The 72,089-nt window shown below is 40.4% G+C and overlaps 3 protein-coding genes across 3 annotated transcripts; 1 reads left to right on the forward strand and 2 right to left on the reverse strand.

Annotated features, from left to right (window-relative positions):
* Positions 1–16,816: 16,816 nt before the first annotated feature.
* tent5aa (terminal nucleotidyltransferase 5Aa) lies at positions 16,817–21,604 on the reverse strand. Its single transcript, XM_080897344.1, has 2 exons — positions 20,442–21,604; positions 16,817–19,989 (listed from the first exon to the last, which is right to left on the reverse strand). The coding sequence occupies exons 1-2, from the start codon at positions 20,865–20,867 to the stop codon at positions 19,210–19,212; spliced, it is 1,206 nt and encodes a 401-aa protein (XP_080753470.1). The 5' UTR covers positions 20,868–21,604; the 3' UTR covers positions 16,817–19,209.
* A 10,164-nt stretch (positions 21,605–31,768) lies between these two features.
* On the reverse strand, positions 31,769–55,338 carry ibtk (inhibitor of Bruton agammaglobulinemia tyrosine kinase). The gene is made up of 29 exons (XM_080896159.1): positions 55,164–55,338; positions 53,718–54,574; positions 53,480–53,576; positions 52,102–52,226; positions 50,576–50,686; positions 49,078–49,248; positions 48,793–48,910; positions 48,240–48,420; positions 47,029–47,152; positions 46,529–46,706; positions 46,172–46,325; positions 43,982–44,366; positions 43,531–43,787; positions 43,358–43,444; positions 43,171–43,253; positions 42,243–42,280; positions 42,018–42,114; positions 41,775–41,876; positions 40,279–40,396; positions 40,048–40,108; positions 39,321–39,448; positions 39,034–39,146; positions 38,799–38,944; positions 38,518–38,636; positions 38,148–38,246; positions 37,783–37,938; positions 36,689–36,889; positions 33,358–33,490; positions 31,769–32,914 (listed from the first exon to the last, which is right to left on the reverse strand). Exons 2-29 carry the CDS (start codon positions 54,039–54,041, stop codon positions 32,789–32,791), a joined length of 4,032 nt encoding a protein of 1,343 aa, XP_080752285.1. The 5' UTR covers positions 54,042–54,574; positions 55,164–55,338; the 3' UTR covers positions 31,769–32,788.
* A 2,347-nt stretch (positions 55,339–57,685) lies between these two features.
* On the forward strand, positions 57,686–59,945 carry tpbg (trophoblast glycoprotein). The gene has a single exon (XM_080895873.1). The coding sequence runs from the start codon at positions 58,207–58,209 to the stop codon at positions 59,338–59,340; it is 1,134 nt and encodes a 377-aa protein (XP_080751999.1). The 5' UTR covers positions 57,686–58,206; the 3' UTR covers positions 59,341–59,945.
* Positions 59,946–72,089: the final 12,144 nt, after the last annotated feature.

A 72,089-nucleotide genomic window follows, 5' to 3' on the forward strand; every position in this document is an offset into this window, starting at 1 on the left:
GAAATAAAACATACTCTGAACATAGTTTTTAATACATTTAAACTGAAAAAATAAGACGGAATTTAAATAATGTTCAAAATGTGTGCAAATTTATATAATTACAGATCCACTCAAAGGCCTGTCATCCTGTTTATGGGAATTAAAGAAATAGATAGGAAATATATTCAAGTAAGATGCAAAAACTCCCCTCAAAAGTTCTCAAATTTATCTGCCAAGTATGGAGTTGTAGTCAGGAGGCAGTTAGTAGATCGGGATATAGACTGGAGGTGGGGGGAAATAACAAGTCTGGCTCTGTCAAAAAGTTAAAAAATGTATCCAAAAGCTCCTGTAGAGAGATAAAGTAGAACCATAAAACTGAAGAAGTTCAACATGGAGTGAAGGTTGTAGAAGGTCTACAGGAGAGATGGTTTTGATTTACACAGCTCCTTTTATCCAAAGGAGATACACACACACAAATACGTATTACTGGCCACAATAGCGGGGAAAACTTGGGATTTAGTGTATCTTTAGCAAACTGGTCTATGACCTGAGTTGTGTTATTAATTCTTCATTGGCTAGTGCCAGTTTATCACAGAACAGAGACAGTAAACCCCACACTTCATTTATTCAAAACGACTGAACACGTTTCTGCAAAAAGTAATTTGCGGAGGCTGTGCTGGTGGAGGATAGCCCACATATAGCATGCCAAGTCTACATCCAAAAATTCAAGATCTTAGATGTGTCCTTCCCCTTTCACCCCTAGCAGATATCTGTTAACACCACTTGTCTCAGAGCCATTCACTCATCTCCTGTGAGCGTCACTGTTCATTCACTGAGGCTGTGTACACTTAAAGTGTAATCTAGTTTCCTGGAAGTTGTCCAAGTGGTCCTACCCTGTGGTCAGCTATTTCCACACTCATTCATGATCTGGAAGCATCTGTCATTTAAGTTGAATACTTGGGGGCTATACTTACCTGTGCTGGGGCTGGTGTGTACAGTGCAGTAAGGATTGTGCTGGTACAGGTATGACGATGGGAAACCTGATAATTACTGTAATCTTCAGGTAAGTATAGCTGTGGCTCAGCGGTTTTGGATCTGAGTGTTGCTCCATCGCTGTTGCACAGAGGCTTGTCCAGAGTAACAGGGGCTGCTTTGACGAGCTGCACTTTCACCGACAAGCTGCTGCGATACAGCGGTTATAAGCCGTTAACTGGTGTAATTTTAGCTTTAATGAGGGCTTGAGGAGAGAGGTATGTTGAAAATTGGTACTGTGTGCCAATAAAACATTAAAACCAAGCCCCTGGAAGCCCTTATCTTTCAAAGTTTTCGTCATTGCTCCACTCGTAAGCGTTTCAGTTGTAATTCCTTGACTTTGCATATGCACAGAGGGAAGCAGTCCTTGCAGTTGAAAGTTTACACCTACAAACATGCCTGTCATTAGGATACAAGACGCATAACATTAAAATTACGAGTATGTTGGTAAAATCACACAAAGACAGATGGAAGCAAAGCAAATGGCCAGCAGCAAGATCTAATATTGACAAAGCAGAGAGTGTTGTTGTCTACAACGTGAACTGACAAATTGGATTTAAAGAGAGGGGAGGACCCTTGTTAACAGATCTGCAAGATTAAGAAGTTATCAGGTCAGAGACACTGAAGCCATCTACTTAAGCCCTTGTTTGACATAGTATGACTTTTCCAGACGCTGAGATAAACATGCGTTTTTAATGTTTTTTTGCCATCCCAGTAGATCAGATCAGTGTTTCATGAGGCTGAGAGGCCAAAAGTTTGTTCGACCCACAGAGGATCATGTAATCCTTCAGCTGCAGAAATGAAAAAAAGGAGAACCGTGAAAACTCTGTTTTATTAGGTTTTTTATACAAAGTTGGTGATAAATATCATGCTGTAGTGGTGAGTAGCTTTCACCACCTTCAACAAAGAGGCGAAAACACTTATGTTGCAGCATCAGAGGAAAATCACCCTAGGGTTCCCCTCCGAAGCGGCCTGGTTAAACATCCTGTCTACAAATTAACGCAAGAGATGGTGTCCAAACCTAGCTGGGGATATGTTACAAGCTACCCTCCAGAGAGGTTTGGGTCATCCAGACAGGAAATGAAAGGAAAAATGGTTGTAAAATGGCTTCTGCTCATGACTCATCGAGAGACCTGGCACTCAGATCGCAGCAGGCTGGAGCTCATCCCTTAGCCTGTTCTGACCTGGACTGCTTCATTGTGCCATCGCTTTCATCCAGTCATAAGCTATCAGATGTTCATGGGTGAAATGAAAATGCTCTGTGTTTAATAAAGTTCAAATTGCAAGCTGGGTTTGTTTGTGTGACAACACGATAAGAACATATGGATGTTACATTTATAACAGTAATAATACTGTCAAACTGTGTTATTAATGCACAGCGTTTGACAGTCTTATTGCATTAAACTGTGTAAGGCTAGATATGATTTTCTGAAGATACCAGTAAATGTCATTGCAATTCTGCTCGGAGTGTTACAACTAATCAGATATTACAGAGATCCCAAGCTCGCCTCCTTAATCACAGAACATTGTGTCAGTAACTAACAGAAGCAGGAGAGAAATTCAAAATATCAGCAGCCAACAGCATGAACTTTGGAAACTAGGGAGACTTTGAAACAGCACAGCAACCTGAAAAAGACAGAAGGAACAGAGACATGAAAGAGGAACTAATAAATTCAATCAGATAAGAGGGTAGGGAAAAGAACAAAGGAAGGAAGTCAAAATACTGAAAGGCACATACCTTCAAAATAAAACAAGAAGTAGATTGAAAGAGGGAGAAAGAATAAACTGTTCAATTCAATTCTGTTTAATCTATAGCACCAAATCACAATAACAGTCACCTCAAGACGCTTTATATAATAAGGTATAGACCCTACAATAATTTAAAAGAAAACCCCAACAATCAAACAACCTCCACGAAGAAGGGAGAGAAAAACTCTCTTTTAACAGGAAGAAACTTCCGGCAGAACCCAGCTAAGTAAGGGGAAGCCATCTGCCGAGACCTGCTGGGACTGAGGGCAGGGAGCAGGACAAAAGACACACACAAAAGACAAAATGAGACCAAATAACTTGTTATAACTGCACCAAGGCCCAGTAAAATAAATGAGGAATATTTTGAACACGGTGAATAATGCAAATCTATGAAAGGGGACTCCAAGAATTTAAATGTAGCACTGGTACATCCATTTCTTCATTTTCCAGTTTTTGGTGATTCCCAGACTTTTTTAATAGGATTAAAAGTCTAATATTTTTGCATTTATTTAATTTAGTACATTCATACAGTTTTTGTGTTAATAATTACTAAAAGTTAGCAAATATGCCAAACTAAGGCCCTATTTAAAATTGCATTTTAATGCTTACATTGGTTGTTGTATACAGGATACTGTACGGAGCTTGAACTGAAAGATGAAACAGGTGTTCATGAAGATGTCCAAGAAAATCCACTCACACATAATTGAATTAAAAGTCAAATTCAATTATGATTCCATTGGAGTTTGGTTTTATGTGTTTTGGACATGAAATAGGTGAATAAATCAAACTGTAGGAGACTGAGTCTGTTAATTTCTGGACCAGTGATGCTGTTTTGGTGCTTTTTGCTGGCAAATCTGTCAGCTCAGGGCTCAGTCGGCATTTTCTTTTTCTTTTTTTTTCAGGAAAATCTCCAGCTGGCCCTGTGTGTGGAATTACACCCAAGGATCCAAGCAAGGCAGGCTCACAGAAAAGAAAACAGCTGTCAGACAATGAATTACTGTACTTTCCTGGGGAATGGATGAGGAAGCTAGACTGTGTCAAAAACACACATACGCTCCTGCTTGTCATACAGTTTGCATAATGTTACTTGTACTTGTTTATACCCAGAAAGTCATGAAAACATGGCAAAGGCGATACTGCTTTTACTATCTGAACTCAACATGTATTTAGTATCTCATGCTACCTTTCATTCTAATTTAAACACAAGCTTAATAGATCGCCACACTTTCATGCAAACATGTTGACTGAAAGAGTAAGGTTGGGGGGGGAGGAATCTCAGATTTCCAAATATGCAGTTCTTTTTCTGGTGATGGCTCTAAAGCACTAACTTTGGCAGCAGGGTGACTTTGCAGTGCAAACAGAGCACATCCGCACACTGACCCTTGTGAACCAAGCAGGCAGCTCCGCAGAGCGAGCCGACAGCCTGCGGGCCTCAATGCTGCCTCAGTCTCACACACGACCGTGAGTGACCCAGACTCAAGGGAGAAAACAGTCTTTTTCTGCGCTTGTGCATGTCAAGGGTATTTAAACTAAACTACATATAAACTTATGCAAGTGTACCAAAGGTAATATTGTTGGTATTCGTTTATCCCATCTTTAGTAGGATGCTGTCAAATTTCCAAAGCTTTGTTTTTAGCATTAAGGAAATAAAATATGTTAATCCTCTCCATTTTAATACACACGCATGATGCACTTCGTCTGAGGCAAGTCAGTAATAGTAAGAATGACTCTGATCCAGTAAAGCCATGATAGTGAGCTAACATATACTAACATTAGAACACCAAGAATTATAGCCAACATTTATTTATGCCTCTAATTTTTTCCAGACATCACAACAGATCAAAATATCTGCTATGAAAAACCTGCGTTTCAGGTCTGTTCATTAGGTTTCTTTGTGTTTTGGAGCCAGATGTGATGAGTGAGCATTGGCTCCTATGATGGATATGCTCGACCAATGGCTAGTTGTAGGCAAATGAGCGTTCTCTGGGTACCAAAAAATAACCAAACTGTACAACATGGATTAAAAGTTTTACACAGTATGACCTGAAATGAGGGACTGAGCCCATATACTCATGAGCAAAGTGTTTTTTGAGGTCAGGTCCAAGGGTGGCAAGGTGGTTCAGTGATTAGCAAAAATATAGCTTCTCCAGCTTCCTCCCAGAGATCACCAATCTTAACAGACTGGTGACCTGGCTAGATTTTACTGAGCTGTCACACCTGGTGTGGGCCCCAGCCTCTAGCTTAGCGCAAACCAAGGTAAACATCTTGATCTTCTTTTTTCAGCTGGTTTCCAAGGAGCTTATCTGCCTCCATCTATCCTTGAAAGCAATGAAAAACATCTAGCATGGATACATTTCAAGTGAAACTTTTACCCACCAACAATCTAAATCTGGGAGATAAACACAATATGTTACTTTTCACGTCCTAAAACTGTAAAAGCAAGGAAACAAATAAACACATTTTGTTTAATGCGTTGTAAAATTTTTAGATGGTACAACAGCAGAGAACCGTGACAGCACACATGTTCTTAATGTCAAAGTGAGGTTGCAAGTGTGTACCAAGTTTAAAGGTGAAGTCTCTGATTGTAGACACGTGTACTTTGACACCGAGAGCTGCTGGCTCTATACCTGCAGATCCTGTGATGATGTTATGGAGTTCTCGGAGAGTTTTTTTCCACATAAAACACTCTGTCTAGTGACAGTTTAGCTGGGATGGCCAGTTCTGGACAAACTGTCAATTGTTTGAAGTCAGTGCCACTTGCAGAAAATTTGCCTCATAGTGCAATTATTTATTTTTATTTAATTAGGGATCTTGTTAAATCCTTTGCCACACTCACTGCAAACTTTTATCAGAAGCCTTGAGCTTTTAGGATCCTGGCATGAAGACAATACACACTTAAACAGCAAAGAAAAAAGCAGACAATGAAGAAGTTTAAATAGCACAGGGTCCACCTGTGTTGAACTAAGAAGGTTCTAATTATTGGAACCTTATCTGGAACTTCTGATTCTGATTCAAGAAATGGAAATGCCTTTAAAATGTCAGTTTTATGTGTTTTCTCTTTGAGTATGCCGCCTTTGCAAAGTTTCCTAGATCAGTCGTTAATTGTCCAAATATTCTGAAAACATCAGTGACCATGGGTTTGACTAATTTTTTTAACTGCAGTATTTCATAAGGAATCAGGAGAAATGTCTTCCTCGTCTGCTTACACAAACCTCCACGTAGTCTGTAATGTTTCTAAGTGTTTGTCTGAGCCTGTGTGTGACAATTGCATTCAGCGGTAATAATCAGATCAGTCAACCTCATCTTGTCGCACTGTGCAGCTTTCAAAAGAAAATCAACAGTCTCTTTCTTGCCAAGGAGTTCTCAGCATTTCCCCTTCCCCCAAAAGACTCTCTCCCACCAATTGGATTAAATTGGAAAGTAATGAAATTTCTTTTTAAGGAAATGATAGATGTTTACAAGAATGATCTCGCTGGGGAGAAACACGGATGCCGTATCTCGGTTTGGTTTTACGCAAAGGTGGAGAGTCTGCACTGTTTCAAACGAGACGCATCAAGTCCTTTCACAGTACTGTTGTATGAAATTACCTGGCTTTTATATCAGCTCTACCATCTGGGTCCTGTTACCTCAGCAACTGATGAGCCAGCCTAAAATGGTTTCATTTGTCTCTGAGAGAAGAATATTGTGGTTTACCCAGGAAAGGTTATGTTTGTAATATGTTGTGGGCTTAAATGCTCTCCAAATTGCCCGGACCCCATTCAGTGGTATTTTTTTCTCCTGTCGTAAATATAAAGCTATTTTGAGACCTACAGAAATGATGATAACATTTTTTTATTCCAGACAGGAAACTAACTGGTGGTACTGGTGAAAAACCCTGCAATATTTTTTCAAATTATTCAAAGAACATCATATATTATATTTGGGAATTTCCAGCCAAGTATATAAATATACACTTTTTAAGCTGCTATTAGCGGTCTTAAGAATGCAATTTCATATGAAGCAGCTGGTAAACTCAAAGCAGTGGTGGGCTGCATCAGAGCCAAAAATTTGATCTGTTTCGAGCGAAAGACGGTTACAAAGGAGGGTCAAAGAGCCACACAGCAACGTGCAATATGGTACACGACAGCTAAGTGTCCACAGGAACCATGAAAGAAGGATGCCAGAAAAATGGAAAAAAAAAATGTCTTAAAATAATTACTGAAAATCATGACTTTGCTATCTCATGCCAGAGCATGACAGCAAAAAGCCACTTCAGTTCAAGCAGCAGGCTTTGAATCCAGGTTTAAGCCACGCCTCCTTCCTGGCTCTGTGGATGCGAGTGCTTTGGTGAAATTGAGACATCAGTGAGAGCTTGATGGATTGCCACAATGCTTTGTAGCCACACTTACTTCTCCACCTGCACCATCATAAGTGCTGAAATATCTTGGCAATAGTTGGAAGACAGATTGAAAGGTCCTTGGTGACCCAGTCACCTCTTGACTCTTCACCCAGTTTGGTTGGCTTATGAGCAAATCAGTTAATTCTTACAGGAAGTTGTTACCGTGCTAACAGACAGAGCATGACCAATACATAGCCTTTTGCCATGACCATGTTAGACCCCTTGAGCCTTTTGTTGACCTTGGACACGATTTGAGACTGCTTTCATGTAATGAAAAACATCCACAGCTCTCATTTTCTGTAAAAAGCAAAAGTCATTTGCAGGCATCTTCTTAAACTGCAATCACAATGTGATGTGAGATCTCTGTATGGGGTTCTATCTGTTATCAAACTGGCATGTGAGACTGAAAATATGATAATCTTATGAGGTTTCGCACTCTTTATCGCACTTAGATCTGATAAAGCTACCCGTTTGTGTTCAAAAATGCACACCAATGCACACCAGTCCATGCATAAACATTTTACATTGTGCTAATATGGGTTGTGTGTCTTTTTCTGCTCACAGGTCAACAGTGCATAACACAGGTCTCCCACACACCAAGGCATCATATGAACTATGGCCATAGTTGCAACCATTGCTGTCAGCAACCACAACACACTAAACATAGTGATGACAGGAGCTCTGACTCACACATTCAACAAATGAATTATCACAAGCAGCTGAATCTCAGCAAAATCTAAATTATTCATATAGTGTGATGATTTCTGCTTCTGTTTGAGCAAACACTGAGTATAACTATTGGAATGAACTGAACTGAAACAGGAAATTACTAATCAAAAGTACAAGTTCAAGTCTTAAGTCACCGACATTTCTTTATATTATTCTTCCAAGGAGTCAGACTTTCTGGTAATAATCGTTTAAAGTTGATGAACAGTTCTCCATTGGCGCCAGTCCAGTCCATCCATCCGTCCAGTCTTTGTATTTGATCATTTTGAGAAGAAAGTTGTTGTTTTTTCTTCTTTTCTTTTTTCACTAAACACTGAGATATGGATCATTCAAGTAAAAAGAACTAACTAAAAAAAACTATCTACGGCAGATAAATGGTATCAAAAAGTCTTATGCTTAAGAAATAGGAAAGAATCCAAGGAAGACTTAAGCATCTGGCCCTTTAGTTGATCCATCTCCAGTTTGGCAAAAGAATACATGAATAGAAAAACTCATACTGGAGCACTATCAGTCATGGATTGGCCTCCCAGAGCCCGGACTTCAACATTACTGAAGTAGTGTCTTGATCATCCTGACAGAGAATGGAACCAAAGGCAGCCAATAACCAAAGAAGAGTCTGGAGAACTAGTCCCGAAGACTCCTGCACAGTAAAGGTGGTCAGACCGAAATATTCACATTCTTTTTTTTTTTTTTTTAAACTGTGTTTTTGCCTTATATTTGCCATGCATGTTTGTACATACCAATACATAGCTGCACCTATTTCCCATTTTTCTTGCAAAAATATGTAGGAAAGAAGGATGGCTTGAGACTTGAGCACAGTGCTGTGCAGATTAATGTCATATTAGCTTAAATTGTGTTGTTATCACCTTATCAAATAAAACTTTATATTATTTACCATCACACTTTCTTTCAGAAAATGCTTAAAATATTGATTGCAAGTTCAGTAAAATGATTTAATCTCATTACCTGTTTAGGTGTGTTGGTATGAAACACTTGCTGCTTTTGAAACATGCACAAAATTATATTTACCCAGCACAGTTTAGTAAGATAGGCAAACTATTCTCTCTCTCCGTCTTTGTGCGTAAGAAGGCTCGTCTGTCCTGAGACTTATGTAAGATAAACCTGCCGACCTCAGTGACCCTAATCTCTGAGACGAGAGGATCACCTTCCCACTCTGCGCTAGCTCACCTTCACTCTCTACACACACACACAGTTCTCCATTATGAGCCACTTCTCTTTGCATCTCTCCCACCCCTAACCTTTTTCCTTTTTACAGCATATTCTTACTCTGTCACCCTTATCCTGACCTATAACCTCACCTCAGCGCAATTTAGTAGTTTAAGCTTCGTAATTCCTGCCCCGCTGATGCTTTCAGCTGAGGTGTACGTTTACAGAAGTTTTCAAATATCAGCTTGAAAAGCTATCATCTCTTCATTGCACTGACTGACAGCTGCTGTTGACCTCTTTGCCTGCAGATCTGTTTCTGTTCTGGTTTCTTTTGTGTTTCCCTTAAGTGTTTGCTCAAAAGTCCTTTGTAACACTGCAGCGGAGTTGCCCTGCAGTAACTCTTGTCTGACACACATCTTGGTGCAAAACTACTAATATGCGATATCTCTTTCTTCCTTTCTAGGCCATTATTGCTAATACCTTAGCCGACCTTCCAGTCTGTGTACGACACCATCTAATGTGCTTAGAGCAGGGAAAACGAGGCAATGCCATTTCAGTTCCCAGGAATTTTGAGCTTCATCTTGTTACTGCTCACGGAAAATCACATCGAAACAATAAACAGAGACAGGGCAAATCAATTGATTGAGTTATGCATTGTATGATAAATCTTAATTAACTTTAGCTGTGTAGTCTCTAAAAACATACTCTCTGTTATAAAAGGGGACTACACAGCCTTACTGTTTTACCTAGAATACAATGTTAATTAAATTCTAATTAAAAAATTCCAGTGAAATAAATGATAATAAAAAAAAGCCTCAATGAATGGAGACATAAATTTGTCAGTAATCTATGTGCTGTCGAAAGAAATGGATCTGGGTAGGCATACACTTAGTAAGGTAAGGTCATTGTTAATAACAAGCAAATCATTTAAAATGGATACAGAAGTGTGACAAAATTATAATTGATGGCAATAAAGCAGACATGTCAGCATCATTGGGTTTGAGGCAAGAATGCAGCTCAGAAATAATTCATTTAATTGATGTGAGATTAAATGTCAAATTTCCCTCCAGCTGACCTCAAATTGTATCTCCAATCTTTATTGATCTATTAATGTGGCTTTTTTCACTTCATTTCCAACTTAATTTATTTTGCTGGGACATTGATTTGTATTCATCTGTATTACATGCATTCATATTGTTTCATTATCAACACACAAGTCAGTGATAAGTTCCTCTCTCTATCATTGCTCTCTACTTGCCAGTGGACTCAATGATAAAAGGCTTATGGGTCAAATGGAAGAAGTGTTTCATAGTTTAAATAATCATCTTTTAACGTAGAGTCTAAATTCACGGTTGCAGATAGGATCTCCCAGGGCTACACACAGAGAGACACACGATGACAGTTTGCACTCACATTCACACTCATGGGCAATTTAGAATCACCAATTAACCAAACCCCACTAATTTTATGTCTTTAGACTGTGGGAGAAAGCTGGCATACCTGGAAGAACCCACACAGACACCGAGATAACATGGAAAACCAACATAAAAAAGAACTAGCTGGATGATGGATTCAATCCAAGGATCTTCTTGCTGTGGGGCAGCAGTGCTAACCACCTTTTCAACCTTTAAACCTAACTTCTTTGAGTGTCACAGAGTTGATTCAGTTCATCTGGATGTTGTGTTTTCAGTGGGAGAAACATTTCATCACTCATCTAATTCAGCGGTCCCCAATCCCCGGGCCTCGGACCGGTACCGGTCCGTGAGTCATTTGGTACCGGGCCGTGAGAGTTGAGGCTCAGGTGTGAAATGTATGGTTTTCAGGGTTTTTATCGGTTTTCAGCATTATTTTGTTATCGTTTTTATCGTTAACTCGGTTTTCCTGGGTCTTTTCACATGTGTTATGAATAAATCTACTTTTTTTCGGTACCGGTATTAGTTTTATTTTGTTGTATTTATTTTTGACACCTTAAAGGCCGGTCCATGAAAATATTGTCGGGCATAAACTGGTCCGTGGTGCAAAAAAGGTTGGGGACCGCTGATCTAATTGACTTCTTCACTCTCAGCTGACTGCAGGTTTCCCCAATCTTAGAAACGATACATTTGACCAGAACTACTGACTAAAAGTGGGCTGTGAGGTCAGGTTCACGGTCATTCATATGCACAGAGAGTTGGGGAAAGCATTTAAACATTCTTGCGACCACATATTACAATATATTTACTCAACACCTTTTAATTAGTAATGAACAATACATTGCAGGCCATGAGAGAGAAAGAGAGAGATCTTAATATCACTAAACTATCTTAAAAACTGTAGGCTCAACAAAGACTTATTAACAGGTTAAGAAATCCTTGCTATTGCATCTGTGTTTGCAGCCATCTAGTAAACTCGACCAACTCATTAGGAAAATGTCGCTAAACTAATAGCTTAACTTCGCCGACTAGCTAGGTTAATGCTAAGTCTTTGCGTCTGATGCTGGAAAGACTGCACAGAGTGGATTTCAAATCAGAATATGTGAGGTCGATACTACAAATGCACATTCTTGTGTAAAATAGTCATTTAACCTTTTGCTGATGAAAACCCATTAATGAGTGCATGTTTAAATATAACCTTTTTCCTATTATGTTTTGCACATTCCACAGAGTGACAGAAATTTGCCACAGGGTAAAGCAGGAGACAGATATGCATCGCTTAAAGCATGAAACAAGGCCCAAATTAAGGTAATGATAGCCAGTAATTTAGTTTGACATGATTATTATAAGGGTGACTTGGGAAAGTTTCCTACAGTGATGGGGAAAGTGATGTGTAAAGCAGTTCTTTTCAGTGTCCTGAATATCTTGACTCTTTATATTGGTCACTGAATCTTTCAGAGCTCTGACTGTACTGTCCCAGTCACTGAACTCAATCATGGGTGAATGGTGTATTTTACTCATGATACCTTTGATCACTTTGACTAACATTTCAAACCTTATAAATCTTTATTTTTTCAAAGTCTCTTGATTGAGTAAAGGAAATCGTGGAGGGTTTTTTCCAGCCCATTTTAAACTGGATGAGGTTGTATATCATGAAGGGCTACGGAAACGGGGTCACGTCACGAGACAGTCTGGTATGATGGCCGAAACCTTGCTGTAAATACAAATTCTACACAGCACAGCCTGAGCACACTGAGTGGGACATGCTGATGTAAAGCATTGCCAAAGGCAAGTCGGCCTGCAGCTGACCTTCACTCTTATCTCACTTATGGCTGCTAGCATGCCTGATGGATGTTTCCTTATTGTTTGTACAGACTGACCCGTGTGGAATCTGTTTACAAGATTTGTGTGTATGTGTGTGTGTATGTTAGGGGGGGTCTGGGCTTTTATGCTGTCTGCTCAGTAGTATCCCACACTACTGAAAAAGAAAAACACACACACAATACTGAAATGTTCCTATAACTGGGATTTTAGAGAAATTGAAACAGCATATTAGTCTGGCCACAGTTGTAGCTCCTCACCAGTGGACTGGAGTCGGGACCAAACTAGGTTTGGTAATGCTGTGGTCCAAACAGTTCCCACTTATTCCATGAAAACCTTCATCTGGAAAAAATTCTTCACAGCAACAGGGAAGGAAAAAAGGAGCAAAATCACATGAAGCCAGCCACTCTCCAATCTTTGCGGTGGAAAAGCCATTAAAGAACAGATGAGTACAGACTACCAGAAGGGACGAAGAACTACAGGATGAATGACAAGTGTCTTAGACGTTATTTAAAGGTAAACAGATAATTATAACGACACTGGATCCACTGTGTGGATTCCCTCTGTTTCATCTATCTCCCTCTGCCAGCTACCTACTGTGGTAGGAGTCTTTCAGAACTCTCTCTTTAAACTCTAAATCAAAGCTTCCCTTAAATTAAGAGGGCTACTTCACTTCATGCTGCATCTCAAATTAGGGACCTGAGATTTAGGTCCTTTGGCGCCATTACATCAATCTGACTTCTTTATAGAGCCAACCACAAATGAGATGGGTTCTTAAGAGAGGATTAAGTAGAGTGATGCTTGAAATTAAGACTTAGACTAACAGCACCAGAAGGCAGGCGTTGACAATAAGCAAATAAATATTCCTGCTGGTTGACGGTTGAAGGACAACATGATAAAGGTGATGTTACACAACTTTGACATTTGATACTTTAAGTTATTTTAGGCTCTATATGAATGATACTGGGCCTCTGGTGATATGATTTGCACACTCCTTGTCTTTTATATGCCCCAACAAATGCCAAGGAGTAGCCTTGATGAGTACTGCATTAGATACTGTATCAAAGATGTGTGGTGCACACTGGCCCCTAAATCAATAAAGGCACAAATATCAGTAAACAAAACACTGCCAACCAGCCAAAAATGTTAAAAACGTAACTCAAGTAGCCATCACTTATAGAATAGAGAAACATTAAACTGCATCTAGGCTTGTGTTTCTAGCAATCTGATTATGACATCTCTCCTTTTAGTTTTTTTTGGGGGGGTTTCCACTAAATTCTGAGAGATAAGAGGAAACTGTGCCAAAAAAAAGGGAAATTCCTTGAATGGCCACTTCTACTCTCCAGAAACAAGTCGATCTCCATGGATCCCATCCCTAAACACTGAAGTGTCATAATAAAACTAGTTTAGGGCTCTTGGACCTCTGAACTGCGCTATAGCTGTTATCTGACAAATAATATGGTTTGCCATGCAGTTAATTGACACTATTAGCTTGTACAAAAACTATGTATGTATATCTATGTCACACACCTTTATCGTAGCTATACGGTCTATGGGTGTACCTTGCTAAGAATGTTTGCTAACACCGATAAATGACCAGTCTGCCATCTTGTTTAAATATGTTCTGGCTGCAAAACAAAAACAACAAAAGGCTAAAAGGCAAAATGCTTGAGGTTTCAAAATGCTAATTCACATGTAGAGAGGTTGATGGTTGCTATATGCAGTTTATTTTTAACCTGTAGTTGCTAAATGGCATATTCTCTTTTGCTAAACGGAACTTTTAGCCTTTGATTCTAAGCAGAGGCGCACAAAGTGTGCTGGTTAAAGGAAATTAAAAAGTTCTGTTAGACGAGCAGGAATAAAGCAAAGTAAAGTAGAAGTTACTTATTTAAAATCCCCCAAAATGGGCTGAAAGATAGATGGTGAAAACATGGAATAACACTTTGTGTAATTATGATTATAAGTGACACCAGCATAGATATTTAATCCTCTGTTCATTTTATTTATATAAAATTTGTATATAAATCCCAACAGTTACCTCAAGGTACATTTATTGTAAGGTAAAGACCCTACAATAAAGACATTTATACACCACGTGTGTAATGTTCATGCAATACATGCAAATATTTTGTGTATTAAAAATATTTCTCAGCCTCACCTACTCCTAATACAGCCTTTCATACCGACCACTTTATTTCATAGGACGATTTTGCAGCATTTACTTTTTAGGATCATTCTCAACTTTTTTGGGATCCAAATGAACAGATCTGACTAATCAGATCGCTGCATTTAGCGACAAGTGCACGTGCACTTCAAAATATGCACTAGTACTGAATTTACAATGATATAAAAATGGTCAAATAATAATATTTTACCTCAGACACACAGTTAGATGCTGCTCTGGGTCAATCTGCTCTCTGAAATGGTTTCTCTGCCTCCTTAGATGTGGTCCCAACTCTGCCTGTAAGAGTTCAAACTGCCCCTCTGACATCCTGAAATATGTTGTACAAAAGCGTTCACGATACAGCTTCAACTCCTGGATGAAACCACGAAACTCTCCCTGCTGCTTGCCTTCTCATGAAAACTGGATGAACCCAAAACCTCAGTTTCTTCCTTTCCTTATGTAGAACCTCAGGACCAGCTCATCATCGCTTGATGTTGACTTCATTTTTTTCACACTGTGTCTTTTAAGGATGAATATTTCTCAAAATCACAACATATTTGGAGTGTGTATACATTACACAACAACTATGCATTCAAAAAATTCAGAATTTTGTGTTGTTTTTTCCACACATTCTCTGCATTAAGGCCTTAATACAGCAAAACCCCAACAATTAGACAGTGGGAATGAAAAACTCCCCTTTAACAGGAAGAAACCTTCAGGGGAACCAAAAGTATTGACTAGCACTGCTTTACTAGAGGTAACCCTTCTGTTTTCTAAACTCAGCAATTTCTGTCAAATTTCCAGAACAAAATGACTGGGTGTGCATCAGTTAGTGAGCGTAATCTCTGCCTATACGGCATACAAGGGCTACCCTAATGGTCGTCAAACCACATATTCACTGACATACACACTTGGTGTCAAAACTCATCATTAAAGGTAATGGAGAGGTCATTCGATGTCATCTTTCTGGAGGAAAGCGTTAAAGAAGGACATATGCAGCATTGTGCTTGGTCCTGTTAATAATGGAAGGAATCTATATTGCAGTGGTATTGCCTACAAAACGTGGTCCTGGAGATGCTAACTGTAGCGAGAACTGCCACAAAAGTATTTTTGAGTACTTTGGCTGGTGTGAAGTTAAGATTAGAATGAATTCTTAGCCTTAACTACCACAGGGGTATTTTTTGATTAGGGATTCATATGTTGGTGTGATCACATCTTAAAACTGCCTCTTAGTTAAAGGAATGTTCACTTTCTTTTCAGGTCAATATTTGTAAAGTAAACTGGTCAATACTGGACATAAAGAGGCGTTTTCCTCAAGCAGTTCCTTTGTAGGTCAATGGAACTTCCTACAATGCAGTTTTAGGAAGTTAAAAGCCTGCAGAACTTGTTTTGTGCAAAAAAAAGAGCCCTCAACTTTTCACCTGAATATAGAGATAGTAAAAAAATTCCTTTTCTTCAGTGTGTAGGAATGCTAGTACTGTTTACAGTACTAGCATATGAACCTATCCTGTAGTTTGTAGGAGTGGAAGGTCCAGTAGAACGCATAGGCATACACAGCAAATATTTCTCTTGTCTGTAGGTGCTCTACTGTTTAGCCCGGCCCTGTCAATCATTCCTCTATTGCTCAGATTTAATCAGCTGCAAATGCGCTTAAGTTCAAGCTATAATGTCCTTATCTTATCGACTATATATAGGACCATGTGGTACAGTGAATCTCTTACTCATTATGTGTTTACATCTCTATATCCTTCTGTATCTAGGACAGTCTGTCATGTGACCTGTGTGACAATCAGCTCTGCTGTGGCAAGTTTTCTTTCAGCCTGACAGCCATGAAACATTTGGACTCTGGTCACAGTGGGCCTCAGCGCTGATCGTCACTGCATTTCTGTCGGCATATGGAGGGGCTGGAGGGGTGGGGGGGTTTTGTTAACAGAGAGAATTCGATGAGCAGGCAAAGATATTCATTCTGCAAAAGCGCTAAAGTCTGTTTTTATTGGGTGGACGCAAATCCCTTCACATTCAACAGCTCTTTCTGGCAGCAACGAGCCAGTTCTGGATGGGTTTCTGGCTGGGCCTGTTGGGCCCAGCAGGCCGTGACAGGGATTTGACTTTCCCAAGCAAGTAAGCGGGGAGCCTATGTGAAAGCCACTGAATGGCTCACGACAGTTAAGAAAGAAAGAAGAAAAAAAGAGAGATTACGACTCTAAAAAAAGAAATCTGAGGTTAATCAATAAATGAGTAATTTCTTGCATTTGGCAGGAAGTTTGTTTCTGGAGCAAACCAGTGCAGTAAACTTGATTTACAGTCAAACAGATGCATAACAGAAGACATAACAAATCTGGTTTTCAGATATTTTATTGAGGAAAACATCTTTAACCTTTTGACCCATTGGACAAATAACATAATATAGCAAAAAAAAAAGAAACCAAAAAAAAAAGCTACTGAGAACATTTCCTCTGAAGCTCGATCACAGATTGAAAATCACTGCAACACCTGCAGTGTCTGATACATTTATAAAAATAACAATCATAAAAAATATACATACATGACAAAGATTTTTTTCTTTTCTTTTGCGATTTGTAAAAGACTGCATGAAACTGAGCTTTGGACAACACATACAAGACGCTGCAGCAACCCACAATCTCTAACTGATAGGCACGATCACTAGCTGACAAGCAGACTGGAGCCACTAGCTAGTCCACTGTTAGGACTTCACTGAGTATAAAATTACAATACATTGCCTGCACAATCCAAAGGATACCATCAGCATGGACAGCTATTTAGAAGAAACAACTGAGCAAAGAAGTTATGGGTCACCAGACTAGGGGATGAGAGCGAAATGCTTTTCCATCGAGAGAATTTCTTTTTTTGTTGCAGTACTGACACGATGCTAGTCGCGGATGTTTTCAGATTTTTTTGTCTTAATGCAGCTGGGGGAGAAAAAAGCTACAGTATAGTTAGCAAGCATGTAATCATATATTTATACACAATTCTTCAAAACAGGTGAGGAATGAAGCCTTAAAAAATCAAAAAAGAAAAACATTAATAACCATCAACCCTCACAATGGAAACATAAGGTGCAACTTAGTCGTCTGATGCTGAGGTGGACGCATGCATGCGGGATTCTTCGCTTTCCATTCTTTGTTTCAATGAGCAGATAATTAAAGCAGGCGCTGATAACAGGATGGTTTGGTTTCAAGCTCTCCGACAAGTTGTAGCTGTAATCTGACCTTAACAAAGACAGTTTGTACAGTAAAACACAGTAGCCCCAGATAGATAAACCCCATCACCAGCTGCACCCATCTCTCCAGATCATCAGTTGGGTTTTTTCCCTACTAGCGTCTCACTCTCTTCTGCCTCTCTTTCTCTATCAGCATCTGCTTCAAACAATGGCCTCATTAAACTTTAGGGCTATCAACAAAGGGGCAGGAGGGAGGAGACGCCTAAGTGTTTGGCACTACATTTCCTGAACAGAGTATCTGCATTCCCAGCTAAGTTCAAGCTCTTCAGCAGCAGCTGCGGAATTCCCTGCCAGGGTGCTACAGCAAACAGTTTCTCATCATCTGAGGTGTCTCTGCAAGCCTCCTCCAAAACTGAGGAACACAGTCTACGATCGAGCTCTCCCTGCATCGATCATCTACTTATTGTCACTCCCACCCCTCCTTGTTTTTGTTTTTCTTCTCAGATGAGAAAAAGTGAAGCACCACTACACAAAATATACAGGAAACATTGTTTGTGACTCCATAAGTCGCTGATATTTAATCGGGCTCTGTCATGACATGCTGGTAATCTGGGACGTTTACTGAATATACACAAGAGGAAACGTGAACCTTGCAGGAACTTTTCGTTCGTACGTTTGGCTGCTACTTTACTGCAAAATCCACACAAACAGTGCTCCTTTTTCACCCGAACACACGCGTGTACACAAACACTGACTGTGCAGGATTTCACATATACATTCACAAGCCTCTGGGGGTGCTACTGTCTATAAACAGCGTAGGGGGTCATGTGGCCTGCTCGTTCTTTTCTCTGCCTGCTGTGAGGCAATAGGCACTTTATAAACACATAAATGTTCACATATACAAACAGACATTACAATAGCTTCATATTTTGTTTCTATTTCTCCCTTAAAAGTGGGTGGGGTATTCGAGTTAGAAAAAAAAAATCTTTGGTCTGTAAACAACAAGAATTATATCCAAATGTGAGGTGATGTTTGTTGTCCACTCTAGTTTAATAGGATCTCACCTCGGTTCAGATGATGTAAAGCACGGCGCGCTTTGGAGCACTGTGCACTTCTGATTTCACCTCAAAGTGCATGTGAGTGTCTCGCTTAAAGACTCTGATGCAGCTGATTGGGCTGCTGCTGCTGCTGCTGCTGCAACATGCTGGCTAATGAGTTTCAATTAAAGATTGAATCAGTCTTCTGCACAGTGTCAATGATACGTCTGCAGCTGGCATTCAAGGCCTTAAAACTCAGATATTGCTTCCAAGCTATCCAAATGAGTCTTTTCCGAACCTGGTTGGCCTGGGCAGGATCAGGAGACTGTCGGTGTTTCGGTAAATGTGAGATAATCACATCTGAATTTTGCCAACTGTTCTGGATTTACCATTCATACTCAAAGTATGAACAAAAGCAGAAGCTTTGATGCAAAACACAGAACAAAAGGATGCCTTTTTTTCAGTCAGCTGTCAAGCACTGTGCAGGGTTAAGGGTACGACTGTGCCACTCGCTCCTGTTTAAAGACATCAGGATCCCTCCTTCCTCTCTCATTTAGGGATACTCAGTTACACGGCAGCCAGGTGGAGTAGGCAGGCTGCTGGCAAGCAAACACTGGCTGCACCTGCGCTATGTAGTAGTTACTGAAGTTGCCATCTGCCACATAAGGAGCAGGTTGGTAGTAACATGTAACATTAGCCACATTGGGGATGACATTCTGCTCAGCCAGGACACGTACAGCCAGCATGGCTATGAGCCCTAAGGTCTGCCGTCTCTCGTGTCCCATCAGACACACGGTGCTCTCGTTGACCACTCCGTGGAGGGTCATCAGGTAGTCGTACTTGCGGTCCTCCAGGCCCACAAAGTGGTTTTGAAGGTAGGACTCCAGCTTGCGCTGCTGCTCACCAATATCAGGGAAGTCAATGAAGAAGCGCGAGCACATGTAGCGCTGCAGGGACTTCATCTCTGACTCTGACGCAGCCCGGAACCCCCTCACCAGCAGGTGACAGTACTTCAGGAGACCCCCTCCACGGATCTCCTCCGGGTTCCGCGTGCAGATTATCTTGTGACGTAGGTGGTCCAGAGCCTCACTGAAGTCACCATACACGCTCTCGCCCATGATGGTGGGGTGGAAGGTCTCAGCCATGGGGTTCTCTGAGCAATCATAGAACAGCAGCAGAGAGTCAAGCTTGATCTGAAATGAGTCCACGCTGAACTCAAACTGCCGCCGGAGAGAGTCCACAAACTTCAGCTCCACATTCTTCCCCCGGTTATTGGAGAGGGAGATGAGACTCCAGCGGTCTGAGTCATTGCACACCTTCACCATCTTTTGCACATAGGCTTCCTAAATGAGTGAGTGTGCAGAGGGTGAAAGAGAGTGAGAGAAAAAGAAGCACAAACAAAGTGAATAGAACTGAAGCTGCAATTACTAATTCAGTAGAATTCTGCCTAACTTTGCATTGTACAGTAAGGATTTGAATTTAATGCCTATATTTATACAAGTAATTACTGTATGTTGTTGAGCTATTAATGCTACTGACCTCAATATTAAAGGCTATGGAATGTACTTATATGGCTGAGCTCAGGATCCCTTCCAAATTGGTTTAACTCGATCCTCTTAACTACAGCAAACAAATTTTTTAACTATCACTAAAGTGATCTAATTGCACATTAAGCTGTGCGTAATGGTCGCTAATCCCTGTTGGCACAAATACAATTCAATCTTATCACATATATAAAACTAATCTAACAAATCTGAAGCAGAAATAAAAATCTGCCAGGGCGTGTGTAGCCTACCTTTAACGTTAAAGGGGTTATTTTCTCCTTATTCACACAGTCGGGTAAAAAATCCAGGAGACAGTCCAAAACTATGTCCTTCACAGTCTGAAAATCACTCTCTCCTTTCATATTTGCGCAAAATATGAGGTCAAGGTCTTTATAGCCCAGTCCGCTGTCCTCGTGCAGAATGTGGCTGGCCGCAGAGCCGTTTAATCGAACGTCCCGGACATGGATCTGTTTTTCCTCCATCCGACTGCGCACCACTTTAACTATCTGCCGCGGCTGCATCTCCAGAGTGGGGAAGTTTCCCCGGCCGTGTATCGGGATGGTCTCCGTCAGGATGGCATCCAGTCGCTGCACTTGCTCCCAGCTGAGGACGCTGACGTTGCTGCTGTCTGTGTCGGACACACAGCTGGTAGTGGAGCTGCTATCTTCCTCTGACATGGTGTTGAAGTCCTCCGGAATTTCAATAAAACAAAATTCAATCGTTTTCTCAAAACAGTAGGGTCTTCCGCATGAGGAGTGCCAGTATTTGAAATAGTCCAAAGTGACTGTAAACAGAAATAATAATAATAATAATAATAAAAATATATATATATTAAAGAGCAGCGGGGCTGGTGGCTGTGCGTTACAGTTTGCGCACTCTGGTTGGAGATCCAAGCGGAGAAGTGGCGCAGCAGTCGAGCTGGTGACTAAGCTAAGGGAGAATCTGAGCCCGCTAACAAAAGCGCGCGGAAGAGCGAGCCCTAACTTTCTCTTCTGTCTCTTTTACGCCTTTAAAACATTTGCCTCGGTGCTGCTGTCAATGCGTCCGAGCGCTGCGCATCACAGTCTTTGAAGGTCGCTGATGATCCAGGAGGGTGTTTGCTTTTCCGACTGTGACTCCATCGCCCAAAAGGCACGCCTATGACTTTATGAATTTGCATGAATAAGCTGCTGCTCAAGTCGCGCTTTTGGCACAGTCCTCCCACTGACGTTCAACCCCCTCGGAGGAATCTTGTGGATTTTTACGCACGGCTCCTACATATTTTTTAATATCTCCTCCTGCTGCCAAATAGTAATCCCGTTAATGCAGCTGTGTGCGCTCAGGAAATCCAGCTTCCTCTCCTCGAGTCTCTTTAGATCAACATATTCCCCCCCGTGCTTTTTTTCTATAAGTTAACCGATACTTGCCCACTTGACACGCAGCATCCTTCTGCAAGACTCTGGTCTGTAGTCTGAAGTTGTCAAGCTGCACTTCACCCCGCCCCCCATCTGCTTCTCGCTGCTAACGCTGGTCAGTTTGACAATACTATAAGGCTCTGCTTTATCAAGCTGCTCCATAGTCTTATAGTAAAATTTTAAAATGAATTTTAATGAGAAGATATATATTAAATTTCATATCACTTCATGAGATAACTGAGGCTCCGAACCACACTGAATACGGGAACAATCATTCAGTTACTCATGAGATCATTCCCGTGGTCATGATCCCTCTTTTGTCAAATAAAATTACAAATTAAAAAAAAAGAGGAAAAAAAATAGAATTAAATTGTTAAAAAAAATAAGCAAATAAATAAATATAAAAGTATTCTAATCTGTTTAGACTGAGCTGATCCGCAACTCGCTACACGTCGTCATGTCGCCATCTATGGGCTGGCTGGTTTAGGCCTTTAAGTAAATCAGCTGAGCTACACTGAGTCTAAGGCTACCTTTACAGTGTCACTATCTACAGTCATTGTTAAAAGTCATCAAAGAAATGCGACTTTTAATTTTAAAAGAAAAAAAAAGTGGGTAAACATTTTGCCTGTGACATTAAAAACATGTTACCTCTGACCTCACATACACCTTCAGCTGCTGATATGCTCAGTGACCAATCAGGATACTCTCTAAAACACACTTTAGCACAGGGGTGGGCAATTCCAGGCCCCGAGGGCCGGTGTCCTACAGGTTTTAGATCTCACCTTGGGTCAACACACCTGAATCACATGATTAGTTTGTTACCAGACCTCTGGAGAACTTCAGGACATGTTGAGGAGCTAATTTAGCCATGTAAATCAGCTGTGTTGGTCCAAGGATACATCTAAAACCTGCAGGTACACCGGCCGTCGAGGCCTGCAGTTGCCCACCCCTGCTTTAACATGTCCATCATGTCATTGGTTGCAATTAAGGGTTTGCATTGTGGCATTTCATCTCTTTGATTAATGTCATTATATTTCTGTATGGCTTCTTATGAACCTCTCAGACTCTATTAAATCAGCATGTGAGAAGGTCAGGGGTTGCATGAGCCCGAAGGGATCAGTGATGCCCAGGGAATGCCATGTGGAGGCAAAGGAGGCTGTCGTCACGGACACTCTATTAGGCACGGGTAAAGCCCTGCGTCACTGGAGCCACCCAGATCTGTAAACCCTGATTATCCCATATACTCTACTGCACTGTCTTAACTCAGAGTCCCACACAGGAGCTGTGCGTAACTCCCTCATCATGACAGGATGCAGACACACGCAGTCAGCTATAATGGCGCTTACAGTTAACTTGCACCCCTGTAAAATCAGCCTTAATTAAAGAACGATTTTCAAATTTGGAAGAAAAATATTATTTTTAGAGTATAATCTAAAGGGTGTTTTAAAAAGCTTGACCTTCACTTCATCTGTTGCCTGTAATTGTGTGTTTTGTTTTCTCTTTACTTTGTTTTGGCATGTTGAACTGCAGACAGGTTGAACTGAAACTGAATCCCACATCTGGAAATATACATGGAACCGTTAGTCAGTTACAGTGGACTGAAAGCAGCTCTGCCAATGCGTTTCCCAGGTGTGGAGACACGGTTTGCAAAGCATTGGACTGGGCCCCGTGGCCATGCATGGTGCTGCTGCTCCCCTCTGCAAAGCTAAATCAAAGCCAGCAGCAGGTATACACATCCATTACAACACCAAGGACTGCAAATGAAATGTTTTGTATAAACACAACCTGGCACCTCATTACTCATTGCGAAATGGATGATTTATTCTTTTGAGCGTATTGAAAGACAGGAATGAGATTATGTTGTCAGAAATTCAAATGGAGGCGCAAATTCAAAAATAATACATACCCTTTCCTACTGGTGATGTTAATGCCTTTTCCTGTCAGATGACTTGGTGGTTATTTAGATTTAAAAATCATTTCCAAAACAGAACCTTGTTTTCCTGCTCTGCAGGATCTAATGTATGTGGATGAGACGGCTTCAATGCCTCATAAAGCAATCTTTTACAATCACACAAAGTTTTCCTCTGGGGTCTATGAAAACATTTCTGGACAGTTCAGCCCAATAAAGAAAAAAAAAGAAAAGAAAGAAAAGAAAAGACAGGGAGGGAGTCATTTTGTTTTCCAGTATCATTTATCAGACTGCATGAGCTGGTTTTATCTACCATGAAGTGAAATGTCGCTGCTCCCTTTGAGCTTTTCCCTTCAGATCAGGACTGTGTGGCAGATGGACCTTTAAACGTACTTTTTACTTTTCCTTCTAGTGACAAAGCCTTTGAAAAATATTTATAGACATACATAACAGATACAGACAAACTAGTCATCATTGCAGGTTCTTCACTTGAAAGGACAAGTCATTATCAGACACTGGATTACAGACAAATGCCATTAATAATGGATTGGATTTATATAGCGCTTTTCAAGCCACCCAAAGCGCTTTACAATGCCACTATTCATTCACTCTCGCATTCACGCATTCTTTCATTCTTTTTATTTTAAGTGCAGTTTCAAAATGAATTGGACTTATTATCTGCATAGATAAAAGTAAAACATCAGTGCTTTTTGACAATACAGCATCGCACTGTGGCTGCAGTTTTCAGCTGCACATCCAAGATAAGAATCTCCTCTTCTACCCCATCTTAACTGTGCTCTGCTGAATTGAGATCTAGTGACTGAGGAGCAGATCTGAGTACAGTCAACCCATTGTCATGTTCAAAAAACCAAATGAGATTATTTGAGTTTTGTAATATGGAGTGTGGGTATTTACCCCACTGGAAGCGCAAGATGAGTACATTGTGGTCCTAAATTGATGAGCAACAATGCTCAAGTAGGCTGGAGTTTTTAAATGATGCTTAGGTGGTACTAAGGGGCCCAAAATAAACCAAGAAAATATCCCCCACACCATTACAACACAGCCAGCAGCCTGAATTATTAATACAGGGTAGGATGGAGCCATGCTTTCATATTGTTTACATCAAACTCTGACACTACCATCCAAATGTCACAGAAGAAATAAAGACTCATCATATTATTAGTATTATAATCATACTAGGCAACATCATTCCAGTCTTCTATTGTCGAACTTCTGGTGAAACTCTGAAAACTTTAGACTCAATTTCCTGTTCTCAGCTGACAGAAGTGGCACAAAGTGTGGTTTTCTGCTACTGTAGCCCACCTTTCTCAAGGATCAAAGACGCTCTTCTACATACCTTGGTTGCATTCCCATCACCTCAAAGCAGTCTGGCCATTCTCCGCTGATCTCTGGCATCGCGATCGATCGATCGATCGATCGATAGATAGATAGATAGATAGATAGATAGATAGATAGATAGATAGATAGATAGATAGATAGATAGATAGATAGATAGATAGATAGATAGATAGATTGATTGATTGATTTGTAACCACCTTGTTGGCTTTGCTTACTGTTAGCTGAAGCCAAAACCTCTCCTACCTCTCGTTTTATTGTTGTTTCTTATCATAAGTCTAAACATTCTATAAGTTAGCATTAGCTAGGTTTGTATTCAAAATAAAGGCTGAGCTACTGTTACTAAATGGCTAATTTAGGGTTAGCATTTTTAAAGACATTCTTTTTTTTTTAAATCAAGAACAAAGTCAAATGACAAATTTACATCACAATAGATGGAGACACAAAAGATTTCCACACCATGTGTTTTTATTTGTCAAGCTGAAACTCTAGGTAACACTATATAGTAACACTTCAGCTATTGTGCTAATGTCACTAGCAGTGCATAGTTTCGCTATAGTGTTTTAGCTAACCTTGTTGCATGTTTTACTTTTAGAAATTTAGTAATACACCCAACCTTTATAGTTACGAAAAACAATTATTATGCTATTATTCTTATATACTGCAAACAACCACGTTAGCATTTTTTGTTTGTTTGTTTTTATTTTTCCAGTTTGGGCCAGTGGCAATTTTCCTATGTTTGTCATTATGATTGTCGTGTTTCCTCTGTTCAAAGTCTTGATGACATTGTGAGGTTTTGAGATGAATGTATCACATCTGACATCCTGACGTAGACCCTTTGCATTCAAAGAAGGTGGAATTGACTCCAGAGTAGATGGTGGAGATGCAGCTCATTAAGAGCACAGACTGAACATTGACTGTAGGATGTAGCCAATATGACATCACCCACTGCTTTGGGAAGTCTCATTTAGACTCTTCAAAGTCAGCATTTTGGGTGCCGTCAAGTTGGCCTCTCACCACCATGCTGGTTTTCTGGACCAGGCAGTGACCATTTCTGGACAAGTGGATGGAGCTCTATAGTATCAACTAACGCTAGCCTAGCAAGTTTAAATAAAAACCCCTTTATTAAAAAGTCATTCTAAATCCCTGCTGTGGCGGAAAGTTAATTTTAAATGTAAATGTTATGTTTTGTTGAGGAAGGATGCTGAGTAGCGAGGTGTAATGACATATAATGGTTGTGCACTACATTAGCTTAAGCACTTATGTAACATTAGCCACTGCAAACATTTTACCAATGGAACAGTTGATTTTACAACATCAATCTGTGTACATGGCTCTACCAATAGGACCATCTTGTGCATGCATTATTTTTGGTGCTTTTGCTGGTAAACTGTTTCAGCCAGGAGAGATGGTGACTGAAACAGTTCCTCTAAGATAAATATGTCTTTCTCATTGCCAGCAAAGAAACCAGAAGCAAAGGATTTACAGTACAAGCACTGTCACATAAAAGACAATTCATTTTCAAGTTGTTTTGGGGGGGTGGGGTTCCTGCTACCGCTGTAACTTAGAGAAGAAAAGAAGATGGAATAATTGGATGTCAGATTCGATCAGAAACACTTGCCCTGAGAAGCTCTGCAGCATGACTAAGATCTCACGTATGGGTGACCAGTTTCTAAGGCAATGTTGCCTAAGAAAATACATGCATAACTAGGAAACAAAGATCTACTCATGCTTCTCAGCTCTCTGTCTCCCCTATCATCCTTTACCCTCGTCCTCTCTTTTCAGAGATAACTGGATTTCCAGGAGGGTCGCATTAGTTTGTCCCAGCTGTCGGAGAGATATTCCCACTGCTGACAGCAGAGTTAGTTTTGGTTTTGGATCAGAGGCGCAGAGAGAGAAATGGGATTTCCAGCCACCTTCAGTCGAGCTGCTTCTGACCCCCAGTGGCAAAAAGCTGGAGAATCGCTCTGCCTTCAAGGAAAAGCAGTGCGGGGTTATGTGGGTTCTGTGGAGTGGGAAGGAACAGTCACCTTTGCACAGAGGATCCCATTATTTCAGCTTCTTTTGATCCAAAAGAGACACAAACTGTGGTGTGCTTGGCTTCAGATTACTCAAGGTCGATTACAGCTAAAAGTTACAAAACAGGTCTTATTTCATTGGGAGATAAGTGAGGCCCATCTCATCTAATCTTCCCCATTACAGGGTCTTTGTGCAAGACCAGGAACAGCAAAGGATCTGAATGCTGCTCCTAAATTAATTCACCACCTAATAGATGCTACAGATATGCTGTTTTTTAGTACTGTATGTGCTTGTGTCTGGCATACTTGCATTCACTTGACCAACGCTAATGGTATGACAGCACTCCCCTGCACCTGGAAGCTCAAACTATGCTGGAAAGCATCCACATCAAACAGCCACACCTTAAAGTTGAAGGCTTTTAAATGTGGTTTTCTAATCTGTGGCTATGTGACTTCACACATAATTGTACCCTGCATCCTTTACGGGTGTGCCCATTTATACTAACAACACGTCTCAGCTGTCATTTGAATCTAAAGGTAGAACGCAAACCCAGCTAACTCTACGAGGCCTTATACTGTCTATTTTTTATCCACTGACATCATCAATTTTGGGCAAAATGTTTATTTCTTTTTTTTTTGCTGAGACTGACAGAAAGGTGGAGTCTTGGGGCTATACAGTAAATATAAAGAAATAGCAATGAGTGCTAGAAGCCAGACCTCAAGCCAGCTAGTCAGGATATGCTGTCAATGATTTCAAAGAGGAAATCCAAAGTTGTCAGGTCATAGGACAAATTTCCACTTTCTGTCTCTTATATAATCATGGGCCAGAAAACATAGTGGCATTTTTGATTCCTGTCTCTATATTTTCTTCATTTTCTTGGTGTCTTGCATTTCTAAATCTCGTTTCACTAAAGAAGTGTTCCTGAACCCAAAACAGAAACTTCCATCAGAGAATCACATAATAGTTTTTTATATTTATGTATTCTCTGACAAAGCCAATAGACAGTGTATTCTTAAAGATCCCTTTTTGCCACACAGTCATTCATATAGTAGTAAAACCTTCTTGATCTTTATTTAACAGAGCCAGGATGCCTAACATATTTTAAAAGATCTATTAAGAAAGGCCATAATTAATGCATCACGTTTCTTGGAAAACAACGTGAAGCTGAGAGGGCATCTCCTGAATGAGATCCAAGACGGCAGGTAGGGTGCCACGTTTCAGCCACACTCTGGGAGTAAAACACTTGCAGAGGCTCTAATGGTCTTTGTAAAGCTGCCAGCTCTATGACGGCCGTGGTTAGGTCAGGTAATCCTGAGCTAACTGGCTTCTTGTCTGGCAAATAGGATTGAAGAAGCTTGTTGAACTTTTATTCCTGACAGAGGCTCTGAAAAGAAACCAAGCAGCGGGTTAACGTTAAGCTAGCCAAGAACCCAGAGTGATGTTACAGCTGAGTGACTGTTGACCCCAAACCAGCAGCCAGACCCTGAACTTCAACAGGTAACTAACCAATGAGCAGTCAGCGGCAGTGTGTGGGACATTAGCCTATAGGTTCATGCTGTTAAACGATCATTTTATGAAGAAACACGAAAGTAATGTAATGAATGAATTTCTCCTGGGAGTAATTAAGTAACGCACTGCAGTGCACGTTTCTCTCAATGACCCCAACACTGATCGCATCAAGAGCTAGTCAGATGAGGACAGTGTCAGGACTGAGTCAGGACCTGGATGAATGAGAACCTACACAGACAGTGATGCATGTAAGTTCTGTTAAAAACGCACCTTGTAATAGTTCTACATGTTGAGATTGAATATATCCATTGAGAACATCCAGGCACAATCATTTTCCTGGTGCTGTAGAAAAGAAAAGCACTAGATCCTGAGACAGCAGGTCATTATTTTTCACATTTTGATAACAGAAGCGCCAACTTTCACACCAACAACACTATCCAGCCAGGTATCAAAGAGTAGGTATAAAAGAAGACCTATCAGATACTATAACTTGATTTGACTGGTCGCTTATGCCCCTGGAAAGTGTACCGGCCACTAAAAATGCTACATCACATCACACACGGTTTTGTTATTCTTAGTGAAAGACACTATTATACTCCCATTATACTGGTGCTCAAATCTGGTTATAGGAGAAACAAAAAAACTATTTCTTCAAATAGCTTCAGATTGTGACACTTGGACTGAGTTTAAAAATAATCTGACTGCAGTTTTTAAATATAACAAATATTTTTTTCAGCCCTGAAAACTTCACGTATGTATCTCCTGTACTTAATAAGTTCGGAGGCATTTAAAATACTGAAAAAATAAGGATATCTGGAAAATGCCAAATTTGCCAAATTTCTGTCTGTTATGTACTTTGATGGACTTCATTAAATTTACTGAAGGAAAAAAAAAGAAGAAGAAAATCAATAATTCTGTGGGGGTGAGGTGAATTTTCACTGAATGACCCAGATAGTAAACAATTCACCTCAGGATTAAAGAAATGAAAACAAATTACTATTCTGGTATTTCCTGGCATACTGTATACGCAGTATTTAAAAAGAAAAAAGAAGAAGTCGGAGCGCTGCTAAAGCATCATAATTATAACCATGACCATGAAGAGCAACTCGATGAGTGATTAAATCTGGCTGGATGAATGGGGTTTGACCTTGATTTTGCTTTAACCTGGAACTCTCCAGGCAAAGCAGTTGGGAATGTAGGATGTGTTCCATGAGACGTCAAGCATGTCCCTTTTTCTCCATAAACAAATTAATCCTGAAGTGATCTTCACCATCCTGAGGACAGCCCTATGATTTTCCCATCTGCCCGGCTGGAAGGCCAGGAGTGAGCACCACTTGAGAGGATGAGCGCTCCTTCCTCGAACATGCCGAACAGCTCGGTCACACTTCTCCTTGCCAAATACTACAGCACTGATTCCTAACCAGGGTAAATATAGCCCAGGAGGTACTAATGCAGCTGTCAGAGGGAATGTAAACATTACTTAATTTAAAAAAATATAATCTACATTGTCAGTCACTGAAACTGAGTGAAAAGCATCAACATAGCTAAATGGATATAGACGAAGTAAAAGGCTATAATGACATGTAATGATAAAATTGTTAAGCTTAAAGGTTGCTAATGGCTATTTATCTAAAAGTAAAGGTTAAGCAGTTAACAAAGAGTAGCTAATGGCTAAAACAATCCTCCCATAGATTTCATTGTCTCGTTTCTCTCCTATAACGTTTCTGGTAAAGGCTGCGTGGCTTGCTAATCTAAATGGTAAGAGCCAAAAGTATTGCTTAAATGGCTGCATTTGCACTGAAGTGTTGATGGTGGCATCAGCCCCAAGGTTCTGAGGACCTGTGCTAGCCAGCTGTCTGAGATCCTGGGTGAGATAGCAGAAGATACCAGCTGTCGAAAACATAATTGAATGATCCCTATTTTTCCTGCTGTTGTGTAGTGAAAATCTTTTTTTATTTGTTGAACTTTTTGCCACACAGCTATTCACCTCTCCTTCTGAACAACTCTAAGATGTTCCTTTTTTTTTTTTTAAACACAACTCTTCTACTCATTAACCTAATTAGCAGTGAGATGTTTGACCAGTTTGAATGATTTTTGGTAATACGTTTCTTCTGTTAAACTTACGCAGCATCCCAACTGAAGAAAAACATAACGGTGAGACTTTAACAGAGCCAGGCTTCCTGTTTCCAACACTTCTAGTCTGTGTGACCCTCTGCTGTTTGTGTACAAAGAATGAATCTAATCATCCACATGCTGCAGAGAGCCTGCTCCCATTTGGGTGGTAGCAGCTGCACAGTGAAGATCACCTCCTTTAACATGATTCAGCTATAGGAAATCTCAGTAAACATGTTGACCAGCTCATACATCAATGACCACCTGACAGACAGGGTGCAGTATATAAGACTGTTGCTCTGTCTGCATTCCTGTTCACAGTGTACAGCTCAGATTTACAGTACTACTACGGGGTCGTGCCACCTACCTACAGTACTGACAGTTCTGCAGTGGTTGGTTGAATGTGTTAGTGGGGTGGAGGCACTAGTGGATGAGTTTGTGAAGTGGTTTGGAAAGAATCAGAGACAATCCATGTCTACCCCGGGGCAGGATCTTGATGTAATGGAGCAACGCAAGTGCGTCCACATCAACAACAGGCTGAAGGGGATAAGTGGTCTCTATTTCCTAAGAAAACCGAGATCCTTCAGAAGCCAACCCACACAACCCACAAGATCTGCTTCCTGTCCTGTATCCATGCCCTGAGGGGGCTCTACATATTATTAGGTTTTAAAGTTATAGCTTATTGGTTAATACTCCTTAATACTTTATCTGAGCTTGTGTTCTACAGTCATATTTAGGAGACGTCATGTGGCACTACACTACACGCTAAACCACTTAATTTTTATTCAGCACACAAATGCACAGCATGAGCAGTCCTTTTGAAAAGAAAAAAAAAATCTCTCATTAGTTTCCAGGCTACGTTGGTGTGATGTCAAAAAGGAAGTTTTCTCCCTCCGAGGCATTGATTCATGTGTCATCTCTGCACCAGCTAATAGATCTTAATCTGTAATTAACATTTTCCCCGTGAGCTGTCTCTTCCTGACTTCCAATGTGATGCTCTACCTGTAATTACAGCCAATAAAATCCCTCAATCACCGTGCTCTCTGCTCAGATCGGGGTCATCACAGTTAATCACAGGTTGAGACTTAATAATGGTCATTTGCTCATGCAGGGCAGATGACGTGCAGAGAGATGGAGAGCTTAAATGTTATTTTTTATTAGATACTTTGAGATCCACATTATCCAGCGAATGACTGAGTCTCTCTGATAAGACTTTATTTAGAAATTCTAAAATTCTATTCTGTCCACTCAGATCTATGAAACACAGAGAGGAGCCAGGTTCATTGCACAGGTGAGATGTTTTATTATTGCATGCCATTTTCCCATCACATCTTTAGGCCTCAAACATACAAACGCACTGGCAAAAATGGCATCTGAAAATGAGAACATTACCTACCAAGCTTACACTGGCTCCAGGAAAAGAGCTGGAGAGTAAAACCATAAGGAGAAAAAAAATTATTTTTAGCTGCTTTACTTTGTTTATCATGTAATAGAAAGGCACAGGAGCATTTCTAGAACACATTACTGAGCAGTTGAACACAATCAACCCTACTGAGTATAGTCTGGCTTAAGCATTCGCTGTAACTTCATCAAATAACGCTTTTTATTCTATGACAAATGTGAGCGTGTTTGAATTTAAAGTAAAGGTTACTGTTTACTGCAAAATTACCATGTCACTGCAGATCAACTGAAGCACACAATGTTGATATAAAGCAGGGGGGTCCATAAAAGAAAAAAAAATGTACTGCCTTGCTAAACAGCTCACATACGACTTGCTCCTGATGCTCTACCACAGATGATGTTTGGCACTCTTTAACTTCTCTTAAGCTCCAGAGAGCCCCTGTGATGTAGCCTGGACACATTCTGTGTGGCCTGGAACGTCTCACATTTTCACTTCTTTGACAACTTCAACTTCACATCACTAATAATATTCATTTGTAAGAGTTGTTTAGTTTTTATGCCATTGTTTTTGCTGAGTAAAGAGTACATCAAAAGAAAAAAAAAAACATGCACAACTCATCCCAGTCCCAGTACTGTATTCAATTGTGGGAAAAACACTCATTCTTTCACACACAAACAAAATGCTGAGCAGCAATAAAACAAATTAAACCTAAAACTGCAGAGAGAAGCGAGCTTCGCATCACACTCCTCTTAAACTAGGATGATGAGTCCCAAGTACGTCTTAGTATGGACTGATGGATCTTGAGGAAACTGCCTGAAGTATAGAGTGACTATGGGATGAGATGTTCTCACATTGATGGTATGTAGCGGTTGTGGTGAACGTCACTGGCGTTAAACATCAGTGTTTGTTCCAGGTCGGGACTGCTATGGGACCTCTGGAAGACCTCTCCACCACTATCAGCTCATCTGGGTTGTCATGGGCTTTATAGTGGAACAGAAGATCCTGGATGGCCCGCTCTTCAATCTATAAAGACAGAAAATAACAAGGAAAAAACTGAAAAAAAAACCCAACAAAAAACAAACTTCAATTGAGAGGGAAAAGAACAAAATGCTGACGCTGAAAGCTTAATGGTAATAAGTGTTTTACTTAATAGCAACCAGAAAACCTCACAGGGAAAAAGTGTTTTTGTGAAGGCTCTGACAGAAGTCTGGCAACCAGCTGGAGAGGAGAAGAGTGTGCTGTCAAAGAGACAAACCTGGAGACACCTCATTTCTAACCAGCACTGTACAGAGTGCAATGCTGATTAGGTAAAAGTCAGTCAGATAAGGCAAGACAGGAGACACAAGAAGCATCTTCTGATGGACCACTGCCATGTTTTCCATACCGACGCTGTGCACAGAAGCTATCCAATCAGTGATGCCAAGGGTGTGTGTGCGTGCTTGTGACACACAGACACAATGTGTTACCTGGATGAGCGCCAGCGGCTTCTCTCGGCTGCGGATCAGCGCGGCTTCCTGCTGCTTCTCTTCCTCCACGATGGAAGCAAAGGTCACCAGGGAGGAGAGGGGAGGGCTGCCCACTGCACCCAGCACCCACGGCCTGAGGGGATAGATGGTACACACACACACACACACACACACACACACACACACACACACACACACACACACACACACACACACACACACACACACACGTTGGTATCCAGTGCTGCAACAAGAGTCTGAGTCAGTGGACAAAGGTTGAGTCAACCACTACTGACAAGCTCCGGTGTGTGAATGGCCACCTGTCCACCCGGCTTTAACAAGCCTCTGCCACTACTGCACAACAGTACTGAAGTTAAAATGCTTTGCTGAAGACTTTAACATGATTGCTGCACATGCTACAATAAAAAGTCAAGCTACAACCCTTTCTGATCTCTGCTGCATTTGACACAGCACTCTTCCTAGGTGTGCTGTGTCAAATATCATGGTATTTATTTGGGTCTGGGTCAGGGACACAGGGATGGATGGGAAGAGACAGAGGACATAGCGACATTCCCAAGCCAGCCAGACAATAGACATAATCTCTCTGGGGTTTCCTGGGTCTGCCCCAGAGTCCTCTCTAAGTAGGATGTGCCTGAAACACCTGATCTAAAAGGGATTCAGGAGTTATATCCCTCAACCACCTCAGCTGGTTCATTTTAATGTAGAGGAGTGTCTGCTCTACTCTGAGCCACACCAAAATGACTGAGCTCCTCATCTCTGAGGGACAGCCTAGAAACCACTCGGAGGAACTTGTTTGTTCCTTCACTTGTATCTGCAATCCAGTTCTATCACTACCCACACCTCGAGGCCATAGGTGAGGGTAAGAATGTAGACTCACCAGTGAGATGATAACTTGGCTCTGATGTTTGGCCCTCACTTTACCAAAACAGACTTGGTAAAGCGTCTTCATTACTGCAGACCACATCATCCGCAAAAAACTTTTTGCAAATTCAATTTCAAATTTCTAGTTTCACCTCTTGGCTGAAACTAGAAATTCTGTTCATAAAGATATGAGCAGAATTGATGACGAGGGGCACAAACCACTGGAGTCTGACTTACTGCTGAAGTTTAAAAATACCAGCATATTCTAATGCTGCCTTGTGTAATGCATTTATAGAGTAAAGCTGTGTCAGAGTTTGCAGTTCTCACTGCACTCTCCCACTCATTCAGTCCCCCCCAAAGCTATTCTGATAGACCAAGTTAATAGCTACATGTTTCATTACATTCAGCAGCTCAGTGGGGTTTCTGATAGCATGCAGCACACTGTTCAGTCTGTTAATCTTCCCTTGTCAGAGGAATGAAGGTAAGAACAGTCACAAGCTATATCCATTTACACACCGAGGACATACACAGCAACATTTTTTGGGATTTGCGTTCGCAAACACATTGTTTAGACTTTTATATTCAGCATCCTTGTTGACTCTAAAAATTGTAGAAAAACAGACTCCAAAACGTGACGGCTCACACATCAGTGTCCAAATGGATTAGCCTAAAAATAAAATGCAGACCTTGCTCCAACAGTATAAGAAAAGTCACACCTGTTATCATTTGTAAACATGAGGCGAGTTACTGCAACAGCAGGAAAAAAAAAAGCTGTCAGAGGATTCAAAGTGTGCACAAAGGTTGACTGAAAGCCGACTTAAACCCCTTTCCTGCTGCTTATAGATGGTGTTTTTCCCTTGAAACACCATGTATATATATATATTCACATTTCTAAATCCTCCTAAAATACTTGTACAACAACTTAGAGAAGAGGGTATAAATATATAATGTTTGTTAAAGAATACATCTATTCAACACAGTGGGTAAAATATGACCTGACTCATACAAATGAGCTACCTTTAGACTGATTTGTGTGTGCTTTAAGTGATTTTTTTTAGTTTGTAGGTCGTTTATATAGCGGGTTGTTACAAATCCTGCCAAAAACACTCCATTATGGCGCACGCTAATGTCGTATGGAAAGAGGGGCCTCCGTTTGTCTGATCGTTCATCTGGACGAGAGACAACGCTGGAAATATTTCCACAAGACATAAGCAGAGGAAAAAATGTCTGACATTCAATCACAGCGCAGATTATAAAGGCATCTCTATTAAATCTGATTTGGGATGTGGAAACTGTGTCCCAGAAGGCAGACACAAGAGCGTGCACGGCTGCTTCCTGAGCCTTGAACTCGTCCGTGTCTGCTCATCCAAATACCCGGGCGAACCTGAAACCTGCTCCCGTTTCTGTGTGATCTGCTGTGACACAAGGGCTGCCCTTATCAATTCTGATTAACATCACTGATTTCACTTGACTTACTTTCACAGCTGTTTAATATCTAGCAGTCTGCTCTTAACAGCATGAAGCATGGCCAAACATACAGCAGAGGAGGATGAAATCAGATAAGAGATGTGCTTACATACAGATAGACAAGATTAACTTGACTTTGCGGACCTGAAAGGAATTAAAAGCTGCAAAGGTGGCCAAACATAGAGGATTTCATTGCTTCCGAGCTACCCAACGTCAGAAAGAAAGAGCACGCCACTTACTACAGCTAGGAATATCTTCTGTGCATGCCGTGTTTATCCAGCTGTTGAGGAACATTGTAAAGGTCAGGGTGACTCAGTCAAGGGCAGGTCAACCCAGCAGCACTGGGTCATTCAGAGCCGTTCACCTCACACAACAAAGAGCTTAATGCGTTTCTCAGGCTGTCAGCCTATCCAACTACAGCACATCTTATCAGTGCCCTGGCACTAGTTAGCGTTATGGTTAGTTACAATCACAGCTTTTATTTTTGCGTTTCCTGAACAATAAGTCTAAACAATCACTATCACTTCCTCTTTTATATGTCTTAGCTGCGAAACAGTGCCTGCTTGTGTTACGTATATACTGTCTTCCTGTTTTGGGGGCCAAGTTTGATGTTCAGGCTGCAGAAATTAGAAGTAAAAATAATGGGAGATTACTGCTAAGACAATTGGTTATCTACAGGGCTGCAGACTGCTGGAAAAAAAAAAACACAACAGCTGATACATGATGAAACCTCAATAGTGCCTCCAAGTGGAAATCAGCAGCACAAGTCAGAAACACTCAATCTTACTGCAGCAGCAACCTATAATATGTTTTATGTAACAGATGAGGTACTCTTTGGCCATCTCAAAATATTTGGCACAGATTCGAGTCTCAATTCAGGACTATTTCTATCTCCTTAAAAAGAGAGGCTATTTTGGCTCTACCTCCAGTGTGTAAGGAAGAAACCCTTACTCCTGTACGCTACACTTTGACTTCTGCTTACCCCGCGGGTCTCTCTGACTCGCTGCCTTCAGCACACTTGAATGTGACCCTTCTGGCAGCAGGTGCAGCAACGATGGGGGATCCCAGGGTGCTCTGGCCCCTTTGCGTTCCGGTTTGCCCTGCTCGGATCAAATGGTTCTCTTCCTCCTCCAGCAGAGCCCGAAATGAACACGAGGAGGGTGGGGACTGGACAGCAGTTACCCTGCAGGTGGAAAGAAATCATAGAAGGGAAGAAGAAGTTCACAATTAAAAGCAAAAGGTGGCTACCCTTTCTGTAGCTGCTGGTGCGTTTAAGACATTACATAGTGGCTCACAACTTTCTTCATCTTGTCCCTTTTTGAGTAATTTAACCACAGATTCAGGTTTCAAATGCCCAAGCTCAAAGGGGACCTATACTGTAAGCATGCCCAACTTTGAGGGTAAAAACAAATAAATAAATACTAAAATCATAGTGTAGGGTAGATCACAAGGCAGATGACTGTGGCACATCTTATAACCTGTTTCAGAAACAGAATGCAAATTGATCATATTGCTAGTATAGTTAGTGTTACCTAATCCAAGCACAGCAACAAATATCCACCACAAGTATTCTCCAAGCCTTTTAACTAAACACTGGATGCAACATAAGCCTTCTGCTGTCAAACCATCAACAAGCAGGCAAACAATCACAATGATGCATTTTCACTAAGCCAACTTTTATCTGTTGTACAATGTAAACAAATATTTTTCTTAATAAAGCAGATCTACTTTACAAATAGGAAATATAAAGCTTTTGTAGCTGTTTGTACTTGTATTAGCTGTAAACCTGCTTTCACACACACACACACACACACACACACACACACACACACACACACACACACTTTCTGTGGAAGGGATTAACAGTAGCATTTTAGCTAAGAGGAGAAGGGAGATTTCCACTCTTGATATTTTCTACATGCTACACAATTTCACAAATACTTGTCCCATCCAGAGTAGGAATGTGTGGGCTCACTGCACAAAATGCATTTTGTCTCTTTTGAGATTTCCTGAAATATATCAGGAACACAAAGGTATTCCATGACAGTAGCGGTATTCGTATTTGGGCTCACTCACCAGGCCTTTCCACTGCTTTTGGATGGAGTGGCTGTGGGGGTTGGTTTGGATGCTGTGGACTCCGCACTGGCCTCCTTGTTAGCCATGGCCAGCATCTTCCTCTGTTTCTGGGACAGTTTAGTGGAAAGAGGGGAGTGCTTAATGCTGGTGCTGACACTGTGGACAGGTGGGAAAATAAGCAGAGCTCAAGTAAGCAACAGTTCTCATTTCCAGACAGTGGATTAAGAACTGAAAGATACATGTGTAATGTACAGATATTAGTCATTAATTAAACCCATCACTCCCTTCTATTGACTGGAATAAGTGGTATAAATCATTTTTTCATTGAAGATTTCTCAGTTAAACACTGTAGACCACCCGCCCACCTTCCAGGGCTTTTAGGAGTTGCTCCAAGAGTCTGCAGAGAGTTGGCTTCCATGTCCATGATGGTTCTCAGATCCAAGACTGGAGGTGCACGAGCAGGACTGCAAATTGAAAAAACAGAGTCAAACTTAATATGAAAGATATACTGCTCAGATTTCAGTGGTTATTCATTTATCAGGGCTGAAAATGCTTCCTTTCTGTTAACCACCCCCTCAACATAAAGTGGGTGGATATAAGGATAAAATGACATCCTCTCAAGATAGCCTTTGTTCAATCTTAAACCTGCATTTCTCAGCCGAGGAGATGTGGGAAAAACAAATTAATAAGACAACAAAAATGTTGATAAATTTCAGACCATCAAAGTTACCCTACCAGGGAAGGACCTTTGGGATGGTTTGCGGAGCAGAGTTGGGGGGAGTTGGGAGGCAGTTCTTAATAGATGTTGGGGTGCTGGGTGGGGTCTTCAGCCTCTGGCTAAAGGTTTTCTCATCCTGCAGATAAAAAAATAATAAAACTCACAAACACTTCAACTCTAACTTAACAGTGTTAACTCGACCATCTTTGCAGTCTTGATTTTAATCTAGCAATTCATCTAATTATTTCACACTTCTAACTACACGCAATGTGCAACATATTAAAGATGTAAAATTAACCTCAGCTCTCTCATGGAAAACAGGTGACTGCATGTCTCTGGGACTGCCGACCCCCATGTAGCTGCCTTCAGAGTCTGATGTGAGGAGCTCCTGCAGAGACTCAGTCGAGTTCACCTTACCTGACTTCACCAGGCATGGGGAGACCACTGAGCAAAAAAAGAAGCATGTGTTAGGTAACGTCATAAATTCAATAACAACAAGATCCAACTTCACAAAGAAGCTGACAGCCACATACCAGCAGCAGGAGGGCTTTGGATGATATCAGAGAGAGTATAGCCCCCTGAGCTATCAGAGCGCCTCCTTGGTTTCTTCTTAGCCTTCATTTTAGCTTTTTTTAACAGGATTTCCCTGAAAAAGACAATGTGTGAAATTATTAGCAGATTATTGTTAGGCTGACACACTGAAGACATTTAATAGACGTCTTTAAAGGTATCACAGATAATTCCCTGCCTTTTAGCTATAAACCGTTAGAAATTAACATAGTGATACTGTGTACCAAGTTAATACCATATTTGACTGTACCTGCAAGAGTGATCCAAATCTGCTTCTGGTTTAGGGCTGAATGTGGAGTCCAAATCCTCATCCTCATACATACTGAGGTCTGGTGCACCAGGATATGGTGTGATAACACGCTTCTGCATTGCTGGGATCTGAAATCAAATGGAGAAAAAGAAAGAAAAACTTATGAAAAACTCTATGCAATAGACAAATAAATCTAAGTATGGCTGTCTTAGAAAACATTACATCACCTACAGTTAATCAATGAATCAATCGACAAACATGTTTTCAGTCTGCAGAGGCAGGAGAAACTCTCTACAGCTCAATCTCTACATTGTGTAGATAATTTTAAGATTTATCAGTGAAAGTCAGAACAACAGGATGATTTCTGTGACAAAAGACTGGAAGTAAAAGGCAGATGTAGCGACATCACTTCAGACTAGGTGAAGCCCCACCTGTTGATAATAATGTACAAAGTGAACTTTATGTTGTGTTCAGTGTAACTTTAACCTAGCAACTGAGCCCATAAAGTCATCAGGAAACTGAAGCCAAGGGTTGCTCCCCTATAGGCTTTTATACAACTGCATGTCTTTCTACAACTACAAGAGCTGCCCCCTGCTGTTCACTTTAAAGAATTATTTTATTTCACTGGGGGGGAAAAGAAAAAAAGAAATCAAGTTAAACAATGAGCATCTTTAAAAAGAAATTCTGACACAGACTGGGGTGTTTTTAAGGGTGGAAGGGGACTCACCATCTTCCTGTAGGCTGCAGAAAGCTCCACCAGCACTTCATCACTGAGAATATCCAGAGCTCTGAGGACACCAAAGTAACACAAAACAAAAACATATTGATTAGAAAACACTTCTCCTGTTTGCTCTGCTCTATGGATCCATATTTACATGCACACGTTCTACTAAACATATTCATGATCTTGAACACACCACTTTGAATCCAAAATGCTACACTGGCTTTAAGTTCTCACTTTGATTCCAGCAGAGCGGCCATGTTGAGCACAATGAACTGGAGGCAGGACAGTTTTAACTGTTCTGCATTGTACATGATGGCAAACTCCAGGAGCTCTGCAGCGTTCTTCAGAGTCACTGAGGGCAGAAAAGCAGCGGTTTGAAACGATGCAGCTGTGTGTGCTTATTGTTTTCATGAGTTCTATGTATAAAATTATTCAGAATCAAGATGACACGAGGACAATGTGAACTTAACTTTAAACAGATGCCCCAAGGCTAATGCTGAGAATTAGATACTCTAGATTAGATTTCAGTCCTGGATAGAGAGTGGACTAACAACATTCCATTCCTTCACACATAAAGGGACACTACAGAGTTTCCAGTCTTTACAAATAAGAAATGGCTTAAGACAAGTAGATTTCTTCAGGTTTCTTCAAATGAGGGATTACTTTAATAAACACTGCAATATCCCAAACCCAAATATGGTTGAGTCAGAAATTTTTAAGATAGTTAAATTAGCATATGATAGTTCTCTGAGAAAGGCAATCTCCAAACTATATGATGTGCTCCTTCAAGCAAGGAAGGATACTACTCAAAATGTTAAGATTAAATGGGAATTGGAATCGGGGATGGGTATAACAAACGAGAACTGGGAGAGGATTTGTAATTTTCATTGGTACTCAACAAGTTCTTTATCTTGGAGAGACCACTGTTGGAAGAACATTATTAGATTTTTCAAAACCCCTCATCAAACTAAATATAAAAATGGGACAGCAGAATGCTGGAGAAGATGTGGATCAGAAGAGGCACATCATTATCATATCTTTTGGGACTGCCCTAACTTAAAAAATTACTGGCTGGGAATCCATAAAACTTTGTGTGAGGTTTTTAAGATAAAATTTGACATCAATTTTGTAAATTTGTACTTGGGCTTGGTTGTTGACTCGGTCCGGGGAGGGGACACAAAACTCTTACAAGCGCTATTAGCGGCCAGCAAAAAAAAAAAAAAAAAAATCACTAACCAGAAAGTGGTTAAATCCAACTCCGCCAACACTTGAGGACTGGTTTAATGTGGTTTTCGAAATATTTAAAATGGAAAAACTGACATTCTTTTTAAAAATTCGGAAAGACAAATTCTACAAAATATGGAATAAATGGCAGGTTGACCCTCAACTTCATAATATGTACCTAATGTAGTTTTTGTAAATAAGTTAAACATGCTGCATTATGTAACACATTGTCAAGCCAATGAGTTAATTTTATTTTTTTGCTATCAGAATGTAAAACAAAAGGACTAAGAAAAAGGGTTTTTTTTTTTTTCCTTTTCTCTTTTTTTTGACTAAATAATGTCAATGCACTTTATTGTAACAAGTCCTTTTTTTTTTTCTTCAATAAAAATATAATAAAAAAAAAAAGAAGAGAGAATTAGATACTCTCAAATGAAGGGGGCTACTAAAAGAAAAAGAAAAGTGCAAGTGCAAGAAGTTATGTCACAAACTGGAGTAAGAGAACGTACGGTTCTCCGTGATGACGACCTCGCACATCTCCTTTAGCCGTGTGATGAGGAGCTGGTCAGCGACAACCAACACGTTGCAGACAAACTCTACATTCAGAGACTCTGGCAGGGAAAAGTGAGAGAACAGTATGATCAGTGTGGGGTTTTCCCCCACAGTCATCTAAATTTGGAGAGCACATGACCATAAAAAACAATTCAAAATGTGTTTTCATTAGGGAAAAAAACCCAAACTTGTTAGGTTACCTTTAATCGTGGGTGACTCATCTGTGTAAATGTACTCAAGAATGACCTGCAGGATCTCTGAGCTAGTGGGCATCTCGAGTGCAGAACAAGACGTGGCCTGAAGGGTTGCAAGACAATATTATCAGAGTACCAGTACGAAACTGTGTGACTTTAGAGCTGTGACTGGTTTAAAAAAATAATAATAATTATATATATCACAACAGAAGGATGGGGGACTTGGCATACCTCAATCCAGGGGTTACCGAGCATACTGTTGAAGTACTCTGCAGAAGGACAGAAACAAGAGAACAATTGAAGTACATTTTTCCAAAAAAAAAAAGAAAGAAAAAAAAAGTGTTTCTAATCAACACTAAAATTTGGCTACTCACGTGAAGCGAACATTTACATAAAATACAGGTTTCAATTTTGGTCAAACTGGATGACTATCGAAAACATGTTACTAGGTTTTCTCACGTGTACTTCTGGAGAATATTGTCTCCAAAAAGGCCTACAATAATTAAGGAAGAACTGGATGTGGAACTGCCTCGATTGCATTTGCAGAATTTTGGGTTGGGGGATTTATTTATATAGACAGCTGGTGTTGGGACAGAACATGGACCAATATTAAGTACCCTAGGAATGTCAGAACGGTTGGCTGCAAAACTGCAGCCAACCCCACAGTCTTCTAAGAAATACTGTTAATTACAATCCTACTGCTTGAACAGAAACTCTGCATTTACATTCAACTGGGTTTTTATCTTAAAAACAAACCCATTTTAAAACATCTGGTTCACTTTACAGGTATTGTATTTTGTGAGGTTCATTTTTTACACGTCTCTTTGTTACCTCAGCTAAGGAGAATATGGTGTACGGGATTACTGAAAAAGTCATTCTGGATCCAGGAGGGGGTAGCATGTGTATCTAGATGACATGCATGATAAAAACTCATCTTTTCAGTAACAGTATTTGAACCTACAGACTACCTTTGCATGCTCTCTTACAGGCAAAAGGAAGGAAAACCAGTTGTGCTACAAAAGGTAATGAGTTACTTTCTTAAGCGGTTAGCCCTTTTAGAATTAAATGGTGCAAATGATATGTTATGCCATACACAGCTGTGCAAAACAAACTGAAGTTACAGTTTTTACTGATTTGAATGCTACCTGATTCATCTTACCTAGTCTGGCACAGAGGACACTTTTATGACAAGAAAACTCTTTCCCATCTTCAGATTTCAGAGTGACATCACAAAGATAAGAGCTGCACAGACATAGAAAGAACAAAATATACAAACAGTTAAGTTGTGTCTGACAAGTTTGCAGTTTATTCAGTAACTAAAGCTGATTATAGACACACATACGTACCATTTCTTCTGGTAGAATTTTGGTTTGTTGCCTGTTTTCTTGTTTGTAACATTAATTTTTCCATTTTCGTATTTGACACCATCCAGTCTGTGCAGAAATAAAAAAAAATGGATGAAAACAAAGGACACGAAATCTGTATTGCCCTTGAGCTTAAAGTGCGCTCGGCTTCTCACCGTGCCGACAGGCTGCCCAGGCCGAGTTTTTTTGCAACACCCTGTAAGGTTTTCACTGGGTTGGCACCTCCCTCGTTGGCTCCGGCCTTGTCACCTTTGCTTCCTTTCCCCTTTTTGCCAGGCTTGGAGCCTTTGCCCTTGGCCTTGTCACTGTTGCCTTTGGCTGCAGGTGGAAGGGAACGGTACACCTCGAGGGCTGAACGACCACTCAGACCCAAGTCCTGCAGGCTACTGATAAGCCTGCCCTCCTCTGAATCCTGGCCAAGGCAATGGATACAGCAGAAGACAGTCTTCATGAATCAACACAGCCGAGTCAGAGCTAACAGACCTCCCAGGTCAATGAAAATGAAATTATTGTGGAGTTAAAAATCAATGTAGCATAAAGAAAAAGCTACATTACAGTACAGCGTAATCAAGCACATATGATTTTCCTTTTTTTTCCCCCCCTCACCTGGTTTGGGACTGTAATGACCCCCGACACTCTCGGCCTCGCCCCGTGTACCAGCAGCTCACAAGAGTCTGTGTAGATGAAGTGAAGAGCGTATTCCATCATGTCCGGTGGGATTTTTTCCAGAATGAGCAAATCGCACCCCACGGCATCTTCGCTCTTCCTCACTTCCTTATCGAGCTCCTCATCGACCCCACAGTGCTCAGACATGAACTGCTTCCGGAAGAACTCGGACCTCATGGACAGAATGTACTTGTGAGCCGGAAAAGTGCGATCACCAGCCTGAAGCGTCACATCGTGGATGCTGTCCATTTCGTCCGCCTCATCCAGAAGGCTCCCGAAGTGCTGGGAGAAGGATGACGGAGAAATGCTGGGAACCTCGTACAGGCTGGAGTACATATACACAGGGAACATGATTGAGGTTTAAATGATAAAAACTCATTCATTACAAACACACACACAAAAACCCAACTGGATTTAATCTTTCAAATCCAGTTTAATCAGAAATGATATAACATAGCTTTTGAATAACAAGAGAAGAATGATAGCAAGTAGCTTAGCCCTTAAAGAGACAAGAATCTTCCCAGCTGACTCCTAATAAAGCAATGAATGTAATGAGCAGAGAGGAGATCTAAAAATAAAAAATAAGGCACGAGCTGCTCAGAGAAACAGTCCACTCTCCTGATTCATGCCTAAGCAGCTGCAGTGTGAATCCAAAACACATCATTTAGTGACCTTTTTAAGTATGAAGGGGGGGGGGACTTTAAAGTACCTCTTTTTAAGTATTTAACATTTAAGATTTTACTGAAGTGTGGATAGTAGGGCTGGGTATCATCACTCATTTCTAGAATCGATTCGCTTCTGATTCACAAGGTCCCGAATCGATTTGATCCACGATTCGATTTAATTCGATTAGATTCAATTCAATTTGAATCTGGGAAATTTTGACAGTCAGAAATATTATAATTCAGATCAGTAGATTTACATATTTTTGTATCTATAAAAAGGAAGCTGACACTCGCAAGACTTTATCAAAGGTGTGAGCATCACAGCAGATGCCTTTGTGTCAAAGTAGCTGAAGATAAAACACAGAAAAACATGAAGGTGATTTTCCTGGCCTGGATTTTATAAAAATATTCTGCAGTACATCAAAAACGAAAGAAAATCATTAATCAACATATGAACATTACCTCTGACGTTACAGCGGTTTTATTAGAGACACGGCTAAGCGTTTTGCATTTTGCATAATTTTAAAAAGTTTAAATTTGTTCAGTATTGAACAGCAGAAATGAGGGTGGTTGTTGAAATTTTGTGAGGTTTAACCTGAGATTCTGGCATTTCGGGCAAAATAAATTTATATTTATATAAATTTATATTAAAGAAATCGATTCAGGATTTTAATGAATCGATTTCACGTTATCCAAGCCAGAATCGATTTTAATCGATAAATCGATTATAAAAACACACCCCTAGTGGATAGTTATAACCATGTTTTTATTGCGGATGGAAGAACTTATTACACTAGTGATTATTATTAGTAAAGATCAGAATATTAAACCTCTTCTTTTTACTTAAGTTTAGATATCATACTTCATAGACATAAAGAACTAAGATTTTAAGACTTTACTTCTTCATGTCAGTTGTTCCTTAGGTGTTAGTCATTTCATTATCTACGCCTTGTTCGCAGAGGCTGTGTTTAAGCTGCTTTCTTTCTCAAGCTTTAAGTGGATAACCGATCCAAAAGTGGCTCTCTAGGCAATAATAATTGAATTTTATCCAAAATGTTTAAGATAAAACTACCTTACAATCATTCTGGACAGTGTACCTTCTGGTGCTGCATTGTTGCCTTCATACTGGGAAGTAGTCTGTGCTCACTGGCACACACAAAAAACTTTTTCATGGCCATTTCACCTACAGTGGGTTACCTAACAGAGATGTATAAACTATTGCATGTGTGGGCTGCTGGATTAGGCAATTTTTTAGGTTTGTGTACCTTTATATAATATTTTGGTTTTTTTGTACACGACATTTATTTTTTCTAATCCATCTCTAATTCACTTTTTCTTCCTGACCTTGTACTCCTGTAACAACTGTATTTTCCCAGCGTGGGATGAGCAAAGTCTCTATCTACAGCTCTACTAAAGTGTCCGTCCCTTATTGTAGTGCCTTTTCTTCACTTGAGGGTATGTGTACCTGGTTTTTGGGTCAGCCTGGAGAACTCCAAAATTCCGGCCCTTTGAGTCCATGGTAATGCTGACAGCTCTGTGGACATAGGGGAGTTTCTCCAGGCGGATTCGTTCATACAGTGTCCCAACATCCGAGTGGCCACACACCTCCACACTGCCCTCTGTAACACAGAAGGAAAACATTTACCACATACTGTAATAATCCATTTAAAGGGACTCCTCTTAACTTTCATTGAAATGTATTTTATAGATAGGCCACAATATAACAAAGTCTAATCCCAGCACGGATAAAAAAAAGTGTGGAGGAAAAATAAATAAATCAATTGCCAACTTAACACACCTTTCTCCCCCCTAAATTCCTCACCTTTCTTTTCCCCGTACTTCTTATATTCTCCAGCCCACACACCACTGAAGCCCTCTCCATCCTGAGTCACAAACATCATGCTGTTCTTGCTGAGAGCGATGTCCGCCATGAAGACCTGACGCGCGTACGCCCACCGGCACTGTCTCACCGAGCTGCCAGTGGAACGCCAGCAAAACACCTGACAGAGACAAGAGAAAAACTAGTCTTACTCACCATTTTTATCTATAGGCTGTCACACAGGTAAGGCAGATTTTGGATTGTGTAACCGTGTAGCATAGGTTAGATAAGAATAGGAAAAGTAAAGTGATGATAAAAATAACAGGATGTATTTCTTTCCATGTACCAGAATTTAATAAGTGAAGCACAAGTGAACTACAGCTTTACTGTTGTACATCCCTCTTCTGTTGAAGATACAGGAACTAAATGGTGCTTGTCTTGTGGTTTTTAAAGCACCTCTAAAGTAGAACAAAAAGCACAGCGCTGCATAACAGTGCACTTACCCTCCCAGCTGTATCCAACGCCAGAATGACCACCTTTTCCGCTCCTCCCTCGTTCAAGATCTGTGGAGCTACTCGATGGTCCAGACTCCCCCCACTGACCAGGACCTTCCTGATGTTGAGCTGCCTGTAAGAGACCCATCAAAATCAATAATCGGAAAAGAAAGAAGAGCAGGAATGTATTTACAAATACATACATTTGTATGTACGACACTAAACTACAGAACTCACAGAATAGACAACTATTTCCAATCTAGGGGATGATATTTAATACAATAAAATCAAACTTCTAATAAAGCTGTTCTCAAATATTTTTTGTCAGACACAGAGCAGTGCCTGAAATGCAGTTCATTAAGACTACACGTTAAACAAGCAGCAACTTCTGAGCTGCAGTGAAAGAGACTTATATTTATAGATAAAACAATCGCTCGAAAACAAAATAAATGAGAAAATTGCTGTGCTTGTAAAAAAATCTTCACATCTGGCTCTAACATAATGACAGATAAAAGCGCTGCGTTTTTTGCCAGAGTATGAGCAATTTTCAGTAGAAAAATATGAGAAGGTTGGAGCAAAGTGAAGACTGTCCATTAGTTATTTGATTCCAGATGGTATTGTTCTATCAAATTAAAAGATGGGCCATTTAACATAGCTTAATCTAAAAGCTATTTATTGATTCGGGTATAGGATTATGGTCTAGTCTAACACAATAATAATATGGCAATGTGAAACCTTTGAGTCTCTCATAGTGATGAACCGACAGAAAATTATCAGCCGATTCTGCAGCTACGCTTGGCTTTGCTACGAAGATCAATTTAACCCTTTAGCCAGCCAATTTTAACCCTTTTTTTTTTTCAACTTTTGTTTAGCAGTGAGTATAAGCACAGAAACACAGTTAGCAAACCACTGCCAAACTGAGTATATCATCTAGCAATCAGGAGTCAGTGGAAACAACAGCGGCGAACAAAACCAAAGCTAAAGGAGACTGAATACTAGATGCAAGCTTGCCAAATAGCCAGACAGATGACTCAGAATAAGTTACTGCTCAATGTGTAAATGATTAATTATTTGATCACAACACCAATCTAAATGGGGATCATGATAATGTTGAGCTCATACTTTGTTTCTGCTGCCCCCACATGGCCCAAATATACATTTTTGCAGGTTTAAGAGCGCTAAACTTTAAGGTTGGCACGATATCCTACTGATTTATTCACCTTGAAGCCATCTTCTTGCATTGGTAGTCAGCTAAGAGGTACACATCCCCCTTCTCGGTCACAACTACCGTTGCACCATCACTAGCTGCTGCCATAGATATGGCTACATCCTTGTGGTACAGAGCTGACACCTGCCGGGGGGCTGTTACGCACTTTTCTCCATTTGGATCCAGCAAGTAACCTGGAAAAGAGGACAAAACATACCAGAAAGGAAGTGATTATTAAAGAGTTTTTTCAAAACATGGAATGATTTTATTTTATTTTTTAAATCTCCTTATTATCTTATTAATGGCATTTTACAAAAATAAAACGTCTCTCCTACAATAAGTAAACTGGAAATTGTGCAAAGCTACTTTTGCAATACAATCATTATTCATGAATTTGTGCTAAATATACTGGCTCTGTTCTCTGGCATGGTCACACATGACCCCTTGCTGTGTGTTTCATCTTAAACTGACTGATCTAAACTGTTAAATCATATCATGTATCTGAAAAGTGTTTATTTTTTTATTTTGTGGTAATATTTTGGCTGACTTTAAGGATGAGGACTTACCCAGTTGGCCTCCATTGAGTCCCATTGTATAGACAGCCTCCCTGGTCCATAGCACTGTGTGGAACCTTCCTGCTGCAACTCCAATCACAGTCCTACCTTTGAGCATCTTGGAGAAAACCTTTATGAAAAGCAAATATTACATCATAAAAAAAACAAAAAACAAAACAGATAACATCAATTCATAAGGTCCTTTTATATACTAATAATGACCAAATTAATTAAAGGTAAGCCAAAGCTTGATTGATTCACTGCAAAACATCAGCAGCTCCCACTGCTACCTCCTACCTGTTTAGGTACAAATGCAGAGGCGGGAGGAGGAACTAGGCCCAGCTGGTGGAATGTGTTGAGACCAAACGTATAAACATAGCCTTCCTCTGTCAGGACCACTGTGTGGTCTTTAGCTGCTGCCACCTGGGAGCAGTGATGGGACATCAGGCCTTCTACCATTCCAGGAACCTGGAAAAAAGCAAAAAAAGGAATGAGACAAAAGAAATATAGCCAAAAATATAAAACAAGATAAAGAGAGAGAAGCAGAGGGTTTAACAACTGTTTCCAAGCCCATCTGAAGTACACGAAAGAAGTGTTAAATTCGTATCAGCAGAAGGCTGATACCACAGCTCTACATTTCATTGGTTAAACCATTAAAAGCTCAGAAAGCAAATGAGACTGTGCATTTAGCGTAACAGACTTAAAGACATTTCTGTACCGTATATCTGTGTAGTTGGGATCTTAAGTTACAGATGCGATACAAGCACCTCTCTCACTTACCATCCCCGTCTCCAAGTCCCACAGACAACCATAATCCTCTAGTGAACACAATTATTGTACTTCCTGTGGCTTTATTGAACACAAATTTTTCAGCATGTACTGAAAAGTGTCAACTGAACAAAGTAAGTGAACCTTTGTGCTGACAGCTTTTAAAAATCTCCTTAAAATATGTGTTTTGAGTCAAGGAGATATTGAGCGCCCCTCCAGTTTGGCAACTGACAAAATCTGCTTTTCTACAGAAAAGAAAGGAAAAAAACGTTGGTGGGAATAATCACGTCACTAGAGTGATGTGGACACCCAAGATTGTGAACTCGAGGACGAAGTGGAGTGACAAAAATAACCCATCAGCCTTTTACGGCTGAAGAGTAAAAATAGAGGATTTTCAAGACTGTAGATGCTCACAAGATCAAACAACAATGTGATGTATGAAGTTAAGTTTTGTTAAGCTTTGTGCATTAAATCTCATGACTAATATTTAATTCTGCAGGATTAATCTAATTTTATTTTTAAAAATGCTACATTTTACTGACATTTTTGTATTATTTATATATTTTTTAATCACTATTTTATAATCATCATCATCATCTAAAAACATTTCTGACTGGAGGAGGCACTCATAGGGATCATTTTGTATGTGAGCACACATGGAGACCAAAGCAGAAAGCTTGGCTTACCAGAGAAAGCTGATAACCACCGTTATGATACCCGTTATCTACAACTGAGGTTTAAGGTTTTCCCAAGCCAGCAAGCACAAAGAAAACCTGGCTGTTTTGAACTTCATTTATAATAGATTAAAATAGATTGTGTTTGTCTAGAATTATGATTTAAATGAATATCAAATCCAGATCAAGTTTCAAAACCACTTTTTTTTTTAACCTAAATTTTCTGTAACTGAAGCAATAAAATGCACAAGCACATGATTATGATGATAATGCATTGATATATTTGTTCATTAAAGAGGAAGGAATTCTTCATTTCGTTTTAAATATATTTTGACATGATGACCAGATCTCACCAGATAAGTCTGTTCATCTCCATGGCCAAGTCTGCCTCCCTGTCCATGCCCGCAGGTGAACACCTGGCCTTTCTGAGACAAGAACACAGAGTGGAACTTGCACAGCACCACCTGCAAAAAGAAGAAACAAACGTAATTGTGGTATCCCCTTGTTGCTTTCAGTTTTAATAGCCTGCATATCCCACTACAGGAAAATTACAAGGTGCTTGGTTGTGCTGATTAATGCTCTTGTCATTATAATTTTGACCTCACGTACGAGGCTGCAATGCATCTCTTTCCATGTCCCTGGGCCAACCCTTCTTGTAGCGATAGTAAAACACTACGGCAATAAAAGGCCAGGGCACAGGTGGAAAAGCAAACATCATTACTAATACATCGCTCCCCTCAAGCCTTCAATAGAGCACAGGGATGTCTCCTGAAGTATCGCATTGATGTGGACATCCACACACATGCGTACACATGAGTATAGCTCATTTAATTAAAAACATGTCATTGTGGAATTAATATTTAACCTCTGGCACCTGCTGGATTGGACTAGGTAGACAAAGACTACACTGAGTCTCACAGGGTCATGAAATGGTCATGAAATCAGATCCACCTGTCCTCGACTAGCTTTATGAAATGACTCCTGCAGGTTAGAGGGAAAAAAAGAAAAAGAACAACCCTCACACTTTCAGCTGTAAACAGCAATTACACAACATTGGGCACAGATAAATTATTAGTCAACAGATAAACAGAAAGTGAAAATATAGCAAACGCAGTCTTATCTTATTCCGACACCCATTGGGTACACAGACCACTAGGGGTAATTGAACTGGTTCCAGGAGCTATATTAATCACACTAAGAGCCTAGACATGACAAACGCATGAAATTGTAGCCTGGCTTGGCACAGTTTAGCTAGCAGGGGTTAACAATGTACAGACCAGCTCCACTAAGTCACAAATGAAGGTTGTACAAGAGATGGTAGACCACGCCTGATGATACAGAAACAATGCTGTATTAGACTCAAATAACATTACTGATCCAGCCACCTCCTAGATGAACCGGGAAATGAGGCCATGACTCACTACAATATGCCCCATTATAGTATGTAATATGCTTTAATGTATAACTTAATACATTTATCGCAGGTACAGTTTGAAGCTCTCCAGCATAAGCATTATTTCAGCTGCTGTGGACTAAACAGTACTGGACAGCTGAAAGGGGGAGGGAAAAAAAAAAAAAAACATTGCAAATTTTCATGTGCCCTGAGGAGAAGGTGGTGTAATACAGGGCTCTGGGGATAGGAGTGTTTTACTGGTTTTACCCAAGTGATGTGGCTTATCTGAAACACCCATGTGCACTGGCTTTTTTCTTTTTTTTTAAATTTAATGTAATATCTTGGTACTCAGTCAAAACACGGAGCTATTACAGCATTCCTGGTGCTACAGGGATACACATGAGTTGGGTTTTGAGGGTGTGAGGTAGAAAAACACTTTCCCACTCCCTTGAGAAATGTTAAGACAGCAATGCGTTGTTAGCCTACCTGCTTGATGTAAACTCCAGTCCTGGCAAAGACATCGACAAGCTCAGGGTGCTGTCGGCTCTCCTGATTGCCATGACCGAGGCTGAAATTTGTATTGTTTCCCCACGTGTAAACTTCAGTTGGGTCTAAGGTGAAGAAAGAAACACTATTTCAAAAAAGAAAAAAAAAAAAGCCAAAACACTGTCTCCACCTAATGTTCGATTTAACTACAGAGGCCTGTAGTGCAAAACTGGATTTGGGGTTCAGTGAGACAGCACATATGCTGCAAACCTAGCCTGCTCTTGACAGACGGCCTAGGTTTGCAGCCTGCCAGTCCAGAGCAGTCCTAGGCTGCTCTGGACTGTTCTGTTCCACAAAGGAGATCAACGCATACCAAACAACTACCTGCTGACCAATCAATTCCCTGGAAAATAACATAACTATTCCTAGAAAAGCCTGGAAACCTACTACATACACAATGAGGTCCACAATGCGCAGGTAGGAACTTTTGCAGACTTTTGAAGCCTCAATATAGCAATATGAAACTAAAGTGGAGAATTTTAGCTCTTGACTTGGTGATTTTGAATCAAATCGAGCACACTAAACATGGTTACTGGTTTAAATTCTGTTTTTGTAGTTTGCCATCACCAGTGTGTGAATGTGTGGATGACTGAATGTGTAAAGCGCTTTGGGGTCCTTAGGGACTAGTAAAGCGCTATACAAATACAGCCCATTTACCATTTTTATATTTATTCTTTATTTGTTTTCAGACCTTTTAAACACCGCAGGGGCTTCAGCTGCAAGAATAACACAAACACGTCACACAACACAGACTGTTTAACAGAATACGCAATTGTAATTATATGTCTGAATCGCCTGTGTTCCAGTGATACAGCTATGATAATGATAAGTCTGTTACCTGACACAGTGAGCTTTTCTGGTCTCACTGAGCAAAGCTCAGAGTGCACTTAAACACATTTACACAGAGCTTTTCAACACTGAACTACTCTGCAGCACTTTGCCTATCACACACACTTGCATTTTGCTTATTTGACTGCAGCAGCCGTGTTGCTTTCAGCAGGTGGTTGTATTTTTGTACTATTACAATCTGATCATCATAAAATAGACTGCTCGGTTGCCATCGGACCTGTCCCTATTTGTGGTTAGTCATATGCTGCCAACACAGCCTCTTCAATGTGGGCTACATTTGACTGATCCAGCCGATAACCACTTACCTATTACCAGTGATATGATAAGGGAAGGCAGAAAAGACAAAGATATCACATATATATTGAATCGTAGTATATGCCCAAGCTTTGTTCTTTTTTGAACAAGCGAAGTGACATATCTCCAAACCAAAGCATTAAAAGCAGCGTCTGAGGGGGTCGGCTTTTCTTACCAGTGTTTCTAAACAAGACATGTGATGGGCGGTCCTTCATGGTCAAGTCCAGGACTGAAAGACCCTCCTTGTCTTGGGTGGAGAGAAGTCCCCCATGCTGCAATTCAAAATTCAAATGTAGGTCAAAGTTTGAGTCTCTTCAGAATAAGGTTTGTCATTTTACAGTACTAAAAGCTTTGATTGGACTGTTTCTTCTTGGTAATAATTTGAATTTTGATGGCACTCCATCAACACACACCTTGACCAGTGATATGAGACAGTGGATCTGTCCATAGAAGGCGCTGCGGTGCAGAGCGGTCCAGCCGGACTCCTTATCTTTAAGCATCAGGTCAGCACTTTTGATTTCCAGCAGCCACTCCAGCAGGGCCTTCTTACCCAGTGAGGCTGCCAGGTGCAGGGCTGTACGACCGAAGGCATCCCGCAAAGTGGCTGCATTGTGGCAGTGTGAAGTCAGGAAAGCCCGGAGCTGCCCCTCAGAGCCGCTTGTTAGTGCAGCAACCACCTGGTCTGCATGCTGCTGTGAGCGGCATTTGGGGGTGCAGTCCAGCGGTGCCTGATTCATCCTGACCTCTGACAAATCTTCACAGTGAAGCCCTTGTCCTCTTGGCAAAGACCTTCTGCCAGCCCACCGCCAATAATGGCAAACACACTCAAAAACAATGTAATGTGTGGCAACAAACAACAGAAACAATCGGGAAAAAAATAGGACAAAAATAAAACAGCCGAGGTAGATTGGAGTGCTAGAATTGTGCTTGTGTTGAGGTTCCACCGCACCCTAGCGACTCCAGAGCTCTGCGTGACTCGTTTCAGTCCACCATTTCGACCAAGGACCGCACACAAGGCTGGGTGCTCGCAGTGTACAATGGCATCAGGACTTTAATAAATACAAAACTTCTTTATGAATTTATACAAAAGAAATTGTACAACATCTGCAAAAAATAGTCTTCCCTCTAATTATGTACAAAAGGCAACAACTTCACCAGCCCTCTGACCTTCTCCTCCTGCAGTCCCAACCATCAAACCTGAGGGGAAAGGCCACCTTCCCCCCCAAATTTTGACACCTCTTTTTCACAACTCCATAATTGTAGAGTGTACCTAAAGGAGAAAGTTGAAGCACACATTAGTGACAAAACAGCGTCCTCATTTTGATTACATGTAATCACGTGTGCAATAGTCAAATACAAAAGTGTAAACTTCAGAACAAGTCTGCCCTAAAATCAGTCTGAAGTAGCTCGAGTCAGCTGAGTTTACAAGGTTTAATGTTGACTAATCACCACGATTATGTAACAGGCTAACTTAGCTTAGCTTAATGTTAACTGCTGTTATTGTCCACTCACCATTTGGTCTCGCTAATGGTCAGCTAAAACACCCTTGATGTTAAGGCCTAGTGGCCCCATTTCTTTAATAGAAACAGTCGTATCTCCTTTATTGCTTATCTAACTTGCTGCAGAAGCAGGCTGTGCACAGCAGCTACTTCACCCAGTAATATTAGCTCATCCTGCCTAACAGGGTACTGCAACATAGATAATTTCAAAGCGGGATAAACGCACGGATTTGGACAAGTTTGAAAATCAGCCCAGTATAGTTAATTAAAGACAGTTACCTAATACTACTTTGATAGCTCGCTTAGCTGACACATCATCGCAAGCTAACGTTAGCAAGCTAACGTCGGGGTATTGCTTACCTTCCGCTAGTGAAAGAAAAAAGAGGACATGGAGAAAGTAGCATCAACGACGTAAATCCACTTTGTCATTACTACAAATGGAAAACGCAATGTATTTTTTCGCCGGTACGAATTTTGGACAGGTATGAGCCCCTGCAGGTTAGGTAAGAGAGCTTGCATCAATGTCAAGACTTCTGATTGGCCACGGCTCCTGCATCCTGATGTCCTATTGGCGGATTTTTGGGGCGGTCAGTCGCTCTGTGGGTGATGTCATAGGATGCGATTTTGACATTTAGTTTCCTATACCAAGATTATTCTGGTTAACTAACACAAAATGAAAAACTAAAACTGCATAAAAAAATTTTTTTAGGTAGCTACAATAAAAATAAAATATTCTGGGGAAAAAATAAAGCTAACTGAAACGATTTTGTGACCTCAAAATTAACTAAAATATAATAAAAAAAATATAGAGGAAAACCTTAGTTTTAGTATTTCTTAGTTTGATGAAAATAAAATAAATAATAATAACTATTACTATTATTATTATTAGTATTATTATTATTATTATTATTATTATTATCATAGTTACAGTTTGGCTGATGACTCTGTGTGTCTACAAGACTGTTAAAAAATTTTAAAAGTTCAAAAAGTAAACTGAAACAAGAAAACCCAGTATGGAACCAAACTAAAACTAAACTGAATTAAAAACAAAAAGTCAAAATGAAATAAAAACAAAAAATGATCAGAAAATACAAAACTATAATAACTGTACCTTGTACATATGTTAATGAATAATAACATAATAAAAACAAAAAATGAAAACATAAATACCATAAATATTACATCTTAACAAGCTTGCAGATTAATCAAGAGAAAAGACAATAATAAGCGTTCCATAGAAGCAAGAATTCATTATTGAATATTTTTTAAATGACTAATGCTATTCACACTTAAATATAAACTTTGAGGATAAACTAATAGGATAGAAAAGGTTTTAAAAACCATCTCTGATCATTGTTTTGTTTCTTCAACGGTGAATAAAACTTATGTGATGATCAACATTTTGAGTTTACCACATTTAGCGTTAATATAACAAGAAGATGTAAAGTTTCTAGGTTCTCCAGAAAAGCATCATGTAGTTAGATATTCAGAATCCAGGTTTCATGGAATTACACAGATGACTGGCATATTTGCCAGGACTATAGCAGAGGGTCAAAGGAGGGTAAAGCTAAGATTACGCTCAGATACACACTAGGGGCTGCTCCCAAATATGCCATATTAATGAGCACTCCCTCCCTCACCGTTCAATCTTATGACTCTTGTTCAATTGCCCAGACGATGCTTCTACAAGGCCGCAGTCAGGTACAATTACAGCCAAACAGTTTTGCCATAATTAATGGGGATCAAAACCATGTTTAGAAATTACACATATAGTACTATATTAATACACAATATCCAGGCACTTTTTGTGTTTTCTTTACTGTTATTTAATTTAGTATTTCGCTGACATGTAATAAATCTTCACGGTGTTCCTCGTTTATCTTCATAGATTCATCATGTAAGCAAACTGTCCCCAGTTTGAGACCAGGAGGAGACACACGAACCCAGACTCAGGAGGACACAAGCTGGTGTATTCCCAGTGCTGGTCCCAAGTCTGAGAAATTCGGATGAGTGGGTAAGCAAGGGCATCTGGTGACCCTTTGACATAAGAGACCACATGAAAGCGCCCTTTTCCTTTTAACTAAACAGTGCAAAATACTGATTTATGGTCTGTTGCTTAGTAAAAACTACAATTCATAAAAATGCAATAAGGACTGATAATCCTTTACCTTCCCTCCCTTTCCTCATGCAGGGTCACCTCCTCTTTTTGTAGAATATCAAGTACCGCTTCCGTTTTATTCATGAGTTATTAGAGCTTCATTACATTTATTTTTAACTTATGTTTGACAAGTCATTCAATCCAAACGCTACAGTTATTTATAAAAGGAAATCTAGACTCCTGTAGGGTAGAACAGTGACATATTAAAATTTAAAATATAAGAAAACAACTGAAGTGTGCATGAGCACAAAACCCTTCCATCTCTCTTCATAATGTCTTCACATCATAATACTAATAATGACAGTGCTGTGTCTCGTTCTTTCTAATATATAACACTTAATCCAACAGCCAGACTGGCTTGCTTCTTTAAATCTGTTCTTGATTTCTTTGAGACTATATAGAACATTTTATTATTTAATACAGAAAGTAACTGCGATTTTCAGGAATAAAATGAATGTTAACACTTCCACACTAAACTATCCATAAGCCCATGTCCCATTTAAGATGAACTATTCAGCCCTCTTCATACATACTGCGAGCCAATTTATGAATACTGCAAGAGTTTCAGGTTAGGTTTATAAAAAAAATAAACCACTTATAAGCATAAGCATAAGAAATAAAACTGAAGGCCGAAGAAAACTTGTGGGAGTTTTCTGTTCACCCCCTCTTTTCTTGAATAATGGTACGCTCCCTCCTTGCAATGGTCTGCACTGTGTTGCTGCGGTTGGTCTTTCCCTCTTGACGCGCAACGATTAGGAGGAGCGGAATGCTGGAAATACGTTTGTAATATATGGCACCTCTGGGAGAACGAGAGTTTTGTCTGTTTGGAAACCGGCAGCCGGAATAAGTAACTGGATGTAAAAAAAAACGAAGAAGAAGAAAAAGAAGAAATAAATATTCTGGATTTGCTTGTTTTGCTAAGGAAAGGGGGGAAAATATCGTGTACCTCTAATGTTCCGAAAAGCCTGAGACTGGGAAGACAAAGAAACAGGATCGGAGAAGTTTGCCTGCTTCACTGAAATGTAGACTCATCCTAAACAAGGATGGTGTGGCGGTAGTTGTATGGAGTTGGAACTGGGGGCATTTTTCGAAAGGATAAACGTGGGAAACGGTGTTAGAAAAACTTTCCTTTGTTCCCCACACCGCGGACGAATAACGAAGCAGGGGTCGCACGCTTGGATTGTTTTAAAAACGATTTCCTTACGCACGCTCTGCGCACACTGATTTCCAAACTCCAAGAGGCGCATGTCAAGCACGTTGTGCGATAGTGACTGCGGAGGCACGCGAGGGAGACTCCGAAAGTCCGGCGTGATGTTTTTACTTTTCCTCCTCGCGATCGTGCCGTCCGGTCACGGGTGCCCGGAGGAATGCTTGTGCTCCTCACAAACTGTGAAATGCCAAAACAAGGACTTGGACAGGATCCCGCATTTCATACCAAACAACACCAAAATTCTATTTGTGTCAGGAAACAGCATTTCCCGTATTAGTGGGGACTCCTTCCCAACCCGCCTGGAGCTATTAACAGAGCTCCATCTCAGTGGGAATGAGCTGGAGTATGTGGATACAATGGCATTTAACAACTTGCCAAACCTTGTGTGGCTGGACTTGAGCAACAACACACTCCAGCATTTCAGTGAAAGCGCTTTCCCCAGTGACAATAAACTGCAACACTTGAACCTCAGTAGGTCTTTGCACAATCACTCCACCACAGATGAGCTTCTAAATTTCCTGCACAGCAGGAACCTCGTCCAGCTGACAGTCTTGGATCTGTCCAACAATGACCTTGTGATTCTTCCCAGTGATATATTCACTGGTCTTTCCAGCCTGGTCAGCCTCAGCCTGCAGAACAGCTCCATCATCAACATCCACAACGGGACTCTCAGAGTGCCCCCATTGCGTGACCTTGACCTGAGGAACAACAGCCTGAAAGATCTGTCCAGCATCATGATGGCAGAGTTCAGCCTTAAGCCCGACCTCCGCATCCAGCTGGCAGGGAACCCCTGGCATTGCAACTGCTTTATCGAGGACACGCTGATGTGGCTGAAGAACTCCACTCAGGTCGTCGACGTCCAGAACCTGACCTGCACGAACCCCAAGGACCTGAGACGCCAGCCACTTCTGCAGTTGGAGAAGTACGAGCTGAAGTGCTCGATGGAGATGAAGGGCGTGCTGGGGACTTCTTACGTGTTCCTGGGACTGGTGCTGGCCCTGATCGGTGTCATATTCCTGCTGGTGCTCTACCTGAACAGAAAGGGCATCAAACGGTGGATGTACAACATCCGGGATGCTTGTAGGGACCACATGGAGGGGTATCATTACAGGTATGAGATAAACTCTGACCCACGTTTGGCCAACCTGAGCATCAATTCAGATGTGTGAAGAGGGGGCGTACAGCGTGGCACCAGCCTGGGACCGTGTAGTGAGATAATAAATGACTTTATACTATTAAGATTTGCATGAAAGTCTTCCTCCCCCACACCCCATGATGATACTCAGACTTCGCACCTGTCGCCGCTCCTTTTTACCCACCCCTTAGTGACTTCCCCATCAGCCACTGCCGCATGTCCCGTACCAGTCACCTGGCAGCTGCAATGTCAGCAGCATTGTCTCTGTGTAACAGTGCATGGACAATGAGTCATGGGAAAGGGGTTTTCTGGACAGTTGCAAAGAGTGATATGTTCTATTTTTACTTTCCCCTAAAGGATAAACGAATGAAGGGAACTGACTTGTAACTAAAAGAATAGTTGGTGAAAACACACTGCCAGTCGTTGCATCCTTCTCGTAAAGCCTCAGCTGCAGACAAATGTTACACTGCTTGAGTTTGTTTTTTAAACGTGAACCTGTGTAATACAGTATGCCTTCTTTTGAATGATTATAGTGCACACTGCATTAGCTCTTCGGATTTATTAGGTGGATGTGATTGCTCTTTTTTTTTTCTCCTGTGATGATATTGAGCTGAATAAAATGCCTCTGGATTGCTGGTATCTGTCTCGACTGAGGGCTTTTTAATTGTAAGACTGAGGAATGTGATCCCAAAGCTGTGATGAAGGAGTTCACGGGCACACACACACACTTACATTCCTGAGGCAGGGCCACAACTCGGCTAAAAACCACATGACAAACACTAAATCTCACTCCAGCTGTCAGCGAGCTCAGCAATGTGTGAAACGTTTGCACTTTTGCCACTTATAGTATCTCCAGGGTAACAGTGTACGGCTGTGTTCTCATTAACAAGCAACTTTCTGTGGAAAGAAGTCAAATTCTGATGTTGAATAGAGGACACGTCCTGAATTCAAATGAGCTTCTGTCTGCGGGTTTAAAGGTGATGAGAGTAGCCCAACTGTTATCTCCGGTCCAATTTACTTCACGCTGTGTGTCTGATAAAGAACCACTGGCTCTGCTGTGACCCCGTCCCCTCCCAGAATAATGTCTGTGAGCCTGCACTGCAGCCAGAAGACTAATCTCACTACTAACAGCTCCTACCAGCGTTTACTGTAAGCATTTCAATATGCTCCAGCTGCAAAAACCCGGGAAAAAAATCAGTATTCGTGTCGCTCCATGGCACATGCAAATGAAGAAAAACCAAACCAGAGATGCTGGCGCTCATGGGGGCACACGGAGGTATTATGGAAATGAGCCCAAGCAGCTTTTCTTTTCATGTAACCCTTCTTTAGGTGAACTTGCATCCCTGGAAGTAAGTCATTAGTGTTTTTACTCATCTGTCAGTTGCTGTTGTATTGGGGGGAGGGTTATTTCTTTTTTTTCATGTTGTCCACTATAGTATGGATTAATAATTTAATAATGCGTGGTATTCCTTTGAAGGGATGCCATGCGTGTTGCCATCTAGCAGTACAAAATAATGATGTTTGTTGTGTCTGCATGCAGGAACAACTGTGAACTTCCTTGGCCTTTAAAAAAAGAAGAGATTACAGATAATCATCTCCCTATTCCTCAGTTTCTTTAATGAAGGGGCTCACGTTGCCCGCAGCATGCTATTTCCAGTGCACGCAGCGTGCCTCTTGCACAGATTTCCTTCACAGTTTTGCCAGGCCTGCGTGTTTCTGCACATCTGTGTGTTTCAGGGTAGGGGGGAAAAATAAGAGCTTTTGTCATCAGCTGCGGCTGCTGTAGTTGGGACTGTCTCTGGATGTGTCTGATTAGACTTGTTGGATATCAGAAAGGGAAGTCATGTGGAACGCTGTCTGTGTTATCTGGTGCTCCAGTTAGTGTTGATGCTTTGTGTGTCTCCTGCAGGTGCAGCAGGTAGTGCTGTGTGATACTGCAAATTTTGCTATCAATGTGATACCAAGTAAATACGGGGCCAGCGCTGATGATATCCATACCAATGCTTTTGACTTATTAAGGCTGCTTATGGAGGGGAGAGCAGTGTGTCATGATTTCTGAAATGAATCGTTATCAGTTTGCAAATTCTGAACACATTTCAGTGATCACTGAATCATTGCGATTTTTACTTTTCACAATAATAACACAACAAAACACACCTTTCAGCTTTGCAGAAAAAATAATGAATTTCATAGAATTCATAGAATAGGTTACATATTGAACTTGGTAGGTAGAAACAAAGTGTCAATCCAGTCATGCTATTATCAATCTGATACCAATATCAGTGGTGTTATCTATACTATCGGTATCTTTAGCTTTGTGCGTACCATGTGGAACTCTTGCATCTCTCAAGACATTGGTTCAAACAACAGCTTTGCCAGTTTTAGAGATGGGGAGGGTACTTTTGTGTGTAATGTGTGTGTCCTCTAATTCAACAATGTCACCTTTGATTTATACCTTCCTCATGCACGCTTTAGCACTGAAGTTTTAGCCCATTAAACAAGCCCTTACCCAACTGTGCATTCGAAATTGTTGCCGGCTGATTTTTGAAAGCGGATGGTCTCATTCTACACGCACACTTTATTCCCCAAAGTGAGTCTTCTCACTTGGCCTTCCCAGGAGGGGCATACAGGTGCAGGCTGCTTACAGCCTAATGTTTCCACAGAGACCATCAGTAAGTAGCTCTCCTCCTCGCACACTATCTGCAGATTCATATTAACAAGTGATTTTTGCCCAGCCACGCCTCAAGCTACGCTTGGCAGAGCAGGTGTAATTACAGTGAGAGAGAAAAGGGAGAGAATGAATGGCTGAAGGGGAAGCAGAATAAAATAGATGAGTGAGGGGAGGGCTTTCTTTTCTTTAAGCATGACGACACCGTCTCTGAACCCTTTGTGATCGTTAACTCTAGTCTCCAAGCAGCCTGGATGTCTAAATAGCTGGCCGCTGACTTGTGGTGTCAAGTGAGGTCCAGTGAGGAGGTGGTGTCTCGGGCAGCTCTCTGGACTCCCTCAGCAGTCTGTTAGGGCCGTCGGCTAAAGCTCATTTCCAGACAGGGGCAGGACTGATGGTTGTACTTGTTAGTAAGCAGATACTGTTACAGATATTGGCACCAGAGCCTCAACTGGTACATATATTACCTACTTGTTGCCTCTTGTATGAATACTTACCAACAAAGGTTTCTACTCAAACCTCTGTACGTGCTTGAGAGGTCATTTTTTAAATTAATATTAATTCTTTGTTATAAATGAGTGCTTTTCATGTTTAAGAACACATATATAAGAAACTATGTCTTTTTATACTTTGGTACTGTACAGATTGTATTTATGGTAATATGTTTAATTATGTTCAGTATGCTTAATTACTATGACCCACCCTTTAAAATGTGGTTTTCTTTTAGTTCCTTTCTACACAAGTGCCCATATTTATGTTATGTTACACAAATTTTGGTAGACAAATCAGGTAAACTTCTTCCCTAGAGACACATGTTCTAGGCCCAGGTCATATTTATTATAAAAACCATGGAGTATGTTTTATTTCTTTTTTTAAAATCTCCCTAGAATGGCACATGACCCAAAAATAATAGAGAAAAAAAAAACAAAAATCAGACAACCCCCTATGAGCAAGCACTTGGCAATAGTGGGAAGGAAAAACTCCCCTATAACAGCAAGAAATCTCCAGCAGAATCAGGGTGAGGAGAGAAAGACAGGACAAAAACAATGTGGAAGAGAGGCAGAGAATCATAACTAATTGTTAAATGCAGAGTGGTGTATAAACACACAGAAAGTGAAACGAGGTGAGTGAAGAACAAGTGCATCATGGAAAGCCCCCAGCAGCCTAGGCCTGCCAATGTGATTAAGGGATGGTTCGAGTTCACCAAGAGTGTTAACTTGCAATTTCCTAAATGTTAGTAAGTTGGGGATTGTTACTAGCAATTAGAAAACTGAATGGTAACACTCACCTACCTCCTAAGTTATGACCTCATAACCTATAAAAAATGTCCTTTAATGTAAATAAGTTTCATCTGAGAACATTTAATAAACCATAAATTTACAAACCTAATAACAAACAGCCTGAGATGTTTTTTAAGTGTCTTCCTGTGAGCAGGAAGTTTAAGTGGGATTAAATAAATGTGCAAAAGTAGAGACTTTGTCCCATAATTAAACATGCAGAAATTATCTGTATGTAATTTCTCTGATAGCTCCAATTGCTTAGCAAGCCTTTTAAAGCATTAAAAGGGAATGTTGGTACCCTGCTCTCGAAGACCCCCACTTTATTCACCCAACACGCAGCTGAAGCCACATCTTAGCATTCAGCAAGACACAGAGCCACTATCACAGCTGATAATGGAGATCAAGGCTGCAGCTGATTATGTAACAGTCATCTTACCTGTCCTTTAGTGCTCACAGGAGACTTTTGTTCCCTGACTTTTGCTGTTAAGGTAGTGCATCCTTCTAGACAACAGACATAACTCCCAGGGGGCAAACCCAGCCTTGTGCATAAACCCGAGGAAGAAAAGTGCCTCCCTTGTTACTGTCAGCCATTCCCATAACCTGGGTGTACACAGTATAGCCTCCTAGCAAAGAGAAACTGAAGTTGCAATGCATTAGTTTTTATATATCAGAAGGTCTGAAATTTGTCAGTGTTTTGAGAACTGAATAATAAAACACCTACAGATGAAAACTCCTGAAAATCCGACAAAACACTTACCCCATTATACTGCCCACACACACACACACACACACACACACACACACACACACACACACACACACACACACACACACACACACACACACACACACACTGTTCCCTGTTTGTTAAGCCACATTTAATATGCCAGTGCACTTTCCTACTGTTGAGAGACAGGCTGGCAGGTTATCAGATTGCCAGAGTGCCGTAATTACATTCACCACACTGCACTGGTCTGCTGCTCCGCAAACACCTGGCATGTTGCCCCAGCTGCTGACCTTTCCCTTAGTAAAAAACAGAAAAAATCAGACTATGTAAATGGCGGTTGTGAGTGTGGGGGCATGCTTTGTAGATATTTTAAACAAAGCAACACGAGGTACAGAAATCACCAACACTGATCCTCATCCTTAAAGGTTGTGTAGCAGTTTTTATGAGGTCTTTACGCGTACGTTGGGGCATTGCTGGTCCTGGAGTATTTGTTATCGGCCCAGCCTCTTTCCTTCCCCCTTACGATGTCTTGTCCTTCTCTAATGTGGATTTATGATGCCACGCTTGAGCCTCCCGCTGAGCCACACCAGGGCTTGACGACCACAAGCCTCCGTAAACGAAGACGGATCTGAGCTGGCAGTGCCGCGGCCTTTTCCAGCAACCGGAAGCATCTGCCACATCTGCTTGAGGGACACAAATGCAGGGATGAGTGAGAAAAGGACACAAATGCTGTGAAGCTATCCGGCGGCTCCAAGAAAAATAAATATAAAAGGTGGAACTCAGTAGGATGCTTGTAAGATGCTAAAATGCATATTTGCAGTGACCTTTATGTGTAGATTAGCTGGGGTTATGTCATATGTCACTGGGTTTTTGGGTTTGTTTTTTTTATAGAAGCTTGGGTAACAGCATGATGGTTGCAAAATGTTAATAATAGTCTAGCCTTTCCTGTGACCTTTGTCTGTTTGGATGATGGATTTGATCTTCAATAGGTTTTTCATAGAACATCAAAAATTCACTCTTAAACACATCAGAAAGCTCTTGATATTCAACAAACGGGGCCAAGAACATTTGATTCTTATTGCACCCTGGTAGATCATATGCTCCTGTGTTTTTTCAAGTGATTTTTTTGTGGAAATTCTGCAGATAAACATGGTTTAGATGCCCCATGAGTAACCCTGGTTGCCTGGCTGTATTATTTCACATTTCAGTTTGATGAAGCTCACACCTCTGATGAGTCTACTGCAGGAATATCTTGACGTAAAAGTACTTCAGTGTCACCACCGCGGCTACGAAAACAGACTGATCCACGCACCGAACGCCTCCCGTGTAAAGATTTATTTAGCTGTGCAACTCTTTCTCACTCCGCTGAAAATTACCTGTGCGCCTAACAATCTATCAGGCGCACGTGGCTGATTCTCGTGTTGATTTCTCAGCGCTCAATAACATGGCTGATCAATGGGCCGGTCTCAAAAGGAGCCCCGTGTTTTTCCATCGATATGTTTTCTGTGAACTTGGACTTGAAAGCTGCCCGATTCTAGCAATGTCAGTAACTCAAAGGCAGCCTTTCCAACACTTAAAAAAACCCACCAGAAGCTGATTAATGTATGGCCTCAACCAAGTGCTTGAAAGTGACATGTTGGAGTGTTTTCACACTCATTTGTTTCTTGAATGAAGTGGTAGCAGGCAGACGTGTTTAAAAGGTGACAGGGGGTTTCTAAGAATCACCCCGCAGTTCTTCAGCTTGAGACACCTGAGTTAGAAAACACAAACACTGCAGCTGTCTTTCACTAGCGAGGGCAGTCATGGAACGCAAGACCTGCGTCTCATCACTGTCTGCGTGCTTTATTTATACTTTTCTGTGTGCTCCTCTCCCTTCAAACTGACTGTCTTCTGATTTCCTGCCCCTCTCAAACAAAAGGTTTCAGCAGAATGTGGGCGCATCGTGACCATCTATTATCACAGTTTCCCTGTTATTAAAAAGAGAAGTAAGAGTTCTCAAAAAAATCACAAACCTTTCAGATCAGGTGTCAGAATGGTGTCTAGGAAGAGTTATTAATGATCAAGAGACAATAGGACAACATATTGAGACATGTTGATGTTTTTATTTAAAACAAAATGAAGGGATTGTAAAATGAGTCTCATGATGACTTCACAGAGGGTCTGCCCTCAGGTGGTGCCACAATGCTGAAGTTTAATGATAATCCAATTCTACATAGAGTAATACTGACGATTCTTTCTTATTTAGCTGCCATGAATTACTCTTTGATTCTCACCAACAGTGACAACGAGGTAGAAATAAAGGGATTTAAATTACCGCAGGAAGTGTTACCACCTGATTGGTAGTCTGGAAACCTGATCTGGACTAGGTAACACCCTTACACCTTTAGCCCTGAGCTCATGGAAACATGTTGCTCTACAGTCCACTTATACAAACAACATGTTTACACTGACTCGCAATCAGGACCTCACAGCTCCGAGTTGCTGTTGAAAGCATTAGGTGAAGCTGTATGAGCACAGTCTTGGCAAATAATGTGTGTTTTATAAATGTATTATAGAGATTTACAGAAATGCATGCCAGCTTTTTTTTTGTACTGTGATGTTTGAGATATTGTGTTCATAGATGGAATTAAAATGACGAATGTAAAATGTAGTTTGAGTTTGAAGTGAAATTTTGTGATTATAAAAATTAAAATCAGATTTTGACATCAGAGCTTTGGTTCAGTGTGGGATTATTTACCTTTTCTGCCATCTGGTGACTCACTCCTGTGGAGAATTTCAAGTGCATTCCTGTTCCTGACGATGAGACTAAAATCTCATTACAGAGAAAGCAGTCTGGAACTTTAGATCTTATCATGTAATCTGAACACAACTGTAAAAGTTCATGCTTTTTTTCTCAGATTACAATCAGATTTCCTGGCAGAGACTGAAAGGAGGTCAAAAGTCCAATATTACCTTTTTAGGCAGCAGTTGGAAACAATAATCTCTACAAGCTCCATTATAGTGGTTTCAGTCACAGCATGCTATCAGCTTTTAAGCCGGGACTTCTCATTTCCACATGGACAAACTCCAACCACGTACACAAACGCAGTTAGGCAGAAAAATAAAGATTAAAACGAAACACATTCACAATCTAATCTAAAGCAATATGTCCCTAATGTGCAAATACAGCACAACCTTTCTGAGGCACATTTGTGCTGTATGGTAAAGTAGTTCTTATGAAATCTTAGCTACAGTATGTACCATCTCAGAGCAAGAAATGAATCAAATTTAGAGAAGAGCAGGAAAAATAGGGGATTGTTAGATGGAAAGTCATCTTTTTTCTTCTTGTCTTTGTGCAGTTTCCAGTTTTGCAGTGGGGGGTGGGACTGAAGACAACAGGAGTGGAAAACAAATGCAAGCTCAGAATTGTTTGTTATGCTGGGCTGAACACATAACACCTCAGGAGGTAAAATGTGAAAAGGTTTTGATTGCATAGTGTGTGCATTTTCTCACATAATGCGATCAATTGCTAATCAACCAGAATGTCAAACCAAAGTTGCGAAGCAAAACTTAAAAAAGTTTTGCAAGACACGAGAAGGATTTGCTGAGGAAAGAAGTACTGAAACTATCGTGATGATGTATTTAATTTGGCTTTTTGGTGCTTGTTTTGCGAGGCCACGCGTTCAACACGGAACAATATTAAACGCTTTGTAATATGATGTAGACCAGCAGAGGGTGTCACAATGAGTAATGACCTCAGCGGAACAGTAGCAAGCAACGGGAGCAGAGACAGCCAGAAGGAGCTTGATCGCGCCATCCAGTACTGCTTTTACAAGGTCATGTGGTGCAAAACCCATTTAAAAACATGTACGTTTCTTTCCGTATCCAAATTAGAGTGCTCAGCAGGCCTTGAAGAATCAGTATAACAAGGTCCGCACAGAATATGAAAACTGTGTTCCTGCCATTAATCTGCTGGTACAAGAGGTGCTAAAGTGGATGCTGTGTCAACTCCTCCAGCTACAGCACTTAGAGAAGAAACAAGAATTTATGCTGCCTAAAATTATCTTCTTTTTCATGGCTCTTTACACATGGCAGCCACATCGGATTAACTTGCACTTCTTTGCTCGTTTTATGCTTGGTTTAAAAACACATGCTCTTCCTGTTTACGATAATGTAAAAGTTGATCTTACACGATATTTCTGGCCGCCACAGGCGACTATTACACAGGATCAATTGCAAAACATCACAAAAACATCACAGAGGAGAACCGGTGCAGTATGGCCGCTGGATTATCACCTGGATTAAACTGTGTGCAGTGTGTAATACGGTTTTAGTATTTAGTAAGTTTAAAATTGATTGTGTCTTTGGAGTTAAATTTGTTCAAACTAGCTGCTGATCATTGTTACCATCTAAAATCACTGCTGCAAATATTGTATATGCTACTGCTGCTGCTACTTTTTAACTGCAGCAAATACAGGGGAATGGCTATATTAAAGATATAACATGTATAAAAGGGATAAAGATGCATTAAAATGAATAGATTTGTGTTTTCGATAATTTGGTGACTTTTGTACTTACATTATACTGCATATCTGCAAGAATTCCTAAACTTGATATGTTAAGTTGGACTGTTTTGAACACAGTGATAATTGGATTTCAACCGAGTTACGTTAAAAGTTATTATTTTATTTCCTAATGTAGAGGAAATAAGTGCCAGTCTTGTTGCTTATGGCCACACATAAACAAAGCACGGGACTGTAATAGTTAAATTACATAATAATGCATATCCACAACAAATATATTTTATTTTTGTGACGCAATTGATAAAGTTCTGTAAGGTTATTTTTACCTAATTCAAAAGTTATTGTATAATTTTGTGTCTGAACATGAAACTGAACATTTTTTTATCTAATGTGATGCATTTTTACAAAGAAAAAATTAACCTTGTCCAACAAAAGTAATGTTTGGACATCCAATAATTTCCCAAGTGTATTCAGGAATATTTTACCCCCATACACATCACTCTGAGTGCTGCATGAGTACTATCATGTAGAATGATGCTGATATTAAAATAAAGGTGCTTCCAAGGAACTGTCCATGAAAAAAAACATACATTCCATGTTACTTTTAGACACCATTTTGAAAATTACAGTTTTTATAGCAGCATTCAGCTATAACTTGGACTTTTTCCTGCACTTTGTCAGTTTTAGTGCCCCACACCTTGTTAAAATTTCATACATGTGCATATTCAAGACATCAAGTGAAGCCTTTTCTCTCAGCAGCTTCAGTGCACGTGGAAATACTTACATTCACATTTCTCCTGTTACAATCTCTGCCCCCAGTTGTCAAGTGTGCTGTTCCGCCCCTTTGCACACCATCTTGTCATTTTCTATTCTCTGTATGAAATGAGACGAGTCTCCACGCCAGAAAGGTCTGACAGCAGCGCTTGAGAATAATGAAACCGGCTTCAGATAGAGCCACAGACAGCCCCCACCCCGCCCGACAGATGACATGCAGCATTCTTAAAGTGCTGTGTAACATGAGCTTCATATGTAGACATCAGATAGTACTTGACGATGCCTCCATTACCATTCACAAGCCAACGCTTTGGGCAAGCTAGATTTCTCCGGTTACCCTTCTGTACACAAGCCAATCTGAGATGAGAAGGATAGAAACTCAATTAGCTTTTGTAAAGTGCTGATCGCTCACATACCTGCTGACATATTCCATACTATACTTGCTAAGCTACGACCTTTCTTATTTCCTTCTTGTCACTACTTTGCATTTTGAGATGAATTTCCAGGCCCCCCTCATAGCAGCAAAATTTCTAAATTCACTGGAGTTTACAAAAAGCACAGCTCAAGGAGGATTAATCCATCACACTCCCTCACAAATCCCTTTAACAATGTGAGGATAAACATGAACAGAATATTTGATCTGACAACTGGTCCTCCGGTTTATACGTCATTGAGTGGGCAGTCTAAAGAGGCGTCGGTTCAGTAACTATAAAGGTATGCGGCGAAGTCACGGCCTTCTTAGTCGTCAGAATGAAGGAGCTCAGACAAAAAGTAACGTTTCTCCTCATACTGTCTCCCTCCCCCTTATCTTTCCCTCAACTTCTATTTTCTCCTCGCCCCGCAGAGACACACTTTGTCAAAGATTCATTTATTTGAGATGAATCGTTGTAAATCAGAAATATGGGGATTGCAGCCAAAAAAGCAGACAAAGTTCTGAAATGATGTCTGTGGGGCATTGTAACTCCACAAATATCTCTTTGATTTGATGGAGAATATGTAAATTAATGAAATGAGGCGAGCTTCGTGTTAATGGTAAAAAAAAATAAAAATTCCTCTGCTCCAATCCAGCCAGGTCACATTGAGTTTAAAATGTGACTCACAATCTCCTGGCTTCCTAAAAACTCGTTTTCTCCCTTAAATCTTTTATATCTGCAAGTAATGAAGCTGCAACAGAAGCACGCTCGTTTACTGAAGTGCAGTAACACAATAATGTCACTTTATTCTTTTTCTAACAGAAATGTCCCTACTGAACTTTCAATTAAAACAAGGTCATAAAAAGAGCTGAGCGTTTATAGTTGGGCATTTATTTAACAAGGACAGTATGAACATTTATCACATCACACTTTGCATAAAAACACAATCAGTCAATACCATAGCTGAATGTATAAAATACATTATATGTACATGCATACAGGCCAAATCTTTTATATCTACTATAGATTTAATATAGACCTTTATCACTATGATGGTATATTAGGAGAGATAAGTATGATATGCATATAGCAAAAATCAGGTGAGGGAATAACTAAATCACTTTACCTTTAATGGATTTTATTTTATTTTGCTGGCTTTTGATTAGTTCTTTTACGGTTATTATCAGTTCAATGTTTTACTAAGAAATGCATTGTCCATTAATTTACTGTCGTAAACCATGATTGTGATCATTCAGATCATAATCAAAACAGGTTTGGTTTCCAAACAAAAAGTTCTACCAGCTCGTGTACACTATTGGTTCTCGACTGTAAATTAAAGCACAATTAAAATAGTTCAAACATGTTTTTTCCAAATATGATGTAGCATTTTTGCATGTCATTTTCTACAAGATTTACAACAATATTTACATTTTTAAATGTAAATCTAAATCGTAAATTAAATCTAAAATTATCAAAATTAAATCTAAAATTAATCATGTATTTTAAATATAAATGCTAAATATTAAAAATAAAATAGGACGTAAATGTGACAGGTAATTAGTAAATATGTATATTTACAGAGTTCAGTCAGCAGCATTATGATCTTGTTAGATCATAATGCTGATCAAAGCCCATAGAGTGCTTTGAGTACTCCAAGAAAGTAGAAAAGCACTTTTGTTTGGCAACAAAGTTTTCATAAAGCTTTCTTTTGATGCTTCTCTGATCAGCAGTTTAAATTTGTATAACAGATAATTATTTACTTTTAACCATGACATTTAGGTGTACTATTTAAATGTAACATTTAAAAAAAATTAGATTTGATATTTGTATTTAAAATTTAGATTTAAATTTTATATTTAAATATTAGTAGTGAGGTTCTGGATTTGAATTCACCGGCGCTGGTTTTGCGTGTTCTCTCCGTGGCTCCGTACGTTCTCTCCATGTCCTCTGACTTGTTAGGCTGAATGGTGAATGTAAAGTTGCTATAGGTGTGACTGTGAGTTTTGATTGATTTTCTGTCTCTCTGTATTAGATTTTTCATAGACTGGTGCTGGGACCTGTCCGGGGCCTTGCCTCTTGTTTCATGACAGGTTGGATATGCCCCAGGCCCCCCTGCCACCCTGAATCGGATAAGCAGAAGGGAATGTATGGATGGAGGATGAAAGCATTGTATAATATATATTATTTTATTTTAAATTATAAACCTAAACTTAACTTTTTCCCTTTTTTCTAAATTTTGGAGCTAAATGTAGTAACATGTTGCAATTAATTTGGAGCTTTGATTTACAATCTATGTCCTAAGTTAACCTATTTCCCAAAGTGTAACTGGTGAATGTAACATTTATCAGATAATCATAATACATGATGCGACACGTCTTGCTCCTTCATGAAACTCCAAAAATCTGTTTAATGAAATACA

The sequence above is a fragment of the Rhamphochromis sp. 'chilingali' genome (genome assembly GCF_963969265.1).
Source record: "Rhamphochromis sp. 'chilingali' genome assembly, chromosome: 11".
In the NCBI taxonomy this organism is placed as follows: Eukaryota; Metazoa; Chordata; class Actinopteri; order Cichliformes; family Cichlidae; genus Rhamphochromis; species Rhamphochromis sp. 'chilingali'.

What these genes read in the sequence shown, in the direction of transcription:
- tent5aa (XM_080897344.1), bottom strand. Translation starts at nt 20,867, where the DNA reads ATGTCAGAGGAAGATAGCAGCTCCACTACCAGCTGTGTGTCCGACACA. An exon ending in TAACCCCTTTAACGTTAAAG is followed by an intron (nt 19,990 to 20,441) that starts GTAGGCTACACA and finishes TCACTCATTTAG; the next exon opens with GAAGCCTATGTGCAAAAGAT.
- ibtk (XM_080896159.1), bottom strand. Translation starts at nt 54,041, where the DNA reads ATGAATCAGGCACCGCTGGACTGCACCCCCAAATGCCGCTCACAGCAG. An exon ending in TGTCTTGTTTAGAAACACTG is followed by an intron (nt 52,227 to 53,479) that starts GTAAGAAAAGCC and finishes TCTTCACCTTAG; the next exon opens with ACCCAACTGAAGTTTACACG. An exon ending in CTGGGCAGCCTGTCGGCACG is followed by an intron (nt 43,445 to 43,530) that starts GTGAGAAGCCGA and finishes ATTTCTGCACAG; the next exon opens with ACTGGATGGTGTCAAATACG.
- tpbg (XM_080895873.1), top strand. Translation starts at nt 58,207, where the DNA reads ATGTCAAGCACGTTGTGCGATAGTGACTGCGGAGGCACGCGAGGGAGA.